This window comes from Vulpes lagopus, chromosome 5 (genome assembly GCF_018345385.1).
Source record: "Vulpes lagopus strain Blue_001 chromosome 5, ASM1834538v1, whole genome shotgun sequence".
Taxonomy (NCBI): domain Eukaryota; kingdom Metazoa; phylum Chordata; class Mammalia; order Carnivora; family Canidae; genus Vulpes; species Vulpes lagopus.
In genome coordinates, this window is record NC_054828.1 from 58,197,896 (window position 1) to 58,253,985 (window position 56,090).

The window sequence follows — 56,090 nt, forward strand, 5'->3', positions numbered from 1 at the left end:
TTATTTGTGAACTCCATGAGGGCAATAACTATTGTACTCACCTTAGTATTCTGAGGCCCTAGTGAACATTTCTTGTGCCTAATAATCAATGTTTGTTGAATAGTAAATAAGTGAAAAATAGACTAGACACGACTTGAGGCTATTTTCCCCAAGGTAGTTGCAACCAATGAGATCTGTTAAAGTACACTTTCCTACAAATTCCTTCACATCACAATATAGGATTTTTTTTTGTCCCCTGTATCTTCTCCTAAATTTCGCCTTTTTCAAATTGTGGCTTTCAGAATGTGATCTCTGGAAGCCAAATTTGCCCTCTATAATTATTTCTCAGCTTTTCCTCTTTCCACTTTTCTCCTGTTTCTTACAGGATTTTTTATTTCTTAGCTTAAAATCTTACCCTAAGTATTTTTGAAGTAAAATAACATTTACTAAAATAAAATTAAGCAAATACATAAAACATATTGGGAACTTTTGTGTAAAGATAATGGATTGAATACATATCTTTGCCTCCTCCCCCAAGGAGGCCTCCTTTAAAACAAGAAAGGCACCTGGGTGGCTCAGCAGTGGAGCATCTGCCTTCAGCTCAGGTCGTGACCCCTGGGGTCCTGGGATCGAATCCCACATCGGGCTCCCTGCATGGAGCCTGCTTCTCCCTCTGCCCGTGTCTCTGCCTCTCTCTGTGTGTTTCTCAGGAATAAATAAATAAATAATATCTTTTAAAAAAATTACCTGTTATTTACCACCGAGGAATAAAACAGAGAAAAACATGGTCTCTGGTTTGTAGAACACCAGGAAGAGTTGAGGAGGGACTACCATACAGAAAATAGGTAGATTAATGAAACATATGCTTGTTGGGTCCCTGGTCCTCTCTGTCCCTCACTTAACTCTTAAAATGCTGGCAAACAGGCAACAGGGAGAGCTCCTCTGGGGAGTCTGACCAGCCTAAGAGAGGAGATCTAAGGACCCCCAACGAAACTGACTCAAGCCAGCTTGATCATCCTTCAGCAAAGTACACATGGTCAAATCCACATAGGCCCTTAGGACTCCAAATTAAACTTTTAGTTTTCTACTCCTAAATTTAAGTAGATAAGGATTCCCAAATAACTGAGAAATGCCTCTAATATGAAAGATACAATTCAAAAGAAACAAAATGGCAGATTATAGGGAGCATAGGGAAGTAAAGTAGAAGCAAACAAAACTGTTATTATACTCAGATAAAATAAAAAATAGCAAGCGACACAAAACAAAGAAAAAAGGAACATTTAGTGAAGAAAAAAGAGCTGTTGGAAATTTAAAATATGGTGGTAGAAATGAAAAAAAAAAAATCAATTAGGCCAGATAATAAAGTCAAAGCAATCTCCCAGAAAATAGAACAAAACACAAATAAATGGAAAAGAGGAAAGAAAGCATAAGAACATCTCTATTAGTTTGCTAGGGCTGCCATAACAAAATGCCACAGGCTTGGTGGCTTGAACAATAGAAATTTATGTTGTTGTGGTTGTGGATGCTAGAAATCCAAGATCAAGCGGTTGTCAGATCTGGCTTTTCCTGAGGCCTTTCTCCTTGGCTTGCTCACTGTGTCCTCACATGGCCTTTTATCTGTGCATAACATCACTGGCCAGGGAGAGAGGCAGAGACCCAGGCAGAGGGAGAAGCGGTCTCCATGCAGGGAGCCCCATGTGGGACTCAATCCCAGGACCCCGGGGTCATGCCCTGGGCTGAATGCAGGTATTCAATCACTGAACCACCCAGGTCCCCCTCCTTTTCTTATAAAGCACTATTAAGTAGGGGCCCCACCCTTATGACCTCATGTAATTACCTTAATTACCTTTTTAAAGGCCATTTATTCTATTTTTATTTTTTATTTTTTTAAAGATTTTATTTATTCATTCATGACAGAGAGAGAGAGGCTGAGACACAGGCAGAAGGAGAAGCAGGCTTCACGCAAAGAGCCGATGTGGGACTTGATCCTGGGGCTCCAGGATCACGCCCTGAGCCAAAGGCAGATGCTCAACTGCTGAGCCACCAGGTGTCCCATTAAAGGCCATTTAAAAACAAAAAACATTTTATTTATTTATTCATGAGAGACATACACACACACACACAGAGAGAGAGAGAGAGAGGCAGAGACACAGGCAGAGAAGAAGCAGGCTCCATGCAGGGAGCTTGATGTCGGATTCAATCTCAGGACCTAGCATCACATCCCAGTGGGCTAAAGGCAGGCGCTGAACTGCTGAACCACCCAGGCATCCCCCTCACCACCCCCCCCTTTTTAAAAATATTTTAAAGGCCTTATCATCACATACAGTCATATTGGAGGTTAACGCTTCAACATATGAACTTTAGAGAGACACAATTCATTTCATAACTACATCAGAGGGCCAGTCTAGGAATTCCAAAGAGAATGAAGAAAATGGAAGGAAATAATAAATGATTCAAGGAAGTTTTCTTGTACTTAAGAGTATGAGTTTCTAAGCCGAAAGATCCTACCGAGCACCCAGAACAAAACAGATCCACATCAAGGCACATCATTGCAGACTTCCACAGCACTGGAGATAAAGAGAAGATTATACATACTTCCAGGTTATAAATTCAGAATGGCTTCAGATTGCTCAGTATAGCAACATTGTAATCTCGGGAGCAATGGATTTCCCTAAATTCGGTTCCCAGGTAGTCTGGGTTCAACAGATGACCTTCAAAGTTCTGAAGAGAATTAATTCCAACTTAGTATTCCATATCCAGCCAACTATCAAACACGTGTGTAAATAGAACAAAGGCAATTTCAGACATGCTGTCTCAAGAAAAGTACCTCCCATGTACCCTTTCTCAGGAAGATTCTGGAGATGTGATTACCAGAATGAGAGAATAAACCAAGAGGAAATTATGAAATACAGGAAATAAAATAAATATCAAATATGGAGATAAGAGAATCCTAAAATGATACTGAAAGAGCAAGCCCAGGATGGTAGCCATGTTTTAGGCACAGACAGACACCAGTCCCAATTAGATTTGGTGGGAAATATTTGCAAATGAACTGTTTTAAAAAGATGGAATTGGGGCTCCTGGCTGGCTCAGTCAGAGGAGCATGTGATTCTTGATCTCACGATCATGAGTTTGAGCTCCACATTGGGTGTAGAGATTACTTAAAAATAAACTGACAAAATTCTAGCTGTGTCTGGAGCCTTGAGAGACTATTTAAATACTTAATATTTAATGTTTAAATATTAGACCTAGGGACACCTGGGTGACTCAGTGGTTGAGCATCTGCCTTTGGCTCAGGGCGTGATCCTGGGGTCCTGGGATCGAGTCCCTAATCAGGTTCCCTGCATGGATCCTGCTTCTCCTGTCTCTGCCTCTCTCTCTGCCTCTCTGTGTCTCTCATGAATAAGTAAATAAAATCTTAAAAATATATATATTAGACCTAGAGTTTGGGAGGTAAACTAATGAGATACATAGAAAACTAAGCAAATTTAAGAATCATGCAGTTATTAGCTCTAGGAAAAATACAATTTTCCATTAGAGAAGAAAATAAATATATTTATGGCCATGTAAATACTGAGTATTGGTCTAACAAAAAATATATACTTACATTGGAAGGATGGGCATCAGGGAAGGGTCCCACTTGTGCTAGAGATTGGGGAGGAAGAAATAGAGCCTAATCCTTAATTTCTATAGTGGAAAGTTGATATTCTGACTTGGAAAAATCAAGAAAAGCAATATAAGGCTAATAATTAAAAGCATGGAGGTAAATATAAAAATATAAAAATTAACTTTAATCCGCCTAAAAGTGGTTGCATGTAAAGGGGAAGAAATGACAAGATACATCTTTTTGTCTTTTTTAAAAAATATATTTTATTTATTTATTTGAGAGAGAGACTGAGCAGAGAGAAAATGCAGAGGCAGAGGAAGAAGAAGGCTTCCTGCTGAGCAGGGAGCTCAATGCGGGGCTCGATCCCAGGACCCGAGGATCATGACCTGAGCTGAAGGTAGGTGGATAACCAACTGAGCCACCAGGGCGCCCTGAGAAGGTACATCTCTCATAATTAATTTTGTGGGACCAACTCTGTAAACATTGAGAATTTACAACCTTGTTAAAATTAAAAATGATTTTAAAATATTATTGCATAATAGACATGCATTTAATTGAAAAACATTGTATCTATGAATGACATTAGTCACTCCTGATTATAATTTTTATTAATTCCCTTGCACAACTCCTAAGGAAATATTTTTTAAATGAGTCCACTAGGGCACCTGGGTGGCATAGTCGGTGGGTCCCTGACTGTTCGTTTCTGCTCGGGTCATAATGTCAGGGTTGTGAGATTGGGCCCCACGTCGAGCCCCAAGTCAGGGCCTGCATTAAGCAGGGAATCCGCTTGAGAATCTCTCTTCCTCTCCTTCTGCTCCTCTCATTCATGGTCTCTTTCTAAAATAAATAAATCTTAAAAAAAAAATAATAATAGGATGCCTGGGTGGCTCAGCAGTTGAGAGCATCTGCCTTTGGCTCAGGGTATGATCCCGGGGTCCCAGGATCGAGTCCCACATCGGGTTCCCCGCAGGGAGCCTGCTTCTCCCTCTGCCTGTGTCTCTGCCTCTCTCTCTCTCTCTCTCTGTGTCTCTCATGAATAAATAAAGCCTTTAAAAAAATAAATGAGTCCACTAAAAGAAGTGCAACAAATGTGCTCAGGGCTTAGTTATAATTAGTGCCACATAAAGAGCTAAATTATCATCTGGAATATCACTCTGCATTTCAAATAATATCCTAGGGTAAAACTAAGCAACATACAAGTTAAGTTTCTCTTAAAAATGATCAAACATTGATATTGATTTTTATTCCATTCCTGAACAAGAGTAGAATTTTTTTTTTTTTTTAAGATTTTATTTACCTATTCATGAGAGACACAGAGAGAGAGGCAGAGACACAGGCAGAGGGAGAAGCAGGCTCCCTGCAGGGAGCCCAATGTGGGACTCAATCCAAGGACTCCAGGATCACACCCTGGGCTGAAGGCAGGCACTAAACCACTGAGCCACCCAGGGGTCCCCAAGAATAGAAATTTAGAGAATTTGATTGTATGAAAATAATAGGTATAGATAAGAAATAATAGTTATCAAAAACATTAAGCAGACTCTCCAACAAGCATTGCTTCCCTTTTTCAGCCAACTTTTGCTAATCCCTGGTTGTTCAGTCAGCCTGTGTTGAGCCGTCCTGGTGCTTCCTGGACACATCCCATCTCTGCATCCAAGCCATCACTCTTCAAGTCTCTCTCCCCCCTACCTTGACCCATTCTTTATACACCTTTGGGCAACCTGATATGAATAAACTCATCTTTTTCTCTGGGTTTAATCATATCAAAATGGTTCAAGAATCTCGCAGCCCAGGGCTTCACCTGGCAGGGGGTGGGGGGGAGGGGGTGTCTCTGGTCTTGAGACCTGGCTCTTGGAATTCCCGGAGCTGAAGTCCTGGAATCCTGTAGGACTGAAGAGTTAAGAAAAATCCTAGAATGGCCAACATGAAGGAATATACTAAATAACAGAAAGATATTCATGCGATCAACTGTTTATTGAGCACGTATCATGTTCCAGGCATCGTTCCAGGTATTTGGCATGTGGGCATAATCAAGAGTAAAAGACTGGGATCCCTGGGTGGCGCAGCGGTTTGGCTCCTGCCTTTGGCCCAGGGCGCGATCCTGGAGACCCGGGATCGAATCCACATCGGGCTCCTGGTGCATGGAGCCTGCTTCTCCCTCCGCCTGTGTCTCTGCCTCTCTCTCTCTCTCTCTCTGTGACTATCATAAAAAAAAAAAAAAAAGAGTAAAAGACTCTGCCCTCCTGCCTATTGGGACAGTGAACTGGGATGGTGTGTCAGAGATGGAACACAGTAAGAGGGTGTGCGCACGAGGAGGAAAGGGCAGCCAGTGAAGGATCTCAGAACCTGAACGGAGAGGCTCTAGTCCACGGTGTGGCCGTGTTAGGAGGTTGGTTACATGCAGACAAATTGATCAGATGCATACATGTACTAAGGATACATGCTAAAGCTTTTAAGGACAATGGAAGCTAGGTTTCTCATGTGAGAGAAGGGAGTTAACATGGAAAAAGGGTAAACCAGAATGAACCCTGTGGTGTGGGATTGGAATTGGAGACACTGACATGAATTCAATATAAATATTGTGTAAATACATATATGCTCTAGTTCTGTCCACTGGTGGGGCCTGGAAACAGCGACACTCTAGCGCCTAGATCTTGTTCTTTAAACACCATCATCCAGAGGCACCTGGGTGGCTCAGTCTGTTAAGCATCAGACTCTTGATTTCTGCTCAGGTCATGATCTCCGAGTCACGAGATCAAGCCCTGCATCTGGCTCAGTGCTCAGCAGGGAATCAGCTGGAGATTTCTCTCCCTCTCCCTCTGCCCCTCCATGTACACTGGCTCTCTCTAGAATAAGTCTTTAAAGATAAATAAACAAACAAATAAAAACCATTGTCCACTATGAGGAATCGGTGCTCTTTGGAGAAATGGCTGATTCCAGGGCTGGAGCAGGGAAAGAACAAGGTGAGTCTTAGAGCATCCTGTGCCAGAAAATAAGAAAGTGCTCAAGCATGATGGGGACACATTGAAATGATGCAGAAGCTAGCTTGCAGAGAGGCTCTACTGGCCAACTCATGGACAAAGTGAACATCAAAATAAATGATAGTAATGGATTATAATTCACTATAATTGGAACAAAATAGGAAGCCATGGGTCCATACTGATACAATAAATAAATGCATGAATTGCAAGTTTGCTAAGGAACAGTCTCAAAGTACCTTACCTTTTCCCAAATACTGCACAGTGAAGGTCACTTGCAGACATCACCTTGATCAAATGACCAAAGTAAACAGCATCAGTAGTAGAACATGTCAAAACGGCACGACACCTGAGAGGACACAATGGGAACAGTACAGTATCACTGCTTGGTATTTCTGCCAAAGATGCACAACCTAATCTAATCAAGGAAACATCAAGGGGTGCCTTGGTGGCTCAGTCAGTTAAATGTCTGCCTTCGGTTCAAGTCATGGTCCTGGGGTCCTGGGATGGAGCCCCTCATTGGGCTCCCTGCTCAGCGAGCTGCCTGCTTCTCCCTATCCCTCTGCCTGCCGCTCCCCTTGCTTGTGCTCTCTCTCTGTCAAATAAATAAATAAATAAATAAATAAATAAATAAATAAATCTTTAAAGAAGAGAGAGAACATCAAAACAATTTTAAGATGTTTTGCCATATAACTGGTCTGTGGCCTTTAAAATTGTTAAAGTTGTTAAAGTCAAGGAAAAAACACTGAAGACATGATCCAGATAGAAGAAAACTAAAAAAAAAAAAAAAAAAGGCAACCAAATACAACACATAATTCTGAATTAGATCTTTTTGTTGTGAAGAATTTATGGGGACAATTGATGACATTGAATGGGATCTAATGATGAGGTGGAAATAATGTATCCATGTTAACTTCTGGATTTGGGTGATGTTTTGAGGTTATGTAGGAATCACACACTGAAGGATTCAGGGCTGCTCTGGCACCAGTTTACTCTCAAACTGTTAAGAAAAATTAAGGTCTTTGTACTGTGATTGTAAATCCTGGAGAAAATTGAGTTATCTCAATGTCTTTAAAAGGTGGGGAAAATCTATTATTTTATGAGTTATATTTCAGCAAGAAGAGATGAAGAAATACATAGGTAAAATATGTAGTCTGTCAAATGGATACAGGCTTGTGTACTGGGGCATGCCCTCAGTTAGAAACTCGATAGCAGGGCAGCCTGAGTGGCTCAGCGGCTGCCTTCAGCCCACGGTGTGATCCTGGAGACCCAGGATCAAGTCCCGCATCAGGCTCCCTGCATGGAGCCTACTTCTCCCTCTGCCTGTGTCTCTGCCTCTCTTTGCGTGTGTCTTATGAATAAATAAACAAAATCTTAAAAAAAAAAAAAAAAAGAAAGAAACTCAATAGCAGAGGGAAGGCCAGCCAAGGACTGAGAAGGAGCAATCTGTGAGGTGGGATGTGAATGAGGAGAAGCTGAGGGAGAAAAAGTTTTCTAGAAGTATGACATGGTTCACTTTGTCAAGTGCTGCTCAAAGTTCAAGTAAGATGAACAGAGAGCAGGGGGTCACTAGAATTGGCCCAAGGAGTCACAGGAGGAGACCTGAAGGAGAGTTTTCAGCTGATTGAGGACAGCAGCCAGGTTAAGAGGATTTGAAAAGAGAATGGGTTGTTTGTTTCTTTGCTGTTGACTTTAATAAGTTCTTCCAATCCAATCATGAAATGAGCAGAAGACATGAACAGGAATTTCACCAAAGGAGACCTACACCATGGCCAACAAGCACATGAGAAAATGCTCTGCATCACTTGTCATCAGGGAAATACAGGTCAAAACCACAATGAGATACCACCTCCCCCCAGTGAGAATGGTGAAAATTATCAAGAGAGGAAACCACAAATGTTGAAGATGTGGAGAAAGGGGAATGCTCTTGCACTGTTGGTGGGAATGTGACCTGGTGCAGCCACTCTGGAAAACTGTGTGGAGGTTCCTCAAAGAGTTAAAAATAGACCTGCCCTACGACCCAGCAATTGCCCTGTTGGGGATTTACCCCAAAGATACAGATGCAGTGAAACGCCAGGACACCTGCACCCTGATGTTTATAGCAGCAATATCCACAATAGCCAAACTGTGGAAGGAGCCTCAGTGTCCATTGACAGATGGATAAAGAAGATGTGGTCTATGTATACAATGGAATATTACTCAGCCATTAGGAACGACAAATACCCACCATTTGCTTCAACGTGGATGGAACTGGAGGGTGTTATGCTGAGTGAAGTAAGTCAATCGGAGAAGGACAATCGTTATATGGTTTCACTCATACAGGGAATATAAAAAATAGTGAATGGGATTATAGGGGAAAGGAGAGAAAATGAGTGGGAAGCATCAGAGAGGGTGGCAAAGCATGAGAGACTCCTAACTCTGGGAAATGAGCAAGGGGTAGTGGAGGGGGAGGTCGGGTGGGAGGATGGGGTGACTGGGTGACCGGCACTGAGTGGGGGCACTTGACGGGATGAGCATTGGGTGTTATACTATATGTTGGCAAATCAAACTCCAATAAAAAAAATATACAAAAAGTCACCACACACACACACACACAAAAAAAAAAGAGAGAGAGAGAGAGAGAGAGAGAGAGAGAGAATGGGAGGGAGGGGCCCCTGGATGACTCAGTGGTTGAGCGTCTGCCTTTGGCTCAGGGCGTGATCCCAGGATCCTGGGCTCCCTGCAGGCAGCCTGCTTCTCCCTCTGCCTATGTCTCTGCCTCTCTCTCTCTCTCCGTGTCTCTCATGAATAAATAAATAAATAAAATCTTAAAAAAAAAAAAAAAGAAGAAGAGAATGGGAGGTGAAGACATGGGGTCAGTGTATAGGGATCTCTCCTCCCAGAAGTCAGGAATGATATAGGTTAGAGGCTTGTGTGGTGTACGGAGGTTCTTTGTCAGATGCAGTTACCAGGACAATTTGTACAATGGCAGGAGATATCCAGTAAAGAGAGAGAGAGAGAGAGAGACTCAGGATGCAGGAAACACCCAGCTAATTTGGAGTAGCTAGAGGGATGCAATCCGGGATTGCCTGTGCAGACCCTGCCGTTAGCAGGAGCGGAGGAAGAGACGATGGGCCCAGGGGAGGGTGTGACCGCTGTTGTAGTGGCAAGGAGGGGAGAATTTTGTAGGAGGTTGCTTCCATTTTCTCAGCGTAATGTGAAGCCAGGTCATCTACTGAGAACAGAGAGGGTGGAAGGTGAGTGGTTGGACTGTGTGCCGGGGCTTTGAAGAGAGAGAAAGAGAATAAAAATAGTCATTTTGGAGAGTGGGGACACGAACCAGAAGGTGTGCAGAGAAGCGACTATGATGGCCATGAAGACAGGGCCCATTTAAGATTTGTGGTCATGAAAGTGAGATCTGTCAGAGTGCTTATGGATTTTTCTCCAGCAATATCCAGCTGTTTGGGTAATACAGGTAAAGATACAGGATATATTAAGAGTACCGAATATTTTTTTCGAATACACATATTTTTTTCTTCATAGACACTAGGTGGTTTAAAGAAAGACAAGTTATGAGTTGCAAACCCTTTAATGATAATGTTTGTATTATTTCTCCAACATGCATAATTTCACACCGGTGGTTAATCAGCAATTATTTCAATACTTGTAAAGTCATTTGCCTCAGGATTTAGTCATAATGCATGCATCAAGGTTAATAAAATCAAAGAACAGCAACAACTCATTTAATCCTTCCTTATATTCCTTCATGATCAGAAAGACGCGTAGAAGAGTTCTTTAAAGGGCTAAAATAAATCTATATATAAATTGTCTATTTTTAAACAGTATGAAAGTAACATTTGTGAGAAATCATATAAACCACGGTCACACCTTAGAAAAGCAAAATTCTTAATTCAGGCTGTCTTCAGCTTTAGCCATTTGGCATTCTGCTCCTTTTAAAGCTTTATATTGCCCAACAGATAGTGTTTTTATTGTTTTGTGTTTTGTGGGATTTTTTTGTTTTGTGTGTGTTTTTTTGTTGTTTTTTTTACTGTTTTTGGAGATGACAACATATAGACGCCTATTCTGCTAGGATTTTACTTAAGATCAGTTTGTTTTAAGACAATCTTTTGTTACATTTTTATAAACTATAGGGGAGTTCTAAAGATTACATCAAGGTTATTTCTTTAAAAACTGAATAAACTGATGATGTATTTGATAGGCAGGACTTTAGATAAGTATTCACCAGCATTTTTTTCTATTAGCAACCTGAAAAATGTTACAGGCTGACTATCAAATAATAAACACATTCGTAAACATGAAGCTTTTTAGAAGAAAGATCATATTTCACTCCTGCTTCTGTTAAAGTGTTATTGTTTGAAAGAATGGTAGTGCGACCTTTCACTCAACTACTACTCCCTTAATATGAGAAAGAGATAGAAGAACTGAAGAAGGAAAACTCCACAGTTACACTCCACAATTCCGAACATACTGAGAGACATCTTGGTTTTCACAGTGTGCTCTCCATGCCACCCTGCAGAGAAAAAATGAAATAAACGGTGATAAGGTTAGAACATAGCTTCATGGTAATATACACACTTCAAATCCACTGGGGTAACAGAATGTTTTACCAGTAAATGGATGACAGGCTACAGATAGATTCAGGTATTGCCATTTATTTTTATTTTATTTTATTTTATTTTATTTTATTTTATTTTATTTATTTTTGGGGGTATTGCTATTTATTAAATGGAGATGGGCACACCAAGTATTTCACTTCCCCCCCAAAGCCCTCACTGGAGGACAGGATGCTAAACATAAACATTGATGCATTCTACAACAGCAACTGCCAAGTGCTTTCCACATTTACTGAACTCCAAAAGTAATTTCAAGATAAGACAAGGAATTGGTAGAATGTTGAGAATCTTAAAAGCTCTAGAAATCATCTAAAATAAACTGAAGGGTAAAAGACTAAGATTCTAAATCAGATGAAACAGGTTATTTCTAGGTGACTCATTGTTTAGGGTAAGTGTGAAGCTGCAACATTCAGTTCTCAGTAGCATACTTGGGTCTTTGAAAATCTCTCCCTTCTCTGTTATCACTAGGGCAAAATGGCTGTCCCCCTTTATTTTTTAACTTTTTTTTTTTTTTCTGAGAAGAGGGCATGGGGGGAGGGGAGGGACAGAGAGAGGAGAGAGAGAATCTTAACCAAGCTCCATGCCCAGCACAGAGCCCAACTTGGGGCTCCATCCCAGGACCCCAAAATCATGACCTGAGTAAAATCAAGAGTCTGACGCTCAACTGACTGAGACACCTAGTCCCCCCCACCTTCTTTAATGCTTAAACATACCATGCTCGAATGCCATTTGGATCTCTGACAACCCTCTTTGCACATGCTACGGCTTGAGTGATGTCATCTTGCAGCAAAGCTGAAAAAGAGGTGGCTCGGAATGAAAATGACTTCCATAGAAATTTCATTTTATTATTTTTTTTAGAATTTTATGTATTTACGAGAGATTGAGCGCATGAGAAGGAGAGCACAAAAGAGAGAGAGAGAGCATTCGTGTGCATGAGCGGGAGTGGGTGTGTGTGTGTGTGTGTGTGTGTGTGTGTGAACAGAGTGAAAGGAAGAAGCAAATTCTCCTGGCTGAGCAGGAAGCCTGACATGGGGCTGGAATCCAGGACCCTGAGATCATGACCTGAGCTGAAGGCAGATGCTTAACTGGATAAGCCACTCAGGTGCCCCAGAAATTTCATTTTTAGTTTAGATTTAGCCAGCTTTATTTTCTTAGAAGGATGAAAGAACATTACAATTATATTCCAAGAACCCATTTATCTGTGAATATTGGGGGTGGGGATTTTTCTTCATTCCATCCCATTTGGCATGAAATAAAGCATTCTGTTTCTCATTCACCAAAGTCATTGGAAGCTCTGGAATTGTTAATTAATGTGGCAGAGGGTTCTCTTTTTACTAGGTACTGTGAAAATAACCAACCAACCAAAAAAAAAAAAAAAAAAAAACCAAACACAAACTAGCAATTTTTAAATCAGCAGTTCTACTACTGCAAAACTATCCTAAAGAAATAGTAAAAAATGCACCCAAAGATCTTGTGCAAAGATGCACAAGATATTTCACAGCATTTTAACAAAGGGAGATCTGGTGCAAAGATGCACAAGATATTTCACAGCATTTTAACAAAGGGGGAAAAGCAGAACAATCTAAGTGCTTACCAATAAAAGTTGAACCAATAAGTTACAAAACATTAATATGTGGAATTCTTTCCATCCTTTAAAAATAATACAGATTTGTATTTGTTGACACAGGAATAATTTTGTGTGATAAAGAGCAAGCTGTAAAGTGGTATATATAGTACAACTTCATTTTTCTTAATGCGCACATTGCTTGCATGTTTGTATGTAGATACATTTGTGCATAATATAGCTTTCCCTTCATATACATGACTGATACATGTTGGGGAAGAATTTATACCAAGTTACCAGTGGTCATAAATCTCTGAGTAGTAAGGATTTTTATTCCATGATCACATATTATTATATAATACAAGATTTTTAAAAAATAAATTAAAAATAAATTATCTGGATACAAAATATATTCTAAGGCTAATCTTGTCTATTAGGAATTTTAACATTAAAAAATTAGCAATATCAAAAAAAAAAACCCAAAAAGTTTAGCAATACCAATTTTACGATACTTCTCCAGCATTTTATGCACAAAAGATTCCACACGTCATTTCTATTTTTCATACGAGTTCAATAGAATATTTGTTTCACTCCAATTAAACCAACCCATAAATTAACTTGTTAGGTGTAATAATAATTATATAGGAACTGTATTTTCTGAAGATGCAAACTAAAGAGTTGAGAAATGAAAAGTCATCATGTTTCTAATTCATTTTAAAATCATTCACAAAACGCCCCCCATACATATAAAAAAAGTAAATTTGACCAAGTGTTAGCAACTGTTCAAGTATGTGATGAGCATATGGCATTGTTTTTGACAAAACATCCAAAAGTCCATTTACGGTAAAGTAATAGATCATTTCAGAAATTCGTGTACATTAGAAAACATGAACTTTTTATGCCATCAACTCTTTCATTTCTAAGGGAATGATGAGGATAATAAAGACTTTCTAGACACTGAAACAGAGTTTTCCTAAGTCCCTGATGAATCTTTCAAGACTTTTTCATTTGTATCGGATCTCTGTTCTCGTAAGTATGACTAGAAGAGCACTGTGCCTCCACTCAAGCATCGCGTGTCTTACCGCTGCAGGATATGTGACAGGCGTTCACTGCTCTGGGCGTTTTGCCATCATTACACCAGTAGCGGCTATTGATCTGAAATATCCCATAATCAGTGCTTTTGCTTCCGGGATTGTAGTTCGTAGCCCTTGTATTATAATTACTTTCCCATTTGGCCAAACACACCCCTGAAAAAAAACTTTTTTTTAGTAAGAAACATCAGCACCACATGATGTATTTCACATAACCATAATCAGTTCTATTTGCTATTCAATTTTATTAATCATTTACCTTATAAATATAAAGGTGTATTTTCCTTGCAAAACCATGTATATGTGTACATATATATATGTTAAGATTTTATTTTTTTTTAAGTAATCTCTACACCCAACATGCACTTGAACATACAACCCTGAGATCAAGAGTTGCATAATTCCACTGCCTGAGCCAGCCAGGCGCCCCCAAGTATACTTTAACACTTTTTTTTTTTTAACACTTTTGTTAGTAAATCATTTTATAATACTAATGAACAAGATAACATACGTTTAAAATATTAAAATTGCTGTTTCTTCCATTGCAACTACCCTTCCCCTTAGGCAAGATTTATTCTACAACGGAAAAATCAACAGAACTGTTGAGTGGATTTTATTTATTTTTTTTATTATTTATTTATGATAGTCATATATATAGAGAGAGGCAGAGACAGGCAGAGATAAAGGCAGAGGGAGAAGCAGGCTCCATGCATCCGGAGCCCGACATGGGATTCGATCCGGGGTCTCCAGGATCGCGCCCTGGGCCAAAGGCAGGTGCCAAACCGCTGCGCCACCCGGGGATCCCTTGAGTGGATTTTATAAGTAACTTTTACTCAGACATTATCTTGAATTGTGGAAGACCGTGAAAAATAGTTAATCAACTATGGTGAGCAGGAGTAATAAAACAGTATTACAAGCTGCATTTCAGGGATCCTTATATAAACAATAATTGAGGGGAAATAAGTTCCTACTGCCCCTGCACTGAGAGTTCAACATAGGGTTTTAAAACTTTGCTGTTAAAAATCCCATGTCATGGCAGGGAAATTTAAAAAGAGAAAAATATTCATTGCTCTATGCTGATTACTCTCAGAACCAAGTTCCAAACAGGAAGTGCCTGGAGTCAAGTACCAAGGACTTGACACTCCAGGTTCTCAGATAGATGGTTCAGTCAGCCTAGGTGTGCCATCGAGTCTGAGGCAACTGGCAAATTCAGCAGCACCAGAAGAGTGCAATGGGTGCTGGTTTACTTAGGATGGCATAGAATTTTGCTTTCCATGAAAATATCAATCAATCAATCCAGAATCAATATCTGATTCTAAGGAAACAAGTTGATATTTTTAACCATTATAAGTATACAGACCCTCAAAGAAATATAAGAAATCCATTCATTCAAAGCCTCTTTAATATTGTTCATCCTCTATCTGTACCTGTCGAACCATCTGGAAGTAAGAAGAAGACTTAACTTACAGTTTGCCAGGCTGACGCCCTTATAGCCAGCCAGCCCAAGATTTTTCAGAGTTCTGGCCAGCTCACACCTTTCAAAGATCTTGCCCTGGACGGTGATGGAAAGGAGGAGGAGCCCAAGGAAAAGGAGAGTCTTCATGTTGACTGGGAAGCCAGACCGCTAGGCTGACCCGGGAGAGCTGTCCTCAGTATTTAACATCTTTCAACTTCCCTCTTCTCCTACTGGTTTGGGGGCTCCACCCTTTGAGAGATGTGAAAAACAGGAACTGTTTATGGGTTCACTGACTTTAAAAGCTCTTTTTAAAAATATATATTTGAAAAGAGATATTCTGCTTTCCTAAGAATTAACCTACAGGAAAATGATGCAATGGCATTGTTTAAAGACCTGGCTCAGGAAGAATTGGGAAGTAGGATTGTTTCCAAACCAGGAACTGCCTCCTATTTTATATTGAATTTGAGCAACTATAAAGAAAAAAAATAAAAAACCCTGAATGAACATTTTACACAATGAAAAAGAGCTCTAATTTTTTATTTCGCATTCACTATGTGGTCTTCATCTTTTTTCACTTAAAATTATTTTCTTTCTTTTTCTTTTTAAGGTTTTATTTATTTATTCATGAGAGACACAGAGAGAGAGAGAGAGAGAGGGGCAGAGATGCGGGCAGACAGAGAAGCAGGGTCCATGCAGGGAGCCCAACGCAGGACTAGATCCTGGAACCCCGAGATCACAACCTGAGCCAAAGGCAGATGCTCAACCATTGAGTCCCTAAAACTATTTTCTATACACTTTCCCCCAAAGCATATGACATGTTACCCGTCATTTTAATGGGCCTATAGCATGATTCCATATTGCTCAGCCATATTCCCACTCTAAATTGTTTGTTGCTATTACACATCTTCTTGCTTTATAAATCAATATTTTACCATTATAAATAAGCCTCATGTGAACAATGTTTGTAACTTTTTGAGAATGCCTTATTTCACATTTTGATCTTAGAACATAAGGGGTCATTATAAAGGAGAGAATTTTATAATCAAACCTAAAGAAGAGGAACAGAATATACGTCACCTGAAAATCTTCTTGGCATAAGGATTATTTTGAACTGAAAGTAACTAAGAAGCAGGTCTAAGAAAGCTCTCTGCCCTTCCCCTATATGCCTGAAAACAGAACTTAAATTTGTACAGGAATTAATCACTGACTACCCTACATGCTTATCAGCCTTAAGACAGCACCAGAGGACCCCATGTAACAAATTTCACTGATTAGCTATTATCTTCTGGTAACTACTAAGTATTTATCTTCCCACAGTTTGCTGCCCTTGGAAGCCTAAAGCTCTTTCCTGCAGTCTTGTCACTCTTCTAAAAATGTATTGTTCTTTGGTTAAGATGCTATGTAAGCCCAAATTCTTGCCACGTCTTTGAATTACTCATCCTTGCGTTTCTCTCAAATACATATGAGATATCCATGTTAACTAAACTTACTTGTCATCTGTCTCTAGTTACAGAGCCCCCTCTGAAACCCTAAAATAGTAGAAGGAAAATAATTTTTTCTCCTCCTGTACAGTTTCTGGTGATGAGGGTGGGAGAGGAGAAGGCTAGAACACTTTCCCTGGAGACTGCATTTGACATATGGGGTAACCAATAACAGACCCGCAGAAGGTAAGAGTTCTGACCCCATCTGTGTCCCAGTCAAGAGAGGAGTATAAAACTTTCCACTTGTCCCTCCGTTTCCAAATCCATAATGTCAGAAGAATAACATTTGTGAAAAATAGATCTTGAATCATGACTCTTGTGACTTTAGTTCGGGCTACCCACACACAAGTTATTGATTCTTCGCCTCCCAGAAGTAGTCATGTTTTCCTTTGTCTGACTTCTGTATTGTTTATCATTAAAGATGAAAATCATAAGATGAAACTCTTCTTTGGTCTTGTTTCAGGAATTGAGAACTTGACTTTGTAAGTAGTGAGAATATTCTCTGGTCTTTGCCACTTGAGGCGGGGGTTGGGGGGACAGGGATGCAGGTTGTCAGGCTTGCAGCAGGCAGTGGGCCAGCGGGCTAGGGGCGCTGTCTCTATTTTCCTTTCCTTGTTTGTGCTGGAAAAATTCCCATTCCGGTATCACCCTTCTGGTAACACAGCTTAGTGGATCTGTGAATTAAAGTGTCTCACTTTGTGGGAGATTAGAACCTCCTTTACCACCTGTGACAATGAAGGTCTTTGCTTTCTTACGCTATCTTTGGAGGGCTGCATCTTGGGAGGGCTGTATCGTTTGCACTCTCTCCGTGTCCATGGTTAAACCACAAAAAGGCTTATTGGTTTGGAGTCACGAGTGAAGTAGGTATACCTTGGAAGATTTGAACTTTTACATCTAAAAGGATTTTCAAGATATGCTCACCCTAAATAAATATCCTATCAGTACCTACAGGAAGATCAGATAAGGAAGGAAGGAAGGAAGGAAGGAAGGAAGGAAGGAAGGAAGAAAGAAAGAAAGAAAGAAAGAAAGAAAGAAAGAAAGAAAGAAAGGAAGGGATTCCTGGGTGGCTCAGCGGTTTAGCCCATGCCTTCCGCCCAGAGCATGATCCTGGAGTCCTGGGATGGAGTCCCACGATGGGCTCCCTGCATGGAGCCTGCTTCTCCCTCTGCCTGTGTCTCTGCCTCTTTCTCTCAGTCTGTGCCTCTCATGAATAAATAAATAAAATCTAAAAAAAAAGAAAGAAAGAAAGAGCAAGGAAAGGAAAAGAAAGGATCAGATACAGATGAAAGCCTTCGTTAGAATGAGGAGGAAAAACCCACACACTTCTTTAACTTGATTAGGAGGCAGAGGTCAGACTCAGAAAACTGCAAATGGCCCTCAAGCAGGTGTGAAACATAAAAATACTGATATCCAGGAAATCGCTTTGACAAAAGCACAGATAATGCACAAGAAGCCTTGATTTATTCTCCCTCACTCTGTAAGCAGATCCATGAGGTCTAGGCTTTCCCGTATTTCTGGCCTTCACTGCAGGAAAAAAAAAAATTCATCAGACTGTCCTATCCTTAATAAAAAAAGAAAAACTTCATAGTAATTATCCTTGGTTTTTGATAACAAATATACCCCCGAGTTTCTTCTTAGATAAACCCTATATTCTTTCTCAGTCCCTTGGAAATATTAATCTTACTATGTCTTTAAAATATAAGTATCCAAGGGGAAAATTGGCTGAAGCAACTCCCGAGCCTGGGAAAAAAATAGATTTCTAAAAAACAAACTGCTACTTGATATTTCTATAGACTCCTTGCCCAAAATTTAGTCCATTGCCTCCATAAGATTATATACTAAAGATAAAAATCTTAAAAATTTTATCCACAAATATTGCTAAAAGGTTTAGCTATCTAAGTGGGTAAACTTGCTCCATTCATCAGAAATACCATTTAGAGCTATTTTTTTAATAAGACAGTGAGTTTTGTATTATTGTAATTGATATGTGGCTAAAATTTAAACAAAAGCAACAGATCACTGTTTGCATCTGCCTGGATGTTTATGTGTGGCAATGTATTTATGTTAATGTGCGATATTTTTCTCCCTCTGGATGGTAGTCCTCAAAACTAACTTGTGGAAGAGCTCTATTAATTGGCTTAAAGAAAAATATAAGCACTTATCTAAATTAATACTAGTCAAATTAGTGTAAGTCATCTCTACTAGATATTTGAGACTATAAAATTCTAAATTCAACCTAAGAACAAAACATACAATAAAAATGATTTGCTTAATATATGTCAACATGGTAGAAAAAGCCATATATGTGTAACTTTTTAGGTTCTTTGAGAAACTGAAGATATTTGGGTCTGTTAATAACATGTTCTTTTGGGGCACCTGGGTTGGGGACTCAGGGGTTGAGCATCTGCCTTTGGCTTAGGTTGTGACCTTGGGGTCCTGGGTTCCCTGCAGGGAGCTTGCTTCTCCCTCTGCCTGTGTCTCTGCCTCTCTCTGTGTGTCTCTCATGAATAAATAAAATCTAAAAAAATAATAATAATGTGTTCTTTTTGCAACATCAAAAAAATGAGCTATGAAAATGCACGTGCAGCGGTGTTTAGGTTGGAGCCCGAGGAGGAGGCATTTCAGGCCATTCATATCCCTGGTCTTTGGGGCCTGGGAAGTCTGGTTTGTACATTAACAGACTGAAAGAGTGACGGCGCCACTAGGATGAAGCTCGTAAGACTTTTGATGAAATTGAGTCACGAAACTGTAACCACTGAATTAAAGAATGGAACACAGGTTCATGGAACGATAGCAGGTGTAGATGTCAGCATGAATACAGTCTTAAAGCTGTGAAAAAGACTTTGAAGAACAGAGACTTGATACAGCTGGAAACACTGAGTATTTCAGAAAATAACATTCAATATTTCATTTTACCAGACAGCTTACCTCTGAATACACGACTTGGGGATGTTGAACCAAAGGTGAAATCTAAGAAAAAAGGGAAGCTGTTGCAGGAAGGGGCCGAGGTTGGGGAAGAGGAAGACGGAGGTCCCAGGCAATAATGTCTCTCAAGGTTACTATTTCAAAGTGATACATGATTGGGGATATTTTTTGTACAGGTTTTGTTTATGTCAGTTTTTATTCTTTATTTTTATTTTTTTAATTTGGAATTTTAATTATGTACATAAATAGCAACATGAGAAAGAGGAGTTCTACTGTCGGACATTATCTCTAGGTGAAAGGATTTCTGATTAGTCCACTGGTAGTATGGCATCACCCAAGATAACAAAGAAGCCTGGTATAGTTTTTCCTGAAGAAGAAAGCCAATTTACTACATTCAGCACTGACTTCTCTGCCATTCTTCTGTAGAAAATGCATGGAGTTTCCAACGTTTACCTATAACTGATTAAAATGGGCAGAGCATGGAGCATTCTGCTTATTTCCAGGTGAATTCTTCACATTTCCTGGCTTTTGAAAGTTCTCCTTCCACAAATCTTCCACGACTATGTATCCTCGTAAACCCCAGTCATATCATTTCTCCCCACTGACCTGGACAAATATAATGGCTTGTTGTGGATAATAAAGAGAGGCAGCTAGTCCCATGAACCCAGGTGGATACACCAGCTTCTTTATTTTTGACCCTCTAGCCAAAAGAAGTCCAACAATGCCAGCATAACCAATAACACCAAGTCTTGGAAAAAATCCAGGAGGTGCATTTTGGAGATATTCATAGCTGTCTAACCCCACTGAACCAAGCTCTGCATCTTGGGCTTCGTTTGTGAGCACATTTCCTGACACCAACTTGTATATGGCTCGCAATAATGTCAGAGATGTGAAATGCTTTCTTCAAGCTGGGTCCTTGGCTCCTCCACATATTTAGATTGACCCTCGGGAACCGAGTAGAGTGAAAGCTCATTAACCTTCACAGAAGTTTTGTGAGGTGAGTCCCTTTTAGGTGATGCATAGACTTTAAGGGAGAGCAGACTCAGGCTGGCTGGCCCCACAGACCTCCGAATTACCTTGAACATGTTGCTGGTAGAGGTGGCTCCAGTGGGGTCCCTATGTCAGTTTTTAATAAACATAATTGTAGGACAGAAAAAAAAGAAAATGCATGTGTAGAAATTACAAAGTGGTGTATTCATAAATAGGTAACCTACTCACAATGTTAGGATGTTGCAGATAGTTCACAACTGCTTACTTCTTAACTTCTATTGGAAATTGACTTTACTAAACATTAAGAATTCCAATGAATATATGTAAATGAGGCCTACATATGGAAATAATAAGGGTAAAGAAAAAAACTGTAGGCAAAGTATACAGGGGTAATAAAGTGTGTTTTTGATAGTGAAAGGAATGAGGTATGAGAATGTATTTTTGTTTTGTTTGTTTTTTGTTTGTTTGTTTTTGAAGATTTTATTATTTATTCATGAGAATACACAGAAAGGAGACAAAGAGAGAGAGGCAGAGGCACAGGTGGAGGGAGAAGCAGGCTCCATGCAGGGAGCCCGAGGTGGGACACGATCCGGGGTCTCCAGGGTCACGCCCTGGGATGAAGGCAGACGCTCAACTGCTGAGCCACCTGGGCTGCCCGAGAATGTATTTTTGTTATGGGGAAAGTAGAGCAAATTGGCCTAATTTAGAGGTTATTTAAAGGTTATTTTAGACTAGAAAAAAAATAAAGGACAAAACTAAAATAGACATACAGATTTAGGAAAAGAGAGTGAGAGGCACTAGGAATGGAGGGAGGGAGAAGGGAGAGATTATTATCTTGTGTGGTCAAGCTAGTGAAAAATAAAAATAAGTGAATTTATTATAAGGTTTTTAAAAGTGAGCTTTAATAGCATCAGGGTATCTATGCAAAACTGGAATTTAATTTTCTCTCTGTTAAAACAAAGTTTTCTTGGATTATTGTAAAAGATTTTTGTTTACCAGATAAATAACTTACCTGGAAAAATAAAGATTCTGTGTCTTATTAGGATAACTGCCTGTACTTCATGTTCTTTATCAGGTCTTTGATTACTTAAAAAGACTGAGGCTTCTCAATATTAAAGAGAAAAGTGCTTTTTTCCTCAGATGCATTACTTTCTGTCTTTGCCTCTGAAATCTTTTATTGAAAGTTTGGTTAAATAAGTAAGTAAATATGTTTCATAGTAATCTGTCATCTTAATCACTGTTCAAACCTTTTGAAAATTTTTTACAACTTCCTTAAATCAAATTTTAAATAAAGTCTTTTTGACCTTAAACTGACTGAGATTTCCCCAAGGGTCCCTGAAAAATCTCAAAGATTTGTTCTTTGTCCCTATTAATAGAGAAATATTAAACCATTTAGGTTTATTTGCTATGTAAAATTACACGAGAAACATTGTCAAATGAAAAGGATGTACGCCTAATTTTGATTCTTTAATAATACATACTTTTCAGGACCCAAAGAAACCAGTTAAAAGAGGTAATCTTTGGTTCTCTTTATATTCTTCTCATGTCAGTGCTAAAGAACGTCTAGCTATTCGCCATGCTAGTTTCAACTTTCCACTATGAGATTAATTTATCTTTTCAGGTGTATCTGAACAGTTATAATTTGGTTGGTTATAATATGGAAATATTTGCTTATACCACATCCTGAACAAAACAGATTGCATGATATTGTGTGACCACTTCACAGGAAAGAGGTGTTTTGATCCTCTCTCTTAGTTATTTCCCCTGGAGCAGATATTATGGGCAGTTATAACATTTAATCATAATCCTATCATATCATTTGAAGTAGGTCTAATGAGGAAGTTATTTAAAAATAAAACAGCAGAAAAAAATAAATAAAATAAAATAAAACAGCAGAGATTTTTTTTTCTCCTCAAAATTTTGTATGTACCACATACAAAATGCAACATGTGCATTTTATCATTTCGGGAAAATATTATGAATCCCAGATTATTTTGTTGGATTATAATGGACAATAGTCATAATTTATTCTTCCTAGTTGTTTCCCATGATAAAGAAAAAATAATTAATCATGTGTCCAACAGTCTGATTTCTCAGACTTTTGACTATTTCCCCAAATTAAAATTATCCTTAAAAAGAAAAGATTTGCCAGAGTTTAAGATATTCTAAAGAATATGCTATAGGTGGGATGGACACACAGATATACCTTTGCTCCCTTCCCAAATCCCATTAAAATACCAACAAAACGAGTTTTAAAAGGTATAAACCAATAAGGGCAAAGTAAAAGAAAACTAGATTACAATATTACAATTTTGTAATACAGAGAGGAGGTGAGTGATAAGTAAGTTAGTGTGATGAAAAAAGCTAATTAGCGTGATGAAAAAAGCTAACACCTACATGCCTGCAGAAAGGGAAATAAATGACAAGCAAGCTGACTCTTGCCCTAGAACCTGGAAAAGACTAGGTAACTGTGAAGGCAGGACCGCATGGCAATGCTATGAACAGGAAGCTTGGTTGGGAGTCTATACAGAGGGCTGTAAACTTCCAGATCTTCTCTCCTAGGCCAGGAAATCAGATCACTGCCCTTTTACAATTCCAGAAAGAGAATGGGAGGACTCTCTTTGGGAGGATGAGCCAGAGAGACTGTACACTTAAGACTCAAGGCACAGCTAAAGGTAGAGGTACAATGTCATAATGAAAACAGGGAAATTGAGGGGCACCTGAGTGGCTCAGTCAGTTAAGCGTCTGTCTTCGGGTCAGGTCATGATCGGGGGCCCTGGGATCAAGTCCCACGTTGGGCTCCCTGCTCAGTGGGGAGCCTGCTTCTCCCTCTCTCTCTGCTCCTTCCCCCTGCTCGTGCTCTTTATCCCTCTCAAGTAAATAAATAAAATCTTTTTAAAAAAAAGATTTTTTTTCTCACTCTCCCTCCTCTCTCTTCTTCCCAGGGACTGATAATGATGTAATCCATTCCTGGACCCAGAGAATTGCCTCCCACTTCCCTTACGACACCTGGGGCCTTCCATTGGATTTTGGTTTGTTAAAAACAGTTCCCTTCTTATACTGCATTTTGTTTAATATTCTCTTTTAATGTTCTTTTTTAAAAAAAGATTTTATTTATTTATTCATAAGAGACACAGATTGAGAAAGAGAGGCAGAGACACAGGCAGAGGGAGAAACAGGCCCCACGCAGGGAGCCTGATGTGGGGCTTGATCCCGGATGCAGGATCATGCCCTGGGCCAAAGGCAGACGCTTAACTGCTGAACCATCCAGGCATTCCAATAAATAAAATCTTAAAAATAAAGAAAGAAAGAAAACAGGGAAATTGAGTAAAAGTCTGGAGCAGTAAGCCGCCCCCTAGATCTCAACCTGTGCCAACTCAACTCTTCTCCTCTCCTCTCCTCTCCTCTCTTCCCTTCCCTTCCCTCCCTTTCTCTTCTCTCCTCTCCTCTTTTCTTTCTTTCTTTCTTTCTTTCTTTCTTTCTTTCTTTCTTTCTTTCTTTCTTTCTTTCTTTCTTTCTTGTTTCCAGAGACCCAGGCTATTGAGATCTCTCTGTCTGTCTTTATAGTCTTGTCTCACTATAATTTATGCCACCACTATTTTTCTGTTGTTCCTGCAATCTTGTTTTCTCTATTAGTATTGAATAACTAAAAACTAATTGTCCCTCACTAGTACATGAGGGACATAAAAAACTGTATCAAAAGATTTAGCTTCAGAGATGCCTGGTTGGCTTAGTCGGTAGAGTGTGTAACTCTTAATCTCGGGGTTGTGGGTTTGAGTCTCACATTGGGTGCAGAGATTAGTTCCAAATAAAAGGTTAAAAAAAAAAAGATTTAACCTCAGGAAGTAACTGACATTGGTGAATCAAAACTGTACTGGAGTGCCTGGCTGGCTTACTCGGAAGAATATGCAGGTCTTGATCTCAAGGTCATGAGTTTGAGTCCCATGTTGGGGGTCGGAATTACTTAAATAAATAGATTAATTAAAATAAAAAAAATTCTGTTTGTATTAATGTAGGGAGGCACTGGTATGGGTTTGGTCAGAGTGTGTTGAGTAATTACTTGCCAATGAAGCACTGCCATTTCCTTGAAGCTGGTAAGGACCTTGGGAGACCATGATCAGAGTAGCTGTACTCACTTCCTTACTTGGCTGATGTGTCTGTGGAGTCTGGCCCAGGGGTGCAGAGGACCTAGTCTCATCTCTGCTGTGGCAGGCTGGCTCCTAGGAGAATACACAGGGGTGGGAGAGATGGGAGGAAAGCGGTTGGAGGTAGAGGGGGAACAACACCATGAGGTTCTCCAGGGGCAGGTGTTGAAAGGTTAGGGTAAAGTAATTCCTCACTCAACTAGTGGGGCTTCATCTATTGTGTAACAGCCTGAGAAACAGAGCCAGCATCCCTAGCAGCTATTCCTTGCAAGTCCAGCAGCCGGGCCACAGGTCAGCATGGTTTCCTATGGGTACGCTTCCTGCCCCAGGAGCAGGACTTTACCCAATCCAAAGGTGGAATTTTGCTGGCCTCCGAATGTGTAGGTCCCTGGTAAATAATCTGGGTTTGCCTAATCCAGACGAGTGTATTTATTCCCCCATGGCTTGGTGATCACTTTCTGTTCTTTCAGTTCTCAGTATCCCCATACTTTAAGCTCCTGCTCTTCGCAAGGAGATCAAATAAGCAAGATAATTTCTTTCTTGGGTCTCCTGACACCATCCAAGCTCTAGAAATCATTTAACTTTGCATTTAATTAACTCTATGGCCTTGCTATTGCTATGTTTTGAGTGAGGTAACTGATTCATACTGAAAGGAAATTTTTTTTTAAGATTTTTAAATTATTTATTCATGAGAGATACAGAGAGAGAGAGGAGGCAGAGACAGAGGCAGAGGGAGAAACAGGCTCCATGCAGGGAGCCCGACGTGGGACTCGATCCTGGGTCTCCAGGATCACGCCCTGGGAGCCACCTGGGCTGCCCAGGAAATATTATTTAACATACACTTTCTATTTCTACTGTAGTGCCAGTATTGTGCTATACGAGTCTCTAGTTCCTGGGCTCTATCACAGAGGCATGAGTTACTGATACTGAACCATCACTAAGTCTAATAAATAGGACTAGCCTCATAAGGTCTGCCATAGAGTCTACCTCCAGTTACAGAGGCAATTGTGCACTCACCCTCTTCTCTGCCTCCATGCCTGCTGTTTCTGAAATCTGCTGTGCAGACGCTGAAAGAAGTGCCAGGATGTTTGGTGAAATACAGCAAAGAGCAATGAGGCTGGAGGGGTGAGCAGGGCCAGACTGGTACTTAATCCCAAAGACAGTTGAGACTTAGGACATAATCGCAAAAGACAAAGGGAGACTATTTGTTAGTATTAAACTGGGGAGTAACAGGATCAAAATCTTTTGGAAAAATCATGCTAGATTGGACTGTTGCTAGAGAACTGACAGATGATCCTGACAATGGTGGGGAACGAAGACAATCGAGGGCTCAAGAGATATTTAGGAGGTTTGAATAATCACTTTATTTTTTTAAAGGTTTTATTTATTTATTCATGAGAGACACAGAGAGAGAGAGAGGCTGAGACACAGGCAGAGGGAGAAGCAGGCTCTATGCAGGGAGCCCGACGTGGGACTCAATCCCGGGACTCCGGGATCACGCCCTCAGCCAAAGGCAGGCTCTAAACTGCTCAGCCACCCAGGGATCCTGAATGATCACTCTAAATAAACATTACCCATAATTTTTTCTTACAGGGATCTTAGAAGTAGGTATTATTTCCACTTTACAGAAGAGAAAATATGTGTCCCACTTGCCCAAAGAAATAGAGCTGGTAAGTGACCAAGCTGGGAGTTAGACTCAGCTCATTTCCATGGCCTTTTTGGTGTACCACACTACCTTATAAAAATTCAAGTGGAAAGAGAAGAAACTAAATATTGAGACCCGATTCTCACCCCTTGACAAAGCTATAAATTCTTTGTCTCTCCCTTGTATAATTTTAGTTCCTGATATAGTTTTGCAAACCCATTTTATACATTTATTTTTAAAGTATGAGTTACCTCTAAGAGGTTGGTCTAACACCTCTTAAATGCCATTGAATAATTAGAGGATATTTTAAAAATCAGTATGCTTGGTATGTGAACAACTAATAGAATAATTCTGGATGGCTTTTGATTCTTTGTGAATACCTTCCGAGTACACTATCATTCCTGCCATCTTTAAGTTGCCGGTGCAAATACAGTTAGAACTTTGGCTGGATCTCACTTCCCTATTTCACATTATAAACAAGTATTTTCCTTCCCACTTTGGTCAAGTTACAAAAATCTTTTCTCAATTTACACAACAATTGGGGGTTCAACATTGAGAAATTATGGTGAAATACTGAACTCACTCTTCCAATGTATGATAAAATGTAGTCTTATTTGCAAAGAGATGAACATGTTCCCATTTTGATTTCCTCTTTCTAGAAGAGTATTCTGATTTCATTTCTTTATTGAGTATGATCTTTGGGTTTAAGATTCTGTACAATCTTTTCATTTATGCCAATGCCATTAAATTTTCTTTCATTAAATTCCTAGAAAACAGGGATTTCAATCTGTATATTAGTTCTGTAAAATCACAAGGAGAGAAAAAATTGTTGCAAATAGGAAAATGAGATCATATACTTGGGTTTTACTCTCCCCATCTCTTGGCAAACAGAGAGATGTTCAACTGACTGGGCCACCCAGGGGACTCCCTCAATGCTTTAAAAATTTTTTTTTAATTTTTATTTATTTATGATAGTCACACAGAGAGAGAGAGAGGCAGAGACACAGGCAGAGGGAGAAGCAGGCTCCATGCACCGGGAGCCCGATGTGGGATTCGATCCCAGGTCTCCAGGATCGCGCCCTGGGCCAAAGGCAGGCGCCAAACCGCTGCGCCACCCAGGGATCCCAATGCTTTTTTTTTTTAACAGCTTTTTTGAGGTACAGCATACATAAAGTAAACTTCACATATTTAATTTCCAAATTGGATTTTGACATACATATATACACCCACGAAACAATCACCATGAAGACAGTGTACCTACCCATCATCTCTAAAAGTTTTCTGTGCTCCTTTGTAATATCTTTTTCCTCATCCCCACCTTCCTATTTCTAAGCAACCGCTGATTTGTTTTCACTATAAATTTGCATTTTCTGGAGTTTTTTTGATAAATAGAATCACACAGTATGTATATACTCTTTGTTGTCTAGCTTCTTTAAGTCAACATGCCTACTTTGACATTCATCCTTATCATTGCATGTATCAATAGTCAATTATTTTGATTGAAGAGCACTATTCCATTGTACGGCTCTATTATAATTTGCTATTCTGTTCAATTGTTGATGGACATTTGGGTTTTTCCCAATATTTTGTTATTTAAAAAAAGCTGTTATGAACACTCATGTCCAAGTCTTTGTGTGGACATATATTTTCTTTCTCTTGGGTAAATACCCAGGATTAGAAAGCCTGGATTACATAGTAGGTGTTTGTTTAACTTTTTAAAAAAATTTATTTATTTTTACTTGAGAGCAAGAGCAGGGGGAGGGTCAGAGGCAGAGAGAGAGAATCTTCTAGCAGACTAATGCCTAGTGATATAGAACATTTTTTCATGTGATTGTTTGCCATCTTTGGTACATGTACTTTGGTAGTGTTTGCTGAAATTTTTTGCTTATTTTAAAAAATGGGTTGTTTTCTTATTGCTGACTTTTGAGAGTTCTTTATATACTCTAGATACAAGTCTTTTTCAGGTATTTGCTTGGTAAATATTATCTCCTAGTCTGAGATCTAGGCTTGTCTTTTAGTCTCCTAACATGGTCTTTGAAGAAGAGCAGTTTTAAATTTTGATGATTTACCAGTTTGTTCTTTTATGGATTGTGCTTTCGGTCTTATATCTGAGGTCCAAAGCTTTTCTTCTGTTTTCTTCTAGACAATTTTAGGTTTCACATTTAGGTCTATAATTCATTTTTGGATGATTTTTATATATGATGATACTGCACAATGTGAACCCAAACTGATTTTTTTTTTTGCATATGCACCCCCTCACACACACACACCCCTTACTAAAAAAACGAGAGATAAAAATGTAATCTCAAGGAAAATAGATTTCTTTCTGGGTAGTCATTGCCACTAAGGACTATTTCCGGATGCATCTCCTCTTTTCTGTCAGGCTATTGGAAATTAATTTGATCTGTAGTTGAACTGTGTCTGGCTGTGTTATGATTTTTGTGTGATTCAGTTCACCACTGGCTTCAAATGTTGTTAAGGGTGGGATCAGGACTTTCTTTTCAGCAGAGCCGGGGATCTGAAAGCTAACAAGATCCTAGAGAACCACCTGGGCTTCATAACCATGTCGTCAGTTTTTAGAACTATGGAGTTATCTCCTTGACAGTCATTGGGTTGCTGCGGAAGTTTCTTTGTTTTTCAGGCTAGCTTCCTTCTTCTGTGCTCACAGATCTCTTTCAGTCCTGCTGCCTATCCCCTAGCATTTGGAGGGCAGCTGCCCTTCTCTCCATAAAGGCCTGGAACACCTCAGAGCGGTTTCTCCCAGCCCACCTGCTGAGTTTTCAGGTTTGGTAGTTGGAGATTTGGATTGCTTGTGAAGACTCCTGACTCATCTCCAGATTTTCATAGTTGGACACTGGAGTAGCTCCTGGGAATTTCTCTCCACTCTCCTGGCCTGTTCCTCTTGACTCCAGAAAGTGGCTACTTTGAACTTGCAGGAGACTTCATACACCTTAGGAGGGGACCTCTTTTAGCTTTCTTTCTCTCCTCCTAACTTTCTGCTTGCTGCCCCTGAGGAAAGACCCATAAGGGAGAGTGAACTGGGTGGATGCAGTCTTGCTCTTGTCTGGGTGTCCCTGGAATTTTGATCTGTCATGGCAGCCCATATGTGGCCATGGAATGTTGACTAAAACTTAGTCTGTTTCTCCTGACATCCATCTATGGCAGATTCTTTTTCCTGCTATTGCTCCAGTGATGGGAGTAGCTATTGGTTATCTTCCCTCCTAGGAAGGACTCATCACTTTCAGAGTTTCTTTGTGTTTCTTTTCTTTCTACATTCCTGTGTCTTCAGCTTTCTAAAACATTTTTAAAAACTATGTCTGGCTTGTTAACATGAGATTGACAGTCTTTCGTGACTGTCTACAACTAAATAAGAAGCAGAAATGAGATACGTTCTTAATAATTTGAGAATTGTGCTTTTACAAATATTTAAGATTGGTGAAATAACCTTAAAAAAGAGATGGAGAATGGAGTAGTGATTGACAAGAGTTTGAGATGATAGGGAAGAGATGGGTGTAGCTATAAGTGGGTGACAGGAAGGAGTCTTGTGATGGGTACAATTGAAAATCTTGGTTGTGGTGGTGTCTGTGAGAAAAATAGCATCGAGCCACACACACAAACACAAGTACATGTATAATTGGTGAAATTTAAATAAGCTCTGTAGATTGTATGAGTATCCATATCTTGACTTTAGTGTTGTACTATATTTGTGCAAAGTGTGAACACTGGAGGAGGCTATAGGAAGAGTGCACCAGTTTCCTCTGTACAATCCTTTGCAAGCCTCTATGCATTTATAATGATCTCAAAATAAAAAGTTTTTTTTAAAAAAGCTGCTATGAATCTTTAAAATAGATGTAATTTATCTATGATAAATAGGTTTAAATAAACCGAAAGAGCAGCAGAGGGAAAGGGAGAAGCTGGCTCCCCGCTGAGCAGGGAGCCAAATGTGGGGCTCGATCCCAGGACCCCAGGATTATGACCTAAGCTGAAGTCAGATGTTTAACCGACTGAGCCACCTAGGCGTCCTTATTTTATTTTATGACTGTAAAAAGAACACAGAAGTTGCAAAATAGTGATATAATTGTTTTTTAAAAAGAAAATAAGTTCTGCTGCCTGCAAATCAAAATAGATTCTAAAGATTTATTTATTTATTTATTTATTTATTTATTTTAGACATAGAGAGAGAGGCAGAGACACAGGCAGAGGGAGAAGCAGGCCCCATGCCAGGAGCCCAATGAGGGACTCAATCCCGGGACTCCAGGATCGCGTCCTGGGCCAAAGGCAGGCGCCAAACCACTGAGCCACCCACCCAGGGATCCCCTAGATTCTAATAAAAATATTAATATTAACCATATTATTACTATATTATATCTATTAATATTAATTTTTGGAAAAAAGAAAAACTAATTCTAAGATTTTTTTTTTAAGATTTTATTTATTTATTCATGAGAGACACAGAGAGAGAGGCAGAGGCAGAGACACAGGCAGAGGGAGAAGCAGGCTCCATGCAGGGAGCCCGATGCAGGACTTGATCCTGGATCTCCAGGATCACGCCCTGGGCCAAAGGCAGGAGCTAAACTGCTGAGCCACCCAGGGATCCCCCTAATTCTAAGATTTGTACAGAAAAATGAGTGGTTATTTTATTTTATTTTAATTTAATTTAATTTTATTTTATTTGGTTATTTTAAAATATGTCTACAAATTCTTTAAGAAGTGCAGCTTAACTCTCCTATCCTTACTTCTAAGTAACTATGATAAAGTGACAGTGTGCCTCTTTCTGAGACTGTCATTAAAGTTATGTGGCCTCCTTCTTGCTTTCTCTTTTTACATTGCTCAGGAGGAAATCAACCACAGCACTGTGAGGATGTTCTAAAAGGCCTATAGAGAGGTCCAGGTAATGAAAAACTGAGGCCTTTTGCCAAAACCCACTTGATAGTAAATCCTTCCGCCCCCATCAAGCCTTCAGATGATTCCAGCCTCAGCTAACATCTTGACTACAACCTCAGGAGACACCTTGCACCAGAAGAACTCAGCCAAGCTTCTGTGAAGGTCCTGACCCACAAAACTGGTGAGATTACTAACTGTTTATCATTTAAATCACTAGGTTCTGGGGGCAATCTATTATATGGCAATAGGTAACTCACCAATGAAAAAGTAATAATAGCCATGAAATTAAAAAAAAATAGAAGAAAGGGGAATTAACCTGATAATATAGTAGAATACATTCTAATATTTCAATAATTAAAACAATATTACTGGCCATATAGATCAAAGAAATATAATAGAAAGTTTATAAATATATATATATATATATCCATGTGAAAATCTAGTATATGGTAAAGGCGACATTTCAAATCAATGGGAGAAGAGATGGCATTTTAACAACTGAAGCACCATCTGGAAAAAATAAGTTGGATCCATACTCACACCTTATAATAAAATTAAGTTACAGATAGACTAAATACATAAATGTTAAATATGAAAAAAGGATTAAAATAAATTATGGGAAAATAAAAAACATTTCTAAGTGGAAACTAAAAAACCTTAAAAGAAAAGATTGATCAATTTGACCATGCACACACACTTTCTGCATGGCAAAAAACATTATGGACAAAGAAAAATGACAAACCAGAAAAATATTTGCTACTTACACCCTAGATAAAGCACTTATCTTCCCAATTTATAAAGAACTCTTATGAATCAGTAAAAAAAAGACCAACAATCCAATAAAAAATGAGCAAAAATTGTCAGAAAATGGAATATACATGGTTTTTAAACTATGGAAAGATGCTTAATGACACTATAAGAAATGTGAATTAAAACTAGAAGACGATACCACTTTTGATCACATTGCCAAAGGCAAAAAAAAAAAATCTTGAAAAAACACGTATTTTGGCAATGGTGTGGACACTCCTGTGCATTACGGGTGGGAGAGTGAATTGATAAAATCTCTGTAAGATCATTTTGGCAATTTTGTTATTTGTTCAAACTATAAATATATTCTAGAGAGACTGGAACCTTCATATACTGCTGGTAGGAGTGTAGAATGGTGCATTCATTTTGGAAAATAGTCTAGCAGTTCCTTAAGGTTAAACACATAAGGTTACCTTATGACCCAGAAATTCAACTCTTGGGTTTTATTTCAGGAGAAATGAAAACACATGTTCACACAAAAACTTGTTCACAAATGCTCATTGCAGTATTATTCATAATAGGCAAAGCACGGAAACAACTCAAATGCCCATCATTTGATGCATTTTAAATCAGTGTATCACATGGAAATATTAATTGTGTCTCAGTAAAGCTGTTTTTTTTGTTTTGTTTTGTTTTGTTTTTAAGTAGCCAAATAAAAAGACTTGATACAAACAGGGACAAGAGATGACATCAGAATTCTTGTCAGAAACAATACAAACAATGAAGACATTGGAGCAACATATTTAAACTACTAAAAGGCCAATCAGAGAAAGACAATTGTCATATGATCTCACTCATATGTGGAATTTAAGAAACAAAACAGAGGATCAGAAGGGAACAGAGAAAAAAATAAAACAAGATGAAATCAGAGAGGGAGACAAACCATGAGAGACTCTTTTTTTTTTTTTAATATTTTATTTATTTATTCATGAGAGACACAGGGAGAGGCAGAGACATAAGCAGAGAGAGAAGCAGGCTCCCTGCAGGGAGGCTGATGTGGGACTTGATCCCAGGACCCCGGGATCATGACCTGAACCAAAGGCAGACACTCAAGTGCTGAGCCACCCAGGTGTCCCTCAAGACTCTTAATCATAGGAAACAAACTGAGCATTGCTGGAGGGGAAAGTGGTAGGGGAGGGGTAACTGGGTGATGGACTAAGGAATGCATGTGGTATAATGAGCACTGGGTATTACATAAGACTGATGAATCACTGGCCTCTACCTCTGAAACTAATAATACATTATATGTTAATTGAATTTAAATTTTAAAAAAATTTAAAGTGTGAAAAAATAAAAAACAAACTACTAAAAGGCAAAAATTGTCAATCTAGTACATTCTACCCAGAAATATATCTTTCAAAAATGAATGTGAAGCATCACACTTCTAAATAACACTCGAGTCAAAAAAGAAGTCTCACGAGAAATTCAAAAACAGTTTCAACTAAATGAAAATAAAAAATAACAGCTTACCAAATTTATGGGATGTAGTGAAAACAGTGCTTAGAGAAAAATTTATGGTATAATGTGCATATATATTAGTAGGGAAGATCTAAAATAAAATATCTAAGCTCCAACCTTAGGAAACGAGAGAAGGAGCAATTTAAGCCTAAAGCAAACAGAGGGAAAAATACATAAATTAGAGCAGAAATCAATGAAATTGAAAACAAGAACACCATAGAGAAAATCAACAAAATCAAAATCTGGTTCTTTGAAAAGATCGATAAAATTGATAAATCTCTACTAGACTAAGCAAGTAAAAGAGCCAGAAGACACAAATTACTAAATTCTTACACATGTGCTGACTAGTGTAAATACTGATACAAGAGTGAACCTTGAAAACTTTATGCTAAGTGAAGGAAGCAAGTCACAGAACTTCATATTATATGATTTCATTCATATAAAATGCCCAGATCAGGGAAATACATTAAGAGATAAAAAGTAGAATAGTGGTTGTGAAGGAACGGGCAGGAAGAGATGTTAACAGATAGGTGCATGATAGCTACAGGGTATCTGATTTCTTTTTTTGAGGTGATGAAAATGTCCTGAAATCAACTTTGGTGATGGATATACCTATCTGAATATACTAAAAACCACTGAACCATATACTTTAAATGAATAAATTGTATGGTATGTGAATATATCTAATAAAACTTCTTTAAAAAAAGTAAGGTGCAAAACATTGTATGTAGTAGGTTAATATTTGTGTAAGAAAACATGGGGGCGGGGAGGTGATCAAATATTCAGCACTAAACACTTATCCATGCATAGTATTTCAAGGAGGACTCAGGAAACTGGATATATTTATTGCCACCAAGGAAGAGAATTAGCAGCTGAGAAATAGTTTGGAAAAAACTTTACATTGTATTATTCTTTTGCACCTTTCGACTTTTGTAGCATGTACAGCATTAATAGGCAGATTTACTATAAAGTTGATGAAGTTTAAGCTTTGGAAACCCTTCTTTTACCTGGGCCCTTCATAGGGACCCCAATAATGTGTTTACATTGTCATATGTTTTTATAAAATTTGCAAAAGTGAGATATGTTAAACTTCAAACAGTTCATCTTGCGGTTCTTTCCACTTCAAATTCCCCTCCATTCACTTTCCCTTTTATGTGATGTGTGGGGGAGGGAAAGGGGGAATCTGGCTGTAAACATTTTTGGGATGTTGTTAAGAGAAAGTAGACTGAAGAGATACTTGTAGTTGGGTTATGTTGATAGCAGTCACATCCTACAGTTAAATTGTTGCTAGTTGGGCAGCCCCGGTGGCGCAGCGGTTTAGCGCCGCCTGCAGCCCGGAGTGTGATCCTGGAGACCCGGGATGGAGTCCCACATCGGGCTCCCTGCATGGAGCCTGCTTCTCCCTCTGCCTGTGTCTCTGCCTCTCTCTCGCTCTCTCTGAATGAATAAATAAATAAATCTTAAAAAAAAAAAAAAAGGTTGTTACGGAACGAATATATGCTATTAAAAAAAAATGTTGCTAGTTGACCTGGTGTTTGAAATGACTTCCAGAGACACTCTTATTACTCACAGTGCCAATTCATCTGGCATTGCAATAAGAAGGTGCGGGGATGGAGGTTATATCGCACAATGAACTAGTCCTACTACATTTGGCACCATAAGTATATAGGTATAAGAAGAGAAACAAGGTTTGAAATGCGTAGTCACAAGACTATCTGGGAAAATTTTTTCTAGTTGTCAGAATACAGCTGAAACCAGAGGATTAGTCAAATGCATGTCAAAATAGCTCTTTCCCATCAGAAATGTACCTAATGCTGCCAATATCATTTGTAATTTAAAAAATTTTTAAAAAGTGATTTCTAGCCCTGGTGTTGAACTCAATAGCTGTCTTCACATGTAAAAGTTTAGATAAATTTGCCTAAACATTTTCATATCGCTTTCATAAGTAATTTCATTACATCTTTTTAATTTAGAAGTAAAATACCAAAAATGCCATTCTAATCGCATTTTTTAGCCTCACATTGGTATTGATCCACACTCCATCTTTCACTGCTCCCATCCCCAAAATAGCTCATATCACAGATATCTGTTATATTAAATGTTTGGTAGTAAAAACTAAGGTTTTAATATTGTGGCATAGAAGTGTCAAAATATTTATAATAACATCTTGCATTATTCCAGGCAAAGGAAACAGCACAAGGTGAATACATGAAGATTTTAAACAGCTCAGTTCATTTAATGAAATGCCAGTAGTTTATGTGGCTAGGTAGAATACAGAACAAAAAGGGGTCACAGCCAGAGAAGATTCTGAAATATAGGAGGGTCAGATGATGAAGGGTCAGGTTAAAGAGTTTGTTTTGTCCTATAATGCTCTTAATTTTATATGAGCATCAGGAGTTCCAGGAACCTCTTTGAAGCTCTGAAAAATATTATATGTGCATAACGTACATTTTTCTAGGGACAGAGTCCATAATTTTCATTCATTGTTCAGGATCTCCTAAAGGTTATTATTATTCTTACTGCCATGAGTAACCATGGAAGAGGAAGTTACATGATCTATTCACTTAAGAACTTTTGTGTGGGTTTACTACATGTCAGGTATGGTGCGCCCTTGGCTAAGTGTGGAGAATGATTTGGAAAAGACAAAGGGCTGGCATATAGTCATGGAAAGGCAATTCATAGACTTTGGTAAGTAAGACAAGCAATAAAAAGATGAAATAAGATCAAAAGAGATACCAGAAACTTTAAGAAGGTCAATGAAACAAGATGTGCTCTCCAGTTGGCCTTGGGAAACGAAAGAAAGGCAGATGTCACTCTTGGTTTTCTAACTTAGAGAAATGATTGCTTGTTGTCCAATGTCTCAAATAGTCATTTAAAGTATTTGTCCAATTTTCCAGTTTGTTATGGTACGAGGGTCAACCCATATCCTGTTATGTCATGGGCAAAACTGTATTGACTATTCTTACCTTAAAATCAAAGGACATAACCTCTCAGGCAAGGAAAACCAAAGCAAAAATAAACTATTGGGACTGTGTTAAAAAAACAAACTTTTCCACCGTTAAGGAAACCATCAACAAAATAAAAAGGCAACCTACTGAATGAAGGAATATATTTGCAAATGATATATCTGATAAGGGGTTAATATCCAAAATACATAAAGAACTTCTACAACTCAACACAAAAAATTCCAAATAATCTGACTAAAATATGGGCAGAGGACTTAAAGGAGACATACAGATGGCCAAAAGACATATGAAAAGAGGCTCAACAGCACTAATCATCAGGGAAATGCAAATCAAAATCATGATGAGACATCCCCTTACACCCGTGAGAATGGGTAGTACCAAAAGACAAGACAAGACACTGTTGGTAGTGCGCAAATAAATGAAAATCAGACTCTTAAATATAAAGAACAACCTGGGGGTTGACAGAAGAAAAGTGGGGCAGGGTGGAATTAGCTAAATAGATAAGGAAGATTAAGAGGTATAAATTTCCGGTTTCAAAATAAGTCACAGAGATGAAAAGTACAGCATAGAAACATAGTCAATAAAATTGTGATATCATTGTTTGGTGACAGATGGTGGCTGCACTTATGATGAACACGGAGTAATGTGTAGAATTGTTGAATTATTATGTTGTGCACCTAAAACTAACATAACACCATATGTTAAGTATACTTCAATAAAAAACTGAAGGATAAAAAAAAAATAAAAAAATAAAATAAAATAAAAAACTGAAGGATATAAGATCTTAACTATAAGGGGAACCATTTGAGAGTTATCAATGTAGAGGTAATAACTGAAAATGCTGAAGTAGATGAGACCATCCAGAGTGTATGTAGAATGTTAGAAGGAAAGACAGCCACAGTTGTGAAATGTGTCAGACAGTTAGAACAGGGGGCACCTGGGTGGCTCAGTTGGTTAAACATCTGACTCTTGGTTTTGGCTTGGGACGTGATATCAGGGTCATGAGATCGAGCCCCGCATTGGGCTCCATGCTCAGCACAGACTCTGTTTCAGATTCTTTCCTTCTCCCCTCCCCGCTGCTCCTCCTCCTGCTCACACACATTCTCTCTCAGATAGATAGATAGATAGATAGATAGATAGATAGATAGATAGATAGATAGATAGATGATAGATAGATCGATCTATAGATCTTAAAAAAAAGAAAAGACAGTTAAAACAATAGCTAAAAGGTGCTTTAAGATTTGGGGTTTTATTTGCTTCTTTTAACATAAGAAGAAAAATTAGGCAGGTGCATTCGAAGACTGTTCTCAAAGCTTCAGAAGCTGGAATTAGTTTAAGAATGCATTATACATGAAAGGCACCAAGGCTCCATAAACAGGGCATCTTCTTCACACGAAAGCACAAGAAGACAAAGGAAGAACTAAACTAACACAGACCACAGAAAATATCACATGAAAGGAAATGATGTCTGGCCTAGCATACAACAGAAAAATCTCAAATAAACAGGCTTGGGTTTTGTGAACTTCCAAAAAGCAACACGTAGAAAAAGGAGAATCACAACCAATTTGAACATCTTGAAAGTGAGAGACAGTAGAATTTCAGCAATATTCCAAGTTATTAGGATTACTATGTTAACAAACAGAAGCAGAGGATCCAGGGCCACCCACCCTGCTGGTTGTGCATAGCTCAGCCCATTACCCACTCACTGCACTGCATAATTTACCTTCTGGGTCTCTATCTCTTCCTCCAGGGGCCAGAGATGGGAAGACGGCAGCTGACCCTTGCAAAACAAGGGTTGGAACTTTGCAGAGTCCACTTATACCCAAACTGTTTTCAATAAATGCAGTACAGTATTGTAAACATACTTTTTTCTTCCTTATATTAATAATATTTTCTTTTCTCTAGCTTACTTTATTCTAAGACTATCGTATACAATACATATAACACACATAATATGTTAACCAACTTTATGTTATTGGTAAGGTTTCCATTAAAGAACAGGTTACTAGTGACTAAGTTGTGGGGGAGTCAACGGTGCCCCTAACCTCCATGTTACCCAAGGGTCTACTGTATTTACATGGATATTCATTCATTCATTCATTCATTTATGTAGGCTCCACACCCAGCATGAATCCCAACGTGGGCCTTGAACTCCTGATTCTGAGATCAAGACCTGAGCTGAAATCACGTGTTGGATGTTTAACCAGCTTAGTCACCTAGACTGATTGCCCACATGGGTAATCATTTATTTTAACCAACATTTGTATTGTACTTACTATGTGCCAGACACTGTTCTAAATGCTTCACAAAACTCTGCCTTAATAAATGGTTATTGACTAAGTCACTTTAAATTTACTATGTAAATTTAAGGTCTTTGTGGAAATCATTAAGGATGTCTACAAATATTTCACTTTTTCTCTTCCCTCCGGGAAAGTGGCAGACTTGCACTTTTCCATCCACCTTGAATCTTGACTCATCACGTGGCCAGCAGAATAATGGGTCCCCAGAGATGTCTACGTCTTTATTCCTAGAACCCGTGAATATGCTATAACACATGGAAAGGGAGAATTAAGGTTGCACATAGAGTTAATGTCACTAATCCGATGACTTAGCATAAGGACATTATCCTGGATGATCTAGATGGGCCCAGTGCAGTAAAAGGATTCTTAAATATGGAAGAAGGGGTCAGAAGGGCCCATGTGAGCATGATGTGATGCGAGAATGATTCAACTGGCCATTGCTGGCTTTGAAGATGGAATAGGACCATGAGCCAAGGAATGTGGGCAACCTTTGGAAGCTGGAGGAGGGAAAACACAACAGACAAAAACCTAGAACTTCCAGGAGAGACACCTTGATTTTAACTAAGTGAGACTTATTTTGGTCTTTTGATCCCCAGAGCTATAAGATAATAAATTTGTTTTGTCCGAAGAGCTAAATTTGTAGTAACTTGTTACAGCAGCAACAGGAAACTAATACACCATGAAACTTCATGAAATACAAGAGCGACATGTAATTGCCAGTGTGAGACAACGCTGAGCCCCATTTGACTTGCCATTGTAAATTGTTGATGGTAGAGACGGGTGTTCATCCAATTTGAGTCCCTGAACAAGGAGCAGGGATATAGGCATAGAATATGAATAAGAAAAAAACCTTTTTTTTTCTTAAAGATTTTACTTATTTATTCATGAGAGACAGAGAGAGAGAGAGAGGCAGAGACACAGGCAGAGGGAGAAGCAGGCTCTATGCAGGGAGCCCGACGTGGGACTCGATCCCAGGTCTCCGGGATTACACCCTGGGATGAAGGCGGCGCTAAACTGCTGAGCCACTGGGGCTGCCTAAAACCTTTGTTTTTAAGCCACTGAGAACCGAGGATTTGTAACGACAGCATAACCTAACCTGTACTAACTGACACAGACCTCTAAGGAAGGAGTCATATACCAAGTTGTTCCTCTTACTACATAAATGGTGGGCATGTGTAGTTGTTTCATCTTCTGGTACTCACTGCATCCTCATGAAAAGGAGCAGTTGCATAATAAATGAAGTAATGAAAAATGTCCTTTCTTCACAATTAAAAGGGGGAGAGAAAACCCCTCAAAATCCTGAAGGCTTACGCAAACACACCTGATGCATTTTACTTTGTTTTGAATAGGTAATACTTGAGGATGTGTCCATGTTGGCTGAAAACTCTCACAAGACTCCCCCTCCTCCCTTACAGTTTCATAGTGTGTATTATGTGATTACCTCTTCGGATGATAGAGACTTTGTAATATATCCTGTGGGAAATGAAAGGAAGTCCAATCTTTGTTCTAAAGTGGTTGATCAAAATTTATTTTTGCTATAAAAGATATCAAAAAAGTTTCATCTTCACAATAATTTCAAGTAGATGGTTAGAAGGGTGTCCAGATTTGACATAACGTCTATCAAGGTTTTTTTTCTTTTTAATATATAAATGAGCTGTCAGATTTCAAGGCATATCAAGATTTTCTTGTGCAATGACTAATTTTAATAGTTTTTTCACTACTGTCCTTGTTGCATAAGTTTTGTGTTATCTTTGTAGGTATCACTACTTTGTGTCAAATTAGGAAGAAATTTGTATTTTTTCCGTTGTGTTCTCATTCAAGTGCACTAGGCCAAAGCCTTATAACACAGATAAGAGGGAACCCTGGGTGGCGCAGCGGTTTAGCGCCTGCCTTTGGCCCAGGGCGCGATCCTGGAGACCCTGGATCGAGTCCCACATCGGGCTCCCAGTGCATGGAGCCTGCTTCTCCCTCTGCCTATGTCTCTGCCTCTCTCTCTCTGTGTGTGACTATCATAAATAAATAAAAAACTAAAAAAAAAAAAACACAGATAAGAAAGAACATTAAGCATTGTTTTAAAGTGCTAATAGTTGTGGCTATTAAAATTTAAAAGCAAATTAGAGAATTTCCCTTCAAAGCTCATAATGAACAGTGGCATTCTTAAATAACAAACATGTCATAAAAGTCACCAAAAATAATTGCTATTTTGGGGATCCCTGGGTGGTGCAGTGGTTTGGCGCCTGCCTTTGGCCCAGGGCGGGATCCTGGAGACCCAGGATCGAATCCCACGTCGGGCTCCTGGTGCATGGAGCCTGCTTCTCCCTCTGCCTGTGTCTCTGCCTCTCTCTCTCTCTGTGTGACTATCATAAATAAATAAAGAAAAAAATATTTAAAAAAAATAGTAATTGCTGTTTTTAATCCATAAGCATTTGAGAAAATATTAAAATGAGAAAAGCAACTTTAGTATTTATCCAAAAAGCCTTATTAAGAGTTAATTTAAAAATGGGAAAATATGTATAAAATTAGGTGGTTAAAAATGAATAAATTAGCAGGAGTTAATAGGCGATTATTGGAAATTTTCAGATATGATGACCCTGGTCAATTGCTGACTTTGTGTAATAGTTATGATAGAAAACCCTAGGTTTAATTTTTAACTGCCTAGCTGTGGCTTCACTCAACAAAGTGAAGCAAGTTCTGGATGATTTGAACTTACTTTCGAATGACATTTGTGATCAGTTGTATAACAACACAGCTGTAATAACAGGTGTGAACAAAGTGTTCTTTAAAAACATGAATAAGCACACAATATGTGCTCTGTTTAGCTATTTTTAAAAATCTCATTGGAGAAAATATGGCTTCTAGGATTTGCTGACTTGGGTTCACTATTTTGCAACTATTATTTGTATTCTTTTCAGATTCTTCTCACAGATGAAGTATTTTAAAGATACCTGCCAACTAGATGATCTACCCATGATGAAGGTGTTCAAACCTTGCCACAGGGGTTCAAGGACATTTTTAAGGGCTCTAGAATATATTTTCAAAGATTTGAAGAGGAAACCAAATCATAAAGAGGATGCAACATGTTTTTCTTCTAAAAGTTGATAAAGCTCAAATACACCATTAAATTCCTTTTAAATAATTATAAGGTTACAGGAAAATTGAAAAAATATTATAAAAACTGTTTCCCTAAATCATTTGAGAATAAATTGCTGAACTTATGTCCATCACTTTAGGTGTATTCTTACAAATAAGGACATTCTCCTTATATTACCACAACCAAAATCAGAAAGTTGAAGGTTACTACTATCTGATCCTCAGCTCCCATTCAAGTTTCACTAATTATCCCAAATATGTCTTTTAGAGCAAAAGAAACCAGTTTACAGTCACACTGACTTCAATTGTCAAATCTTTTTAGTCCTTTTAGGCTAGAACAGTTCCTTAGTCCTTTTTTGACTTCACAATCTTGACAATTTTGAAATCTTGGTAACTTATTTTGTAGAAATGTCTCTCAATTTTGGTTTTCTGATTTTTCCTCATGACTAGATTCAGGTTATGTATCTTTGGCAGGAATATAACAGATATGAGGCTGTGTTCTTCTCAATGCATCCTCTCAGGTAGCACATGGTATCCATTTGTCCCATTACTAATAATATTCCCTTGATCATTTCATTATGGTGGTGTCCACAAGTGGTGTTCACTATAAAAAAATGTTTTCCCCTTTACAATTAGTAAGTAGTTTGTGAGAAGATATTGAAACCATGAAAATATCCCTTTCTTTATCAATTCACTCTCCAATTTATTTGTTTATATCTGTGTAGGCTTATTTTTTGCATTTTTATAATGTCTCAAAATCTTTTATCATTTTTTGCAGTTTAAAAAATGTGGTAAAATATATAATATAAAATTTAACTAAGTGTATGATTCAGTAAACTATACTCATGTTGTTGTGTAACAGATCTCTAAGATTCTTTTCTTTTTTTTTAAAGTAGGCTCCACACCCAACATGGGGCTTGAACTCACAACCCTGAGATCAAGGCTCACATGCTCCACCGACTGAGCCAGCCATGTGCTCCTCTAGAATTTTCTCATCTTGCAAAACTGAAAAACTAAAACTCCATACCCACAGAAAAACAACTCTCCATTTCTCTCTCTTCCAAGCCCGTGGCAACCACCATTCTACTGTTCCCACAACTGTAACGGGAAATTTGGAATCATGATTGTGACTGAGGGTTACTCTAGTATCTCCTATAAGTGGAATCATACCATATTTGTCCTTTGGTGACTTATTTCACTTGGTATAATGTCCTTCAGGTTCATCCATGTTGTAGCATGTGACAGGATTTCCTTCTTTTTAAAATAAATAAAAAGAAGGTGTATTGACACCACACTTTATTCATCTGTTGATGGATGTTTGTGATGCTTCCACGTCTTTGATATTGTGAATACTGCTGCAATAAACATGGGTGTGCAAATATTTCTTCAAAATCCTTCTTTCATTTCTTTCAGATATATACTTAGAAGTGGGATCCTGGATCATACATTTCTATCTTCACTTTTTGAGGACTTCCACGCTGATTTTCAGAGTGGCTGCACCATTTTACATTCCTACCTGCAGTGTAGAAGGGCTCCAATTTCTCTACATCTTCACCAATACTTGTATTTTGGATTCTTTGATAGTGGCTATCCTAATGTGTATGAAGTGATAGTCCATTATTACTTTGATTTGCATTTCTCTAATGTTTGGTGATGCTGAGTATCTCTTCATATACTTGTTGGCCATTATTATATCTGCTTTGGAGAAATGTCTATTCAGGTCCCTTGCCCATGCTTTAATTGGGTTAATTGCTCTTTTGTGGTTGTTAGAATTATCTATTGTGGGTATTAACCTTTTATCACATATGTGATTTACCATTGTCTCCCATTTTATAGGTTGCCCTTTTACTCTATTTTTTCTTTCTTTTCTTTTCTTTCTTTTTCTTTCTTTCTTTCTTTCGAGATTTTATTTATTCATGAGAGACACACACAGAGAGAGGTAGAGACACAGGCAAAGGGAGAAGCAGGCTCCCTGGACCCTGGGATCAGGCCCTGAGCCAAAGGCAGAAGCTCAACCGCTGAGCTCAACTGCTGAGTCACCCAGGTGGCCCTCTATTGTTTTCTTTTATGTGCAGAAACTTTTGGGTTCAATGTGGTCCCATTAATACACTCTCGCTTTTGTTGCCTGTGCTTTTGGTGTCATGTCCAAGAAATCATTGCCAAATCCAATGCCATCAAATTTTTCTCATGTTTTCATCTAGGAGTTTTACAGTTTTAGGTCTTACAGTTAGGCCTTTAATCCATTTTAGGTTAAATTTTGTATATGGTGTAAAGTAAGGGTCCAACTCCATTCTTTTGCATGTGGATATCCAGTTTTCCCAATACCATTTGTTGAAGAGACTGTCCTTTGCCCACAGTCTCTAGGCACCCTTATAAAAAATCATTTGACCATATATGTGAGGGCTTATTTCTGAACATTTTCTGTTCTGTGTCATTGGTCTATGTGTCTGTACTATCATTTTTTGTTGTTGTTGTTGCCAAATTGTTCCTGATTTGGCCAGGGGAGCACCCATTCTAGCTGGCTTCTGGGTGATTTTGATATGTTTCCATTTTCTGAGAACTTCATGCTTTCTGGCACAAGATGTTCATTTATTTATTTATTTATTTATTCATTCATTCATTCATTCATTCATTCATTCGAGAGAGAGGGAGAGCACGTGTATGTGGGGAGGGGCAGGGGAGGGGAGAGAAAGAATCTTAAGGTTCCACACTCAGCTCGGAGCCTGACACATGGTTCAATCTCATGACCCTGAGACCATGACATGGGCTGAAAACAAGTCAGCCACTCAACTAACTGAGCCACCCACTCTTATTTATTCACTTTGCCTGTGACAGCCTCAAAAGCAACCATTCTATAAGGAGCCCTAATTCCTTTTAGAGATATGACATTTAGAAGTCAAGATCTAGGGATCCCTGGGTGGCGCAGCGGTTTGGCGCCTGCCTTTGGCCCAGGGCGCGATCCTGGAGACCCGGGATCGAATCCCACATCGGGCTCCCGGTGCATGGAGCCTGCTTCTCCCTCCGCCTGTGTCTCTGCCTCTCTCTCTATCTCTCTGTGACTATCGTAAATAAATAAAAAATTAAAAAAAAAAAAAAAAAAAAGAAGTCAAGATCTAGATACTAGATCCCTCATTGATATTAAAGTATCACTGTTCCCAGGCCCTCGGAGTGGAGAGATATAGGAAATATGTAAATATTTACATAATACGTGATTATGTAAATATCTACATATGTAAAAATATATTTACATAAAACTCTAGTTTAAAAAAAAGAGTTCATTCTATTTTTTCATCTGTTCTATATTTTTAACTCCCTTCTCAGACAGTGAGAAGCTTATCTTCTATCTTCCTTTTTCTGCCTAATCAGTTCCCTCACATGTAATCAATCTGCCATCTCTATTACTACTCTCTCTCACACACACACGGGTATCTCCTCTCGCGGCTGAGGTTCTCCACTCTACACCAGGCCACACTCCTGCATGGATGCCCTCCTTATACCTGCTTAGCCTCTGACTCCCCATGTTGGGTTACTTCCCCACGTGGACGCCCTCCACCCTCCACCCTCCACCCTCCAGGCTATGGCAACACACAAGAGGCATTCCTCGCTTAACTCAGGATCTGACTCTCCATGCAGCACATCATGAACCATTTCCTCATTTACTTTGGGCTGTTAACATTCTAAAAGGCTATTCCACAATGTGGGCACTTTGGACTCTAAGCTCGCCTCCCCACACCCCCTGCCCTGTACCCCCCCCCCCCCCCCCCCCGCCCAGGCTACTCCATAGACATCCAGCTCATTCCATCTGGGCTCCAAGAGACTATGAAAGGCTGCCCCCACGTGGGCGGCCTCATCACCCTGCTTGGTTTTGCACCACACACCAACCTGCCAAACTGCACGAACTCCCTCTTCTCTCTGCTTAGGTGAGGCCTGGATACCCTTTTCTATTCTCTGAAGTTTTTAGGTAATTGGTACGATTTCTTCCTTAAATGTTTGAAAGAATTCACCTGGTGGCTTCATTGTGGGAATTATGGAATTCAATTTATTTTTTTCTTAAAAGATATTTATTTATTTATTTATTTATTTATTTGAGAAAGCGTGTGAGTGGGGAGGGAGGAGCAGAGGGACAAGTACCGACTCTGTGCTGAGTTCAGAGCGTTTATGGGGCTTGATCTCACAAGATCATGACCTGAGCCAAAATCAGGAGGGGGGAGCTTAACAGACTGAGCCACCCAGGGCCCCTCAATTTCTTTAATAGACAAGGGACTACTCACTTTTCTCATTACAGTTTTGATTAAGTTGGTTTTTGCCCGGCAGAAATTGTACTAATTTTCCCCTTTTCATTTCCTGACGCTGGTTAGTTTTTCCTTCTCTTTCTCAATCTCTCTCAATCTCATTAGGGGCTTAGCTTTTTAATTACCTTTTCAAAGTACCAACTGTTGACTATGTTGATTCTCTGTTTAGTATTTTACTAATTTCTGCATTTAACTTTATAATTTGTCTTTTTTTTTTTTAATTTCCTGTTGTTTTGGTATCTTATCAAGGTAGCTTAGATTGGGAGCTAGCAAACTTCTGTAAATATTTTTGCTAACTACTTTAGGCTTTGTGAGTCAGAGAGTAGTTCTATGTTTAAAAGCAGCCACAAACATATGTGTATGAATGAGTGTAGATCTATTCCAACAAATCTTTATCTACAAAACAGGCAGGGGGCAGGATTTGACCTATGCGCCATATGCTGCTGACCCCTGCTTAGATCATTTGATCCCTGATAGGCCTGTTTCCACTGTGTCATTTCTCTTTTTTAAAAAATTTATTTTATTATTTTTTGTGTGTCATTTCTCATTTTTGTTTAAATTCTATTTCTTTTTTTTTTTAATTCTATTTCTAATAGGTAAATCAGGTTATTTTTGATTGAGTGACACAACTGCACTAAAAGATCCGTAGTTTGAAACTCTAGATGACATTACTCTTTCTCCAGATAACTCACTTTTGTTTCTGCCAAGAAGGTAGACTCACTTGGCAGTACCTTTAATCCAAATAAGGATTAAGAATAAGTTTGAAGCTGGAAAAACCTGAAGTGTTATACTTTTTCCTTGCAGCCCTCAACTCTATTTTGTGTCCCTTCAGCCCCATGCATGTTAAAAATTGTAGTTAGCCTCTAGACCTCTTGCCCTCTACTTTCAGAATCAAAATTTTAGAATATTTTTCAGAATCTCAAACGCCAGACTCTTATCTTCTTTCCTAGATTTTAACCCCGCAATTCTTCAGGCATGCCTGCTTTGGATGCTTTCAAACGGATATATAATTTCCCCAGCTTTCCCAGTTAGGTGAGAAAGTAGGCCTAAGTCATTCATTCTGCCATCAATGGAAACAGAACTGTCTTTGTACTAACCTAGTACACAGTGTGCCTTTTCAATGTAGAGATTTGAGTCTTCAGAAAATTATGTTGATTTTCTATTTAGAACTTCAATTATGAATGTTAGGGTTTTTGTTTTTTGTTTTTGGCCTGCCTTCCTCCTATTTCTGTAATTTTAAAATAGCAAGAATTCTTAAATCCTAAAAACAACTCCCCCCCCCACACACACACTTATTGTGTTCTTTCTCAATTTTATTTTCATTTTCATGATGGGTTTTCTTTCCTCAGTCTGTCTTTTCATATTTCATCTTCTTCTATCTGGGCATCTATATTTTTGTATTTGACAGTTTTCTCCTACCCTACAGTGATTTCTTCACAGTCCGCAGCTTTTATTTTTTTTTTATTTTTATTTATTTATTTTAGTCCGCAGCTTTTAATTCATGCCAAATGTTTGACCGGCTGACTCCTTTCATTTGCAGTCTGGGGCAAGAATAAACAGGAGCCCCTAATCATGTTTCAATTTAAAAGCTATTAGGTGAAACTTTAAAACCATGAAATGAAAAATATTCAGATATTTACAGTAGTGACAGTGCTGCCTCCGTGTTCTTAACAAATACACCTTCAAAACAACAAAAGGTGTGTAAAGCTATGGTTTTTATGTGACTGAAACTCAGTAAATACCAGGTAACTAAATTTAATTATTACTGTACATTTCTAGATGTTCTGAGGGACCAGCAATGCTTAAAATAAGCACGTATTTCATAAGCTGTATTACTTATCCCATGAATTTTATTTTTTGCCTTTATTTCAGCACAATCATTAATAATGTTATACTATTTTCACACGATTTGCATTCCATTGACAGTAACAGTCTTCAAGACTACAAATTTAAACATAATCTTATTCAAAGTATACCAAATTTGTACAAAGGTGTCTACATTTCGGTACACTTTGAACACGAAGAGAAGAAAATCAATGCTTGGCACTTAATGGGAAACAATGCTTAGTTATGCAGGAGTCTTCTGCTTTTGTGCTAAGGAAAGAACCTGACAATGTCTTTTCTACGTCCCCACACTTCGGACGCTCAAATCCTCCCTGTTCTTTTTTTTATTATTATTATTATTTTTTATTTATTTATGATAGTCACAGAGAGAGAGAGAGAGGCAGAGACACAGGCGGAGGGAGAAGCAGGCTCCATGCACCGGGAGCCTGATGTGGGATTCGATCCCGGGTCTCCAGGATCGCGCCCTGGGCCAAAGGCAGGCGCCAAACCGCTGCGCCACCCAGGGATCCCAAATTCTCCCTGTTCTATGAAGCAAGGTCAGTAGCAACACAACCCACAAACCTGCATGGTATTTGGACGCAGTTGTCTTTTGAAGACACGAGGCAGAGGATATGGAGAAGCATTTCCCTGGGGCCTGAATGCACTTATTCACAAGAGGAGTTTAGAGTTACTAATTGCACTGTGCGGGCACTGAGCATCAAGTCAAAGTGACAGTGCTGCCTCTGTGTTCTTTAATAAATTCGTGTGCTTGTGGTATAGAAGTCGCTCTAAAGTATGGGACCCAGAACAGGGGCTCTTTTTGTCTAGATCTAGGGTTGGAGTGGAATTTGGTTATAATTTTCATCTTCTGTACAAAATTTTTTTCTGGTTGTTTTTTTTTGGTCTGATGCCAAGTTTTATTGGTCATTTTCTTTAGTATGTTTGTATCAGTGCAATACCAAATACTTCCCACCATATATTCTTGTGGGCTCTTTCTAAAAGAAAGAGTCTATCCCTCTTCTCCCACTACTCCAATAGTCTTCTGTCCATTCACATTTGTTTTCAATACCACTTACATAGTTTGTCATTTGTGGATTTTGATCTATAATCCAGTTTACAGGTCAAATTGTGTCCAACACCACCCCCCGCTCCCGGGCCAAAAGGTAGGTCGAAGTCCTAACTTCTAGTAGCTCACAATGTGTCCCTAGAAATAGGGTCATTACAAATGGAATCAGTTAAGACTGAATCATACTAGAGTAGGATGGGCCCCCTCCCCAATCCAACATAAGTGGTGTCCTTATAAATAGTCACGAAAAGTCAGACACACAGGAAGAATGCTGTAACGAAGGAAGAGACTGGAGTTATGCAAATGGAAGGCACAGAATGCCAGATTGTCAGCAAACCATCAGCAGCTAGGCAGAGACAAGGACTGCCTTACCGTTTTCAGAGGGAGCGTGACCGAACCAACACTTTGATTCTGAACTTCTAGTCCCCAGTACTGTGGGCCAATAAATTTGTTTTAAGTGCTGGTACTCTGTTACAGCAGCACTGAGAAAATAATATGCAAGGTGCCCCTCCTGACTGCCTGTTACTTTGGTTGGTGTCTAGGAAGTGGGAGGAACTTTGGATCTAAGTGATCACAAGTGTTACTACCCACCATTCTCCACATTTACTAAAGAATTGTCACTAGAATTCCCCACATGATTTCCCCATAAGGAATGGAGTCCTATTCCACATACTGACCTACAAAGGATCCTGAAAAAAAAAAATGAACATTTTCATACATGGAGGCAAACGAACTTCTCCATAGTATGAATATGACTACAACATGTAAGACTTAGGAGTTACTGTGAGCTTGTGTCCTTGCTAAGTGCTTGCATTACTAGGAACAAAGGCTCTCTGTAAGTAGCTGCACAGTAAGTTCTGGTAAAAGTCCATTATGCCCTCCAAGTCTCATATGAGACACAGACTTACTATGTGAGAGAAATGGGAAGCTCCATTGTTAGGACTATGGAAGCCTCAATGAAGTCACATCTCTAAAACTTTAGATACTTCTGCTACTCCCTGACCAGTAGTAGCTCACTGGAAAATAGCTATTTTGCAAAAGTTTGTACTTCTTGGGGGCTTTAAGCTTATACAAGACAACAAGTGCTGAGCACTTGGCCACTCTAAATAAATCAAGACACCTGGTTTGTGCAACACTCCAAACATTGATTAATAACATCCCTACCCAACTTCTTTTCCATTTATTTTCTCTTCACAGTATTCTTTCAAAGACTTGAAAAAAAAAAAAAAAGACTATCTCCTTTTTCTCCTTCCATTCCCTTCTGGATTCACACCAACCTTTTTATGCTCATCAATCCACTAAATCACACAAAGTCACCAAAGAATTCTGGGTTATCAAATCAAATGGTTGGCTTAGTCTTCATCTCACTGAACCCCTCAGTAGCATGTGACACACTCCACACCCTCTTTTGTGAAGCTTCCCTTGAGACACCCTCCTGTTTGTTCCTTCCTTCCTCTGTTCCTCCCTTCTTTATCTCCCCCTTCCCACCCTTTCTTTTTTTGGGCTCTCTCACCTCATGGGCTGCCCCGTCAGTACTCTTTGTTTTATCATTCCATTTTCCCCATTTCTAGCCATAGAAGCACCCTATAGTTCAGTGTGCTGACTTTTTCTCTTTATCATCACCCTCCTGGTGATCTCACCTGGCTCTACTGCTGTAAAATTCTATTTAGACACTGTATCTCCCACAATTTTATCTCCAGCCCTGAAATTGTCCCTGAATTCCAGACAAGTAGATCCAAATGACTACCAGTTGATATCTCCACTTGGTGTTCTAGGTTTTCTCAAACTCCGCATAACAGGAACCTTTTGATTCCTGATCCCACCCCATTCTCCAGTCTTCATCTCAGTAGAAGACAACTCCATCTTGTTTCTTAGGTCAACAACTGGAAGATATCTTGATTTCTTTCTCTCACGTTCATTTCTTTTCCACCAATAAATGAAATTAGCTCTACCTTAAAAATATGCTCAAAATCTACTGCTTCCCCACTGCTATTACCCCAATCTAAACCATTGTAATTACCTACATTAAGGCAAAATCCTTCCAATTCGTTGGCCTGCTTCCACAATTGCTCCCCCCGCCTATTCTTCAGATAGCAACCAGTGATAAAATGTAAGATCGTTACATCTTTGCTCATACCCTGTCACACATGAGTAAAAACTAAAATCTTTACCATTCCCCATAAAGCCCTGCACAATCATGTCCCCAAATACCTTCCAAATCCATTTCCTACCATTCTTCCTCATTTCCTCATTTTACCAGCCTTTGCTGCTTCACTTACCTTTAAGGGCATTTGCACTGATTTCCTCTGCTAGCATGGTCTTCTCCTTGATATCTACATGACTGACTCCCTCACTATCTTCAGATCTGTCCAAACTGCACTTTGCAAGGGCCTTCCCTGATGAATCCATATAAAAATACCTTGCCTTATTTTACTTAACAACGTTAACACCAACTGGTATATTTGACCCCTATCTTTCCTTACTAAAAATAAACTTCAGAAGAGGAATGTTGTCTGTCACATTCAGTGCTATATTTCTAGCACCTACATCAGTGGCCAGAGTATTTAAGTGAACAAATGAATCCTACTAGAGAGAGATGCTAGCCATATAATGTGCTATTCAGACGCCGTATTTGACCTCACATAAATTCCTGTTCTAAGACTTCCTGAATATTGCAGCACATCTATTCTGGGGCTCATCTTGAAAAGTACACATATAAACACCTAAAAAGTGAAACAGTCCTGAGCTGTACCTTCTTCAACCAGGTTATCTCCATCATATCCAACAAAAATTCAATCATGATATATCGGAAGCTCTCCAAATCGATGAAAATATGAAAATATACTACTACTTCATAGGAAAAAATACATTCTCAGCTCTTCACTAATTTTGAGATGAAGGCACTTTTTAATTTGGCCCTAGAACAGTGTCTGGCATCTAGTGGGCAACTCAGTAATTGCCGTAAAAATGAACAGAATAGAATCCATTGATAATTAAAACCTTTCAAGTACTGGAAGACCCTATTAACTACCACCCAATACCAGTTTCCCTAATCCAGCCTGGTCTGCCACCTAATGGTAGTTGCTCTTATTACTGTGCTAGGGCCCATTCTGTCCCATGAAGATTCTGGTTCTGATGACTTCCATCTCAGCCAATTTCTTCAGGAAACAGATTCCAATTGAGGTTACCATTCCAAGATTTGGGAGCAGTTAGCACAAGTGTCAGGCTGAGGTACAGGCTCACCAGAGTGGCTCTAGAAAGCATAAAATTCTAAACATTCTGCTGAATGAGAAAGGCTGGCTGTTTAGACTACATCTAAGTATACTGCGTTTTATCATTGCATCACATCTAAGTCATTGAATACATGCACTTTTGTGTAGCCTCACATGCACCTCAAAGTTTCAAAATGTTTATCTTGTTGCTGACCATCACTTTTGGGAGAATTGCACTTCTCCCAAAACCCACTCCAGTACCCTGGACACTGGTGACCAGACACTTGGCTTCCTCTACCCAGTATTGTGTGAAGTACCGAATTTTAGGCTGTTCCCAGAGAAATTTGTGTCATGGCTCACTTCTGATAATACAAACCTTATGCTCGCCTTTGATGGTATCTGAAATCTTAAAACATATCAAAGCAACCATTCTAATAAATGTACCTTAGGAGCCCCAGTGGAACACTTCCCTTGACTGTGATTCGTTTACCTGCCTGCCTCCAGAACTGCTATGCTGAGTATTAACGATTTCCTTGTATTACTTTTCTATTATTTCCCTAATACTCACACTCATAATTCTGTTTGGGAACTTTATATAAATGGAAGAACACTGTGTGAATTCCTCCATGACTTGCTTCTTCCAGTAAACATGATTTTAAGATTCATTTAATTTTGCTGCATATGGCTAGAGTTCTTGTATTTTTAGGCCAGAGTACTTCATTGTGCAAATGTCCTATCTATTGTCAATGGGCATCTGAGCTGTTCCGTTTTTTGCTATTTAAAATGTTGCTATAAACATTCTTGTAAATGCTTCCTAATGCAGAGACACAAGCTTTCCTAGTTTATATGTGCATTTACTTTACAAATTAATGCTAAACTGATTTCCACAGTGGTTGTACCAATTTACACTCCTTCCAGTAGTATTTTTCACTGCATCACATCCTAGCCAATACTTATAACCAATTAAACATTTTCGCCAATCTTGTAGATATGAAATGGCACCTGTGATTTTATTATGCATTTCTTACTCATTTGCCTTTAACTTCCATATAAAGTTTAGAAACAGATTATCAAGTGTAATAACAAAAAGAAACAAACCTCTTGTAATTTTAATTGAATTTGCACTAATGCTAGATCAGTTTGAGGGAATGGTCATAATACTCTTTATTCATTAACATGGTATGTCCATTAACTTGGATCTGTATTGTCTTCCAATGAAGTTGTTTAAAACTTCCTCCAAAAGAGGGCTTGCACATCTTTTAGTAAATTTAATACTAGCTACTTTATACATGATTTCTATATTTTGTGTACACAGAGCTTGCTAACCTATTAATTCTAATAATTTAACTTCAGTCCTCCATATCATCTCCTATCATCTGTAAATAAAGACCACCAAGACCCACTATTACATTCTCTTGGGTGGCTCTTCTGACTCTATGGTAAAGTGGATTACTGCTTTGCTACTGAATCTTTCTTTCTTTTTTTTTTTTTAATTAATTTTTATTGGTGTTCAAACTACTGAATCTTTCTTAAGACTATTTGAGAGAGAGAGAGAGAGAGAGAGAGAGAGAGAGAGAGAGAATGCACACACACCCAAGCAGGCTCCCCGCTGAGGGGGCTCAATCTCAGCACCCCGGGATCACAACCTGAGCCAAAGGCAGATGCTTAACCGACTGAGCCACCCAGACGCCCTGCTACTGAATCTAAATTTGTTTTCTCATCTGTAAAATGAGGAATCCCAATAATACTGTTTTGACACTTTTATGAAATAACACATCAGAAGTGACCAGCATATATTAGTCTCATCAACTCTGATTCCAGACAGCACATTGCTTTCTTCCTTTGTATGTTCAAGGTATTTTGCACATTACAATAATTTTGAGTATTCTCTAAGGGCCCCTGGGTAGCTCAGTCAGTTAAGTCTCTGCCTTCGGCTCAGGTCATGATCCCAGGGTCCTGGGATCGAACCTCTGTGTCTGGGCTCCTGCTCAGTGGGGAGTCTGCTTCTCCCTCTGCCCCTTCCCCGCTCCTGCTCTAAGTATTCCCCTCTACCCACCAAAAAAAGAAAGAAAAGAAATACACAATTTTAAGTATTCATTGAGTAGAAATTTTTCTTATTCCTGGCTCCCCCCAAACAAGGAATATTCCTTGGTCCATTCCTGTCCCATACTTAGCACAGACTAGGCACTCAAATGCTAAAAAAGATACGCTTTCACTTAGGGCTAAAAACAAACACAGATAACTAAATAAAATTAAGACCACTCATACCCACCTAAGAATTCTGTTCAGAATGACATTAGAGTATTATATACACCTCTTCAAAGAAACATTAAATATATTCTGTAATTAAAATAATGGTCTACCGGGATCGAATCCCACATCGGGCTCCCGGTGCATGGAGCCTGCTTCTCCCTCTGCCTATGTCTCTGCCTCTCTCTCTCTCTCTCTCTGTATGACTATCATAAATAAATAAAAAAAAATTTTTTTTTAAAAAGTAACAGTCTATGTATAGAAGTACAAAATCTGTAGGTACAAAGTAACTTCCCTTCAATGACTTATTGTGTGCATTGATCAAATTCAGAAATATTTTCAGTAGAAGGATGCAAATAAAGATATTAACCAACTAACTGGTTTTATTAACTGATTCCATGAGAAAAATCATTATTTTTACCTCATTCTGGTTGGACTATCCTGCTGGGACTTACCAGAGATATTAGATTAGAAAAGAATTTTTCAGATCTTTCTTGGATATTCGAACTTGGCTTGGACCCTTCAGTTTTCTGGTCTGCCCTTTATTGGTTTTATTAGTTTGGGCCAGAATGCTTACAAAATCAATTACTAAATCATGACTCACCATTTTCTTACATAAAGCTATCACTAGATGGCAGCATGCTAACCTTTTAAAATAAACTAAGTCATTGTAAAAGTCACAAAATATTTAAAAACACCAGTTTTCACCTCCAAACTGGATGGAGATATATATCTATATATAAAGAAACCATTATTGAAAAGTATATGGAGAAATGTGACTTTTCACATACAGCTAAGGTGAAGGTAAAACAGAGGGTAATTTCAAGTATCAAAAAACCTCAAATATTCATATTTATTGAATCCAGCACTCTAAGAAATTACTTTTTGGAAAACAGAGATGAACATTTATTTATACATTCACTGCAGTATCCTTTGTTATCCAAAATCGAGTGAAATAACCTGAATACTCCATAAGAACTGATTGGAAACTGTAAGTTCAAATATTAAGTAGCCATTAGAAGTTTAAAAAGTCAATTTGTTGATCTTTACGTTGCATAAGTCACTTGCATCTTGTCCAAAGGCATATTCTGATTCCTTAACTCTGGAATGGAGCCCTGGATTCAGCATTTGTAACAAGTTTCCCGCTCAGGGCTCACATTGGTAGGCTAGAGGCCACGTTTTTAGTAGCGAGTTTTTCGAACATTTAATAAGGAAAATGTTGATACTGTATAAGCACTCAAGTGATCCCCATATAAGCTACCTATACATTTTCTCTATAAAACAGACTTATACATGTCCAAAACCAGCGGGCTTTTTTTTGTTTTTAAAGTTTATAGTTTTAATAATCTCTCCATCCAACGTAGGGCTCGAACCCACCATGATCCTGAGATCAAGAGTCACATATTCATCCAACTAAGCCAGTCAGGCACCCAAGAACTTCTGCTCTTACTAATTATGTTTACTATTCAG

General features: G+C 38.8%; 1 protein-coding gene and 1 pseudogene across 1 annotated transcript; both read right to left on the reverse strand.

The window, feature by feature from the left end:
* Positions 1-10,537: 10,537 nt before the first annotated feature.
* LYZ (lysozyme) lies at positions 10,538-15,511 on the reverse strand. Its single transcript, XM_041754114.1, has 4 exons — positions 15,297-15,511; positions 13,821-13,985; positions 11,888-11,966; positions 10,538-11,071 (listed from the first exon to the last, which is right to left on the reverse strand). Exons 1-4 carry the CDS (start codon positions 15,430-15,432, stop codon positions 11,005-11,007), a joined length of 447 nt encoding a protein of 148 aa, XP_041610048.1. The 5' UTR covers positions 15,433-15,511; the 3' UTR covers positions 10,538-11,004.
* A 4,633-nt stretch (positions 15,512-20,144) lies between these two features.
* Positions 20,145-20,776, reverse strand: LOC121491781 (annotated as a pseudogene).
* Positions 20,777-56,090: the final 35,314 nt, after the last annotated feature.

Bases quoted from the DNA above. Each gene is read 5' to 3' on its own strand.
- LYZ (XM_041754114.1), bottom strand. From the start codon at position 15,432: ATGAAGACTCTCCTTTTCCTTGGGCTCCTCCTCCTTTCCATCACCGTC. The intron at 11,967-13,820 runs GTAAGACACGCG...CCTCTTTTTCAG, and splicing joins CTGTCACATATCCTGCAGCG to CTTTGCTGCAAGATGACATC. The intron at 11,072-11,887 runs GTATGTTTAAGC...TTTTCTCTGCAG, and splicing joins CCAAATGGCATTCGAGCATG to GGTGGCATGGAGAGCACACT.